General features: G+C 36.3%; 1 protein-coding gene across 1 annotated transcript; it reads right to left on the bottom strand.

The window, feature by feature from the left end:
* Window positions 1–45,128: 45,128 nt before the first annotated feature.
* Window positions 45,129–70,725, bottom strand: SLC6A15 (solute carrier family 6 member 15). The gene is made up of 11 exons (XM_010210390.2): window positions 70,379–70,725; window positions 62,098–62,255; window positions 61,492–61,618; window positions 59,602–59,783; window positions 58,197–58,307; window positions 54,162–54,403; window positions 53,868–54,060; window positions 52,689–52,881; window positions 49,810–49,969; window positions 47,020–47,182; window positions 45,129–45,662 (listed from the first exon to the last, which is right to left on the bottom strand). The coding sequence occupies exons 1-11, from the start codon at window positions 70,665–70,667 to the stop codon at window positions 45,291–45,293; spliced, it is 2,190 nt and encodes a 729-aa protein (XP_010208692.2). The 5' UTR covers window positions 70,668–70,725; the 3' UTR covers window positions 45,129–45,290.
* Between the last annotated feature and the right edge of the window lie 1,364 nt (window positions 70,726–72,089).

Below are 72,089 nucleotides of genomic sequence, written 5' to 3'. Positions count from 1 at the left end.
ATCTTAACTATTGTAATTCTGTTCCTTTATATTAGACATTTCTCACTGAAATCCCTTAGCTGTGTTTGGTAGGAATTGTACATTTTTTCCTCAAACTATCCATCTTTCTTGCACGTATTTGAGAATACAGATGAGTAAAGATTCAATGAAAAGTCTGATTTACTGAACACTGTAATAACACTCCTTCACAAATGTTTTTATGGAGTAATAACTAATCTTGGTTTATAATAGAGAATAGTTATTACCTCTTGTTGTAGTGGTGCAGGCAATACTCACTTGAAAACGTAGAGAGTCTAAGTAATGCACATGCAGACATACATGGACAACACAGTACAACCACCAGAGTTGACTCAAAGCCACCCTTCCTTTACTAGCTACCTCCTTATATGCTGCTTCTGCCCATGAGATCACCCAGGGCCCAATTGATTAACTTGCAACACCTGTTTCTGAAGTAGCTTGCCAGCTGCATTAACTTATCCCTACTATCTTTATTCAAGCTGGCTGGTCCAAGCTACGTTTGTGCCTACAACCTTTACACTGTAAAGGAGCACCGACATGATCTGTTACATTTTTTCCATGGTGTTTTGATTTCCATTTCTATATCAGAACTATCCTTTGTTTTATCCGTTTGCTTATGGTAAGCAACTGCTTCTGATTTAAACAAAGAATAAAGGCTTACTGTACAGAAACATTGTCTACATTTAAAGCTCTTTTCAGTGAAGTCCTAAGCATTCACAAGAACATCTCTGTTATGCAAAAGATGAAATCTGTGGTTTATGAGATAAAACCAATTATCACTCAATCTGGCTCTGCTCATCATTTTTCCATTTCCATTGAAAAAATATTAAAATTAAATATTGACCTTTGCAAAATGGAAATTAGTTATGTTCACTTTTGTATATATTTTGCAAATCTATTTCTCTGGGATTGTTGTGCTACGTCAGCTATTTCCCTCAAGACTACTCTGAAACAGAAATCTTGTTTCAAGAAATACTTTTTCAAAATTCTGGATGATCCTTCTCATTTATAACCATAACCACCAGCAATCCCAGTAGGATCTATGATACTAACGGAGTAATTCTACAATAGTTTATACTTTCCCATAACATTGCATACCATTCCATAGGTTTCTGTTCAAATATCGTAAAGAAATAAATGCAAGAATAAAATAACAACTAATTTCAACTTCAATCATGATGAAATGAGTTTGAAGTAAGTTTATCTGACATTTTTCAGTATATTTTCACCATGTTTATTCTACTAGCTCTTTATAATTTTTTCCTAGGTGTGGTGGCTTTAGCCCTGGCTGAGTGCCAGACACCCACCAAGTCGTTCTATCACCCCCTCTTCTAAACTGGACATAGAAGAGAGAAACACAATGAGAGGTTTGTGAATTGAGATAAGGACAAGGAGATATCTCAGCAGTTACCATCATGGGCAAAACAGACTCAACTGCGTGAGATATGGTTTGATTTATCAATGAACCATCAGAACACAGGGAAATGAGAAATAAAACCAAATATTAAAACACCTCCCCTCACCCCTCCCTCTTCCTAGGACTTTCTTTCCTTCCCCCCACAGCAGCACAGGGGATGGAGGTTACAATCAGTTCATTACAGATGGACTTTGCTGCTGCTTCTTCTCGGGAGGAGGCCTCTTCACACTTCCCACTGCTAGAGTGTGGGGTCCCTCCCAAGGGAGATAGCCCTCCATCAACTCCTCCAACCTGAGTCCTTCTTATGGGCTACAGTTCTTCATGAACTACTCCATTGTGGGTCCTTCCCACAGCAGCAGTTCTTCACACACTGCCTCAACGTGGCTCAGCCTTGGGAAGAACAGTCCTTCAGGTACAGACTGCCCCAACACGGGTCCCTTACAGGATCACAAGTCCTGACAGCAAACCTGCTCTGGCATGAACTCCTCTGTCTCCATGAGTTCTTACCAGGAACTTGCTCTAGTGTGTTCTTTCCATGGAGCCTCAGCCCTCTCAAGGCATCCACTCGCTCCAGTGTTGGGTTGTCCATGGGCTGCATGGAGGCTCCTCTGTGGCCTCCATGGACCGCAGGAGTACAGCCTGCCTCACCATGATCTTCACCACAGGTCACAGAGGAATCTCTTCCAGTCCCTGAGTACTCCCTTCCCCCACCTCCCCCCCCGCCCCGAGTGACCTTGGCATCTGTGGAAATGTTCTCACATTCTCACTCCCTTCTGCTGTTGCTGCAGTTTAGCAACTGCACAGCAACCTCTTCCCCTTCTCAAATGCCTTATTCACAGAGGCATTGCCTCAATCACTAATTGGCTCAGCCCTGGTCAGCAGTGGATCCATCTCAGAGTTGACTGACACTGGCCCTATCAGATACAGGGGAAGCTTCTCACAGCTCTTTGTTTAAAGAAGTCACACCTATAACTACCCACTACCAAAACCTCACCTAGACAAAACCACTACACTAGGTTTAGTAATTGGTTCTTCACTACTTTTCTATAGGAAAATCCTTGTTATTGTGCCAGTATCAGACTTACAGGTTCAGGGGTTATGGCATGCTGATCTTCTATTTTCACCTGTACAGGCGCGAGCATTTTTATTTAACTTAAAATAGTGAAGATATCGTAATATTCTTGTGATCCATGCTGTTTTTTGTGAAAGATTTGCTACAGTGAACCTGTTATGGTTTCCACCAGCTGTCAAACCATTCTACATTTTAAACTGAAACTATAAAAAAAGATGTTTTCCCATATTGAAACTTCAGTAAAAGGAGATAATTGACTTCTCTGTCTTCATCTAGGATTCTATTAATGCTAATCACAGTCAATGAGGGTTACACCAAGGACTGCTGGTGAGAGGGATGGCTTAGCTATCAAGGCTAAGGCACACTCAGGTGTGTGGATGCAACCTTCTGGGGCAATTCCTCACCACTGCATGGATTAGCAGGTTGCAGGGCGGCCCATGGGCACACGTAAGGTCAGAACACATGTACACAGCATCCCAGAGCACACATACCCGGTGTCTGTACACAGTGACGTTGCACTCTCAGGAAAGGGTGTGTGTGCTGGTAACCTGAAGGGGCCAGGAAGTGAATGTAACTGTGTAAATAAGGATGTGTGGTATGAGAAATATTTGGGATTAATTCCTGAATGACACATAGATTTTGAGGTCTGTAGTAACACTTGTAAGTGTCTTAATATTGAGATTTACCTTTTGGATGGTTGATATTTGGTTTGAATATGTAGTTCACTGATTGCATGTTAATTACCTGTGATTAATAAATCAGCAAACTGCCATTCTTGGCTAAGCATTTTCCTCCCAACTGGAGTATCCTATTCACCTTCCTTTCATATCCAGTCCTCTGCCATATCAGGCTATGCCTCCCTGTCCTTCCTTCAGCTTGTCAAGCCATGTAACAAGATTTTGTCATCTCCTGCTGTTTTCCTGCATATGCTTATGACTGTCCATATGCCTGTCAAAAAAGGAGTTGTTCTCATCAGCATGAGATCTTAATCACACCAAACAGCTCAATGGCATGACATCAGTCCCTCGTATTTTACCTGAATATGTCAATCCCTCTGTCATGATCAACAGGTAACATTATCTTGGTAGCATCACTGGGTCAAAGCTGTACTCAGAGCAGCGACAGGTTCCAGAAGCTTACCAGTGGTATAAGGGAGTGTATGTCCTGACCTGTCACTCCACCCATTCCTGGGTAGATAGCATTGATCAATCCACTCATTCCTGAATAAGCAGAAAATTCCTGGAAAGGTAAAAATACTTAACAGTGTAACTCATTTTCTCTGTATATCTCTGGCCTCCCATCCCCTCCAAATCCATTCACTCCTTCAAATAGCTCACCTCCACAGTGTTTCATCTTCATTACCTTCTTTTCACCTTTCTTGCATCCCTGCCATGAGGTACCTTGTTCCCAGATAACCTGCTAATCATTTAACTGGCTTCTTGTTGACTTTCTACTGTTTACACATTTTAATCACGCTTAACTTACAGCAAAAAGCCAACTATCAACAAGCCACCTATATGCTTTTGTTCTTCAGTCCTAGATTTCTAAGGACAGGTATTGAAGCCTCCAAGTTCATGACTACCTGTTGAAATTCCTGAAGATGCTTTGGAATTTAAAGATAATGTTTGGGTGCCTGATGGGTATACTTTCCTATTCATTCTTTTGGGAACATATCTGAGCTAATGCTTAATTGCCTCAAAACCCTTACATCTAATTACAGGATGTTTCCAGTACATTTAAGACCTTAAGTACTTGGCTGTGCTGGAAACAGAGCAGAATGTAAGCCTATGTCTGAAATAGCAGCACACACATAAAACTCAGTTTATGATATGGAGAAATTGACCTTACTTAACTCACAACAGTTCTGATGATGAAAGTATCCTATACATGAAATAATCTCTTCCTGAATAAAGATGAGAACATCAAAACATGTCTATGTACCATATTCCAGATGCAAAGCTGAGTTCTAGCTTTGTCAGCTCTGCTATTCACTATCATTTGCAACTGAGGCAAAATGGAAGTGCACATCAAACATAGGCATTTCCTAAATGCTTTAAGAAATAGCCTAACTATTCGTAGTATGGTTCTAATAATCAAGTCTGTGAGCAGAAAATGAAAGAAAAGAAAAACAAAGAGAAAAGAAAGAAAAGAAGAGATTACATGACAAAAGAAAGTACAGCTAGAATCCTTCTTAAGGTGAGCAGGCATATTCAAGGATTATACCTACTTTTTGTAAATATTGATAATGAGGAATTTCTGATTTTCCAGAATACATTTAAAAAGATGAGTTAAATTATCTACAAAAAGACCTTACATATATGATGTTCTGAACAAGGAAAACAGTCATTTGCATGAACAGATTCTAACATGTGCCAAATGTCCTACTGTCCTACAGTAAGCTGTTTTTCTCTTATTTGTATCTCCCCCATATTTCCTTAATCATATTATACCCTTGCCTTCAAGAGATTTTTCTTCTATAGTGCAAATATCCCATCTGACAGAGATTAATTGATGCCAAGCTATCATTTACATGATGGTTTGAATAACACAAAAACACAACATCTTTTCAATAACTAGCTAGTCATATACAAGAAGAATTTAATTCTTTTATATTTAATTAGCTTAGGCTAGCTTGAACATATTTTTCTGCAATTGTGCGTCATCATTCAAGCTTTTTTCCAAACAGGGTTCTTTTTCTGTCTTGTTAATGTGATATATTTAATTGTAAGTAGCTTGCTTGTGGTGAACTAAAATTTTATTGCTTAAGCTTATAAATAATGCTTTAACGTGCATTTAGTTGTGTAGGAACTTGGACAGAAACTAAGATTCTGTTTTTGCTAAAACATACCACAGCTCCATGGATTAGACTGAATCACTGAATCATATTTTATTCACATAAAACCAGAGAAGTGCTAAGCATATATACTCACAAGACACAATGTTTTTCACTGCAAATATTTCACACAAAATAAAAACTATGAGCTATTTTAGCTAACTTAACTATCATAATATAAATATTTCCAGTAATTCCAGCTCTAGAGGTGTATACTTTTAAAATAAGATATATAAGAAAGCAATAATGCATTTACTTTGGGCTAGTTGTTATCTCTTTTCATACTTGTGTTCATAAGAAGTAAGAATTCCTTTGGTCCTGCATATGAAATCCCAAAATACTCCTAATTTTTTGTAAAACATTCAATGCAGAATGAATTTCTTCTGAAAAGAATCTTGACATCCTCTTTCATGCAAGCCTTGGATGTAAGCCTGTTACAGCTCATTGTCTTCCCTTGTTGAATATGGAACTGTGCGGGACAGGAATTTCTTCACTAAATTCTGACCAGGAATTGACTATTTGTTCTTCCAGTATGTAAAGTGATATCTTCCACTTTGAGTATATTTGACTTCTCTACAATCAACCAGCCAGACTTTTATAGTTCTAAAATGCTGCCAGACTGACGTATTTTGTCCTTGCTTTCAGATAAAAAGTTAACTACAGAGAATTGTCCCCAAATTTGCTAAAATTCTTAGAGGAATTCTGTTCTCTTCAGTGAGATGATGAAATAATATCTTGCCATAGGCTTCTTAAAATTTACTATAACATTCTTTTCTGTATTGTACACATTCTAAAAATGCTAAATGACTTCCATGAACGACAGAACGCAGAGAGTGGTGATCAATGGCACGGAATTGAATTGGAGTCCAGTGGCCAACAGAGTTCCACAGGGATTTGTTCTGAGGCCAGCCCTGTTCAAGATCTTCATCAATGAACTGGATGAGGGGACACAGTGTATCCTCAGCAAGTTCACTGATAACACCAAACTGGGAGGACTGGCTGATTCCCCAGAAGGCTGTGCTGCCATTCTGTGGGATCACAGAATCATAGAAATATAGAATGGTAGGAGTTGGAAGGGACTTTTAGAGATCATCTAGTCCAACTCCCCTGCAGGTTCACCTAGATCAGGTCGCATAGGGACATGTCAAGGTGGGTCCTGAAGACCTCCAAGGAAGGAGACTCCACAACCCCTCTGGGCAGCCTGTTCCACTGCTCCCTCACCCTCACAGTGAAATAATTTTTTCTTATATTTAAGTGGAACTTTTTGTGTTCCAGCTTCACCCCATTACCCCTTGTCCTGTTACTATCTACTATAGAAAAAAGGGATGTCCCAACCTCCTGACATCCACCATTTAGATATTTATAAATGTTAATAAGATCTTCCCTCAGTCTCCTGTTCTCTAGACTAAACAGCCCCAATTCCTGTAGCTTTTCCTTGTATGCAAGATGTTCCAATCCCCTGATCATCTCGGTGGCCCTGTGCTCGATTGGCTTGAGAGTTGAGCAGAGAGGAACCTCATGAGGTTCAACAAGGACAAATGCAGAGTCCTGCACCTAGGGGGGAACAACCCTATGCACCAGTACAAACTGGGGATTAATCTGCTGGAGAGCAGCTCTGCAGAGAGAGACCTGGGAGTCCTGGTTGATAATAAACTAAACATGTGCCAGCAACATGCCCTCGTGGCCAAGGATGTCAATGGCATCCTGGGATGTGTCAAGAAGAGTGTGGCCAGCAGGTCAAGGGAGGTTCTGCTCTCCATGTACTCAGGCTTGGTGAAGCCTCATCTGGAGTCCTGTGTCCAGTTCTGGGCTCCCCAGCTCAAGAGAGACAATGAACTTCTGGAGAGAGTCCAGAGCAGAGCCACTGAGGTGATCAGGGGACTGGAATATCTTCCTTATGAGGAAAGGCTGTAGGAACTGAGGCTGTTTAATCTGGATAAGAGGAGACTGCGGGGGGATCTCAATATTTGCAGATATCTAAATGATGGATGTCTGGGGTTTGTCACATCTCTTTTTTCTATTGAATCTAGTGACAGGACAAGGGGTAACAGGATGAAGCTAGAACACAAAAAGTTCCATTTAAACATAAGAAAAAACTATTTTACCGTGAGAGTGAGGGAGCACTGGCACAGGCTGCCCAGTGGGGTTGTGGAGTCTCCTGGGTTCACACCCACCTCGGGCCCAGCTGGGCCAATCTGGCGCCTCTGCGATCACTATTTAGGTACAGGAATTTGAAGTGCTGGCAGAAAGTGTAAGAGTGATACAAGATGGAAGCGACCACGCGGACTCTACAGCCAGAGAAGGAGGAAGAAAGGAGAAGCACTAGACCAGAGATCCCTTTGCAAGACGTAGCGAGAATGCAGGCTCTACCCCCCCAACTCATGGAGGGCCATGGCAGGACTGACAGTTACCAGTAGCTCCGTGTGAGTGGTCTGGACAAGCGAGGGACTGTGTAGGGAGACGGCCATGGCCCAGGCCATGCTGGAGAGCCTTCATGCTGCAGAGCAGACCCACATGAGAGGCAGAGAGGAGCTGCAGCTTTTGGAATAAATGTGCATTGGGGCTGCCATGTATGCGTGTGTGTGTGTGTGTGTGTGTGTGTGTGACGGAGCCCACCTGTCCTGAGGAGGGACAAATGGCAGAAGCTATTGGGAATAGACTGATTGAAACCCCCACTCCCTGCATCCCTGGGCCATTCAGGGGAGGAAGAGGTAAAAACACCAGGATCAGGGCTCTGGGCCTGGGAAGAGGGGAAGTGTGGCAAGAAGGTGTTCTTAAAAGGGCTGGTCAGACTCTTCATTGTTGTACTACTCTGTGTTGTTTTGTGTTGCTTATGTTCTGGGGTTTTATGGTTATGTTTTAGTTTGTGGTAGATTAAATTATTTTCTGTTTTCTTCCCTAAACCCAGTAGCCTGGTCTGTTTTGTCCTTAACCTTAAGCAGCAAGTAAGCTCTCCCTGCCCTTTGGCAATTCTCAGCCTCTTCCCTACTTGAGGCTAATAGTGGTCTTTTGTTCCCTGATGGGCCTAAACCATGACAAAAAGGAAACTTGTTTCATATAATGGCACAGTCAATCTCTCTTGGAAGGTGACCTTGTACTATGCTATTCCCCAAATACTCATTTACAATGTTATGTTTTCTGCCAGCTTAAATAAATATATTCCAATTTACTTGTACTAGACAGAAGGTTTCACACTGATAGACAGATAGTTGATGAGTGTAAAAGTGTTGGGAAGAAAATTTGAGAGTTTTCCTTTTTTTTCCATTGGTCAGGGATTTAAAACTTAGACATAAGTATATAAATAATGAATTTGTCATTTAGTTCAGTAAGCTGACAGGGTTTATATCTCATTTGTTTGAGTTATAAGTTTCCAGATTACAACAGAGAGCCTCAAAAAATCTAAAAAGGATTTCTGCAATTACAGAAAGGCTGAAAGAAGATAAAAAGAATATAATTTTTTTTCCCCCTCTGGCAGATGGAGGAATGGAAAAACTTGAAATGGAACAACCAAGCCAGGCTTTCAGTGCTTTGACCATTTACGTCACATTCTGGGCTAAAAAAAAAAAAACCTCAAGCTCTCTTAAAGGAAACCTTAAATCTCTTCTTAATTTCTTCCCTATATAAAATGCTTTGTTTGAAATCTGTTAAAAGTCTTCCATAACTGTTCACATATTTTGTCCAACTTAATTGGATCCAATATGAAATATAGATACCCTGTACTAAAAGTAATTTTTTTTTAAAAAATTGGACATAGGGCTCTATTGCAAATCAGGTTATTTATTTGATACATAGAAATATCTTTCATGTGAGTATGATGAATGTCTGTATGTGTTCTGCTTGCATATTTGTCACTTCTTAATTATAAAACACTTATTTAGTTTAAACTTCAAACATAAAATGTATCACAAACATTCTTTCTGATCCAAATAACAGTATAATTTTCTCTTGCAGAAAAAATCTTTGACTTTAGAGACATGACTTTTGATTATACTAGCAAACTTATCTTGAATTCATCAATGTTGTATTGAGCAATCTGTAATTCTCTCTCTAATTCATTTAAAAAGTACTAAGATCTTTTTCCCTCTGCATAACAGAAAACAGAAAGGCAAGGTGAAATTTTTAATTTTGGGAAAAAAAGAACAGCTAGGAACTACGTAAAGCAACTTGAAATTGTTTTACATGTTTACTCTCCTACTGGAGTCATTTTAGAAGATACTTAGCAGGTATCAGTAGTGATTTATGTGCTGATCCTGACCTATTCTGAACTATTTATCTTTGAGCTAGATAAATAGTTTCATACTTTGACTGAAATAGATAAGAATTTAGAAATGGCTCTATTTCTTTTAACAAGAAGATCAGTTACAGTTATTTATAATCAGAAATTACACTTAGTGGTGTGATGTAGCTTACAACTTTCATGAATTATCTGAAATTTAAGGTAACATAGAAAACCATGTGGCACCTGATGAATGACTTCTTGTGATTATTACAGGAATAGAACTGCTATTTCTTAATACAGCATTCAGGATAATATAGAAATGATCCCAGGACAGATTGAGTACAGCTGAGGAAGGTCAGCAGCTGCAAAAAAAACCCCTGGGTTACACTTCCTTCTCCAAACGTAGAAGAAAACAATGGAGAATACTGTAAATTGAAGAAAAAAAAGTAAACATTTGGTATTGATAGACAGCAATGTCATATCTCACATATTCCTGCAGAGCAATCAAAACAAATGAGAGCTGAGTGTTAGAAATCTGTGCTATCCCCTATTGTGTGCAATAAGAATGTACGTTAAGATGAATCTAAAATACCAGTTGAACCACAGAGGCAGAAATCCAAACAAGAACTTCCATCCTCTTCTCAAAATGGGGTCAATGTGAGAGCAGGATACAGTGACACCTTGGTCCTCAGGCCTTTTCTCCATTTCTGCAGCACAGTCTTTGCCTATCTTGTTGCTCTTCAAGTTGGAATGCCATGACACTTTGGACAAAATTGAAAGCGGGGTCAGATCAGAACAAGGGTAAGCAGCTCTCTGACCTTCTCTGGCTTGTTTAGACAGTATTTGTCTTGATTTCACATCTGAAAATGCAAGAAAAGCAATAAATTTATGAATGAAGATGCTAACTACAATTTCAAGATGTTTTCTGATAATACTCTAGGCATTACTAAGCTAGATATCCATTACCTGTGAGAGTTTGAAGAATATTTCAAGAAATGTGTGGAGCACTATGGATATTCCAGGAAAATGTTAACTGAGATGCCATTACCTAATCTGGCCCCTTACTAAGACTCTGACTGCCAATAAGCTGAGCTATGATGTGAAGCTCCAAAGCCTCACACTGTATAGTTTTGGCAGTTAAATCCTGCTTTCAACAAAATTGGGCTGGTTTGTTAGACTAAAATTGTAAGAGGTTTCTGCTTTTTTTTCCTGTCCTCTTGAGAGTAGTTTAGTGATTTACACTGGAGCCCACCACAGGAGGGATCATTTACCTGTCCACTAAAAGCTCCATAAAGTGCAGAGTTGAAAACATTTCCATTTCCTTTCCTAACCCATTCAGAACATTAATGCTTACTGAAGAGTTTAAACCACCTTGATCTAAGAGTTCAAAACAGATAACTTGATATGTTTTGGAAAAAATAGACTATTTAGGGATTGTTTTTCCCAACCTGCAAGAAATGTGGGCTAGAAGTCTTGGTTGTTGTGGCTAACAAACCTCTTTGTACCATGAAAAAAATGTGGTCAATAATATAAGCTTCCATTGATAGTATGCCTAGGTTAAAATAGAAGGATAATTTTACCTACTTTCAGTCTAATACAGACTTCTTTGGGCTATTTTATGTGTCTCACTATGGTAAGAAGAAGTTTTCAAAACAATAATTCAGGTTCCTATGATACACACCACTTCTGAGTCTTCCACCCAGCTGCCTAAAGGACATCCAGAACTGGAACAAGGACTTCCAGAGTCAGTACAACAGGACATAGTCATGGCACACCAGCTGCCCTAATGTTTCTTAAGGGACTTCATGTTATGTTGGTCAATATTACACCAGGAAGAATTTAAAGGAACACTTTAAAAGAGGCGTGAACATTTGTGAAAATGGTTTTTGCTTCCTGTTTTACATAAGTAACTGTCACAGCAAATCTGAAAATGATCTTCTACTCTGCTTAGGAATTTTAAAAGTACAGCAGATGGTTGACAATTTCAGCCATCCCCTAGCACTTTAGCTCCTCTTTAGTTACACCATACAGTTAATTTACTTTAAAATAAATGGTGTCAGGCCCAAACTAAATAATCATGTACAAAAATCAAAGGTTGAAAAGTATGACTGGAACAGATGGCACCAAAGACAGCATGGTAAAGAGGTATTGGTTTAATATGAGTAAATACTGAAAAATACGCAGAAAATTCTACAAAAACATGAATGACCAGAGTTAAGAATATTATTGTAAGTCAGTTAAAAGTCAAAAAGTACCTGTGACATAACAGAACTAAAGTTAGAGACTACTTTTAAAAAGTAAAAAAAAGGCTTTATTTTGATGCTTTTGTGTTTTCCAGTTTGTAGGGTACCTTATAAAAATGTTAAATTAAACTCATACTGCAGTTTGCATGATGTTTCATTTTGCCAACAACTTTGTGATTCCATATGTGTTGGCAACTGTGTGCTTCTCTTTGCCTAGCTCAGGAACATTTCCACATTTTTTTTTCTTTCCCCTTTCCAACTGTCTCCCCACCTCTTTTCTCCATCACAAAAGCAACAAAGAATTCAGTACTGATTTTTTTTCCCCCTATATAGGGGAATGTAATATGCTAGTTGTGTTTCAGTAAAATATAACAACCACATTTTTTTCATCTCCTAGGAATCTGCCCATCACTTGCCATAATCTCAGTCCTGTAATCTCTTCCAACAAGCTTCCTGGGTACTTCTGCATGTAGAAACTTGTACCATCATACATGAAAGACTTTAGGCTCAACCAGCCTCCACGTTGGTGTCAACTTGTATGGTATCAACATTCAGAGTTTTCTTCCAAGCTTACTTGTATCACTGCAATTTACTGATAGCATTCAACAGAGAGTTTCCTGTGGGCTGAAATTTGAAGTGTGGTATCTCAATTCAGGAGCACGTGTTTAAAGGTGTGAATATCGACAGAATCATTTGAGTAGCCAAGAGTAAACTGGATTAACAAATAAATTTTATAGATCATACTTGTATAAAATTGTGTGAAAACTTGATATAAAAAAATGCATGTAGCAATGTAGATATTCCGTCTTTCTGAAATGAAAAAGTAAAAATAATGAAGGAAATAAAACTTTAATGAGCTTTTGCTTTTCAAAATCCTTTCAAGATCTGAAAAGTTAGGTTCCAGTTTGTTTCCCTTGCCAGGGAAAATAAATGAGAAGGTCATCTCTACTCTTTCTGGCTTACCTTTATTTGCTTTGTTATATGTAGCACCTAGTAGTTATTTACTAATGGATAAGTAGGTGTGCAAAAGGCATTACTGAAGTACCTAATCACTGTCCATCACAGCAAAATCGTTGAGGTAACAAAGGATACTTCAAAACTTGTGACAGATTTGGTCAGTCATGCTTGGCCATCCTGTGCTCTAGATTATTCAGAGCAAAGGACATGTTGAGGCAGGTCACATCTGATTTTAAGTATGCACTACTCAGATATGACAAGAAAGGGCAGGACTGTATACCTTAATCTTGATATGTGGTCAGATCACAGATAAGCCCCATGCCCACCTTGGGAATGGAGATGCACACCTGTGGTCTCACAGTGCATAGGACTACTAAAGACTGGATAAGTTGGTTGGCACATCAATCAGATCTATTACTTCACTGACATATTTATTTATTTATTTATTATTTTGTCAGAAACATGTATTTCAAGGATGCAGGGATTTAGATGTCACAGTTTGCAACACAGTTAAAAGCTATTTTAAAAAAAGAATGGCGGAAACTGAAATGGTACTGTTCTTCCTGCCATTTAATTTCTAAATTTATGTAGTTAAATCACAAACTGATTTTTTCTATTCATCTTGGGCATTTTTTCATTTGAAAAATGTGACATATGGTTTGACACATATAGCTATTTCTCTGTTAGTGAAATCAGATCGTTGCAAGAGAAATACAGCAGGGAAAAGAAATCTGTGTAATTATGTTTAAAGGAAATCTAGTGTTTGCTTTAGTATCTCTTACTCTGTTGTATCATTTAGTCAATTCTATTTGCATCTACTCAATGAGAAGTGCATCAATTAATTATTAAAGCCATGTATGGACATATTCCACTACTATATTAAAAATATTTTCATGTGCCATTCAATCCAAGTGGGAAAGCTACCATCATTTTATGCTAAATTACAAAATTTTAGCTAAAGGAATCTTCAGTTCTACTGAAGTAGATGTTTAAAATAGTAATAATAGCAATAGTGTTTAGTATTAGTACAATACTATAAACAGTACAATAGTAATACTGAAGTAGTTCTTTTTAATATATTGGAATAGAAATTATCAGAAATATCTGAAATTTTTCCTGCATAAGTAATGTAATTTTCATTATTTCATGCTTTATAAATGGGATGTGTTAAGTGGGATATAATTTTTTCTAAAAAAAATATCTATGGGTCTAAAATTGAGTTTAAAATAGTAAAACGGGAGTGAAAACATTCAATATGACCATTTAATTTGAAGTTTTTAAGAACTTCCTCATTAGACATAATATTTGAAATGAGGAAGCATTAAAGTCCAGTCTATCATTGAGTTAAATGTTTGCTTTATAACAACTGATTCAGATAATTCAGAGCTTTTAGCTTATCTATCATGGAATCACAGAATCTTAAAGGTTGGAAGGGACTTCAAAAGATCATCCAGTCCAACCACCCTGCCAGAGCAAGACCACTTAAAGTAGATCACACAGGAACTCATCCAGGTGGATTTGGAATGTCTCCAAAGAAGGAGACTCAACAACCCATCTGGACAGCCATCACTCTCACAGGGAAGAAATTTTTCCTTATGTTTCTTTGGAACCTCTTATATTCCAGCTTGTACCTATTGCCCCTTGTCCTGTTATTGGACATCATTGAGAATATCCTGGCTCCATCCTCCTGACACCCACCATATTTGTAAACATTAATGAGATCACTCCTCAGTCTCCTCTTCTCCAAGATGAAGAGCCCCAGTTTCCTCAGCCTTTCATCATAAGGGAGATGCTCCACCCCTTCATCATCTTGATGGTCCTGTGCTGAACTCTATCCAGCAACTCCCTGTCCTTCTTGAACTGAGAGGCTCAGAACACAATATTCTAGATGTGATCTCACGAGGGTAGAGTAGAGGGGAAGGACAACCTCTCTCCACCTACTGCCCACCCCATTTCTAATACACCCCAGGATGCCATTGGCCTTCTTGACTACAAGGATGTACTGCTGGCTCATGCTCATCCTGCTGTCCACCAGGACCCTCAGGTCCTTTTCCCCTACACTACTCTCTAAGACTTCATTCTCCAACCTGTACTAGTACATGGGATTATTCTTTCCCAGATGCAACAGTCTACACTTGCCCTTGTTGAATTTCATTGGACTCCTCCCCATCCAACTCTCCAGCCTGTCCAGGTCTTGTTGAATGGCAGCACAGCCTTCTGGTGTGTCATTCACTCTGCCCAGTTTAGTATCATCAGCAAAGTTACTGACAGTGCCCTCTGTTCCTTCGTCAAGGTCATTACTGGATATATTGAACAGTATCAGTCCCAGTTCCGACCCCTGAGGGACTCCACTAGATACAGTCATCCAACTAGACTCTGCCCCATTGATCACAACTCTCTGACTTCTTTTCTTCAACCATTTAACAATCCACCTTACTACCTGATCATCCAGCCCACACTTCCTCAGTTTTGCTGAGAGGATGCTGTGGGAGATGGTGTCAAATGCTTTACTGAAATCGAGATAAACCACATACACTGCACTACCACCATCTACTCATCTGGTTACATCTTCATAAAAGGCTATCGGGTTGGTCAAACGTAACTTCCCTTTGGTAAAGCCATATTGACTGCTCCTAATGACCCTCTTGTCCTTTCAATGTCTGAAGACAACACTCAGGATAAGTTGTTCCATCACCTTTCCAGGGTTGGAGGTCAGGCTGACTGGTCTGTACTTACTTGGTCCCTCCTTCTTGAAGATTGGAGTGACATTTGGTCTTCTCGAATCCTCAGGCATCTTTTCCATTCTCTAAGACTTACTAAAAATCATAGTGAGTGCTCTAACAATGACTTCCAGTAGCTTCATCAACATTCACAGCTGCATCCTATCGGGGCCCATGGATATATGTATATCCAGATTGCTCAAATGATCCTTAACCCAGTCCCTACCAACCAAACAAAACCCCTCCTTTAGCCTGACTTCCTATGAAGTCTGGGGCTCCTGAGAACAATCTCCAGCAGTATAGACAGAGGCAAAGAAGGCATTCAGTAATTCTGCCTTCTCTGTATCCTCTGTCACCAGGGCACCTGCCTCATTCAACAGTGGGCCTACATTGCCTCTAGTGTTATTTTTGTCTGCAATGTATTTGAAGAAGCCTTTCTTATTGTCCTTGACCTCCCTTGCAAGGCACAACTCCAGCGAGGCTTTAGCTTTCTTAATTGCCTCCCTACATCCTCTGATAACAGTCTTATATTAATCCCAAGTCGCCATCCCTTCCTCCCATGATCTATAGACTCTCTTCTTCCACTTCAGTTTGCCCAACAGTTCCCTAATTAACTATGTGGGTCTCCTGGCTCTCTTTCTTGATTTCCTACCTGCTAGGATGCTCTGATCCTGAGCTTGGAAAAAGTGATCCTTGAGTAGTTTCTGTATATTGTAATATATACTTAAAGAAACACATACTATTTATTGGAACATTAAACATAACAGTTCCAACCCATATAGACTGAAATTAAATTCCTTCCAACCTGCTTCATCATAGTTCTAACTTTCTTCCAATGGATTGTCTGAAAAAGTATTTGAAAAGAGGAAAAAAAAGGCTATGTGTTGGTCTTGGAAACTAAAGATTCTGTGTTGATCTGGCTCGTCAAGTATTGTATTTGACTTGAAAGACACAACTCAGAGATATCCAAATTGATATAAACAACATCTGTGTTTCATTCAACATCTTGCTATAGACAGAATGGAATAAATTTTTGAAACTGAGATTAGTTTATTTTACAATTAAGGTTCGAAAATTCTAATTGCCAAAGTTATGGTAAAAATTTAAAGAGATAATAATATAGTTTTAACTGTTGTACACCATATTTTCTGGACTGTGTTTGGTTTTGAGGGCAATCTATTGGAGCAGTCTGCTGATTTAGAACTGCAATATGGAACACTTCTCAGAATATACTACAAATTCTTCCTTTACAACTGCTCTGTCATTATTGTCTGAAAAGAGTAGATGGAAGACCTTCTAGCGTATTTCCTTTCCATCAACTAAAGATGGTTAGTTTATTTTTTTCTTCACTTATGTCTACATTATTTCTTGGTGCATTACATGAGAAAATGTTGCTAACAAAGATAGGTTACTTTCTGAATAAAAATGTTTAATTTTTAAGTTTATATGAAAGACACTTCTAGCAGAAAGGAAAAAAATAGTTGTAATTTTCCCGCCAACATCATCCAATTCTTGAGTCAAAATTGTTCTTTTCTCCAACTGAACATACTGTCACATTTTTGTAATGTCACTTTCTGCTTGATATATTCACTTATACTCCTCTCCTGGACCTCTGGTTATTTTTATCTCAGAATTTCTCTTAGCAAGATGTAGTATTTTGGGGTTTATAACCTTTGATTGGTTTACCTTTCATAAATTTTGTCTCAATTTGGAGCCAAATCAAGTCTTGAATTGTAGAATTGCATACAAATTAGTTGCCTTCAAGCTGGATGAACATTTTTAAGGATATCCAGTCTTTTGCATTCGTAACTATTGAACTATATATAGATCTGTATTTGTGTCTATCCAGGATGTTCTGAGGAAGATTATTGTGCACCTTTCAAACTCCCTCTGCAGATGAATGCATATGCATCAAACTGTGTTTAAAAGTGTAAATTAAAAAAAAAAACAAAACACATTCTACTCATTCTAACCAAAGAACTCAGGATGCCAACATATCTTCATTCATTGTCCCTTCTATTTCTGTTACAGAAGGAGGGAAATCTGGCTTAGGATCCAGAGGAGCATTGGACAGATGAGCAAAGCACCAGAAAAATGGGGTAGAAACTGTAAAAGCTGCTCTTTTCTTGATAGTTCTAACACTGCTATTACCGAATGATGTTTTGTTTTGTATTTTATTTTGTTAAATTACTAAAATGCTACTAGTGGTAACAAAATATTCTTATCTCCAAATATCTGGTGTATTCTTTGTTCCTCATAAGAAGATAGTTTAACCCTTACAGAAAATTGAAATAAAAATCTTTAAAACCTGTAAATTAAATAAAGAACTAAATCAAAACAAAATTCTTTAAGATAATTGAGATGCTGGTAGTTCAAGTGCCAAAAAGACAGTATGAGGGAGTAAGTTTCTACTTTTCTAGGTCAAAAAAAAAGTTTCCTCTTGAGTGTAGCAAGTAACTTGTTTTCAGGATCAAATTTAAATGGCATTTAGAGTCAGATTTTCAAAGACAAGTAGGCAGCTAAATGTCGGCCAAACCATATCTCTGAGAGGCTCCTGGTCTATGTGCACATCTGCTAGGGATAGCCTGGGTCTGAAAGCAGGTGGAGTGACATTAAATTTTCATACTTATTTCCTGAAAATCGTCATTACAGACCTTATTCTGTCTCTGAATTAAGCCTACTGCCTCAGTGGTGCTTTGTGATTGCAATGAATGTGGTCTTAACATCCATAAGCCACATGTCTGTACAGAGATATGCTTATCTGTACAGAGATATCTGTCAGATTGTATTATTGATAGTCAGCAGTGATTCTGTCTTTCTTATATCCCACAAATTAATTGAAAAAGCAACAACTCCTACAGACTTTGTACCTGCTTGCTCCTTATTTAGGAGAAAACTTTGCATGTCTTTGAAACAACTTTAGAGAGTCCTATGTGGCTACTAGTATCACAGAGTTATTTGGATTGGAAGGGACTTTTAAAGACTCACTAGTCCAACCCCTTTGCCACAGATAGGAACATATTTCACGAGACCAAGCTATTCAAAGCCCCATCCAACCTGACCTTGAACACTTTCAGGGCTAAGGCATTCACAACTTCTCTAGGCAACCTGTTCCAGTGCACCACTACCCTCCTGCTAAAGAATTTCTTCTTTATATTTAATCTAAACCTACTCTCTTTCAGTTTAAAACTATTGTCTCTCACCCTGTCACTATAGGCCTTGGTAAAAAGTTTTCCTCCATTTTTCTTATAACATCGTTTTATATATTAAAATATCACAATAAGATGTTCCCAGCGCTTTCTCTTTTACAGGCTAAACAATCTCAACCCTCTCAGCCTTTCCTCATAGGAGAGGTGTCCCAGCCTTCTGACCATTTTTGTGGGCCTCCTCTGGATCTACTCTACCAGATCCATTACCTTCTTATACTGTGGGCCTCAGAGCTGGATGCAGTACTTCAGATGGGGTCTCATAAGAGTGGAGTAGAAGAGGAGAATCACCTCACTCACTCTGTTGACTGCACTTCTATTTATGTAGCCCAGAATATTATTAGCTTTCACATTACCAGCTCATGTCCAATATTTTATCCATCAGTATCTTCAAGTCCTTCTCTGCAGGGATTCCCTCAAATTACTTCATTCCCCGGACTCTAATGATATTAGGGACTGCCTCAGTCCAAGTGCACTTGATCTTGTTGGATGTCATGAAGTAAAACAGAAAGAAAATCCTGGAAAGAAAATCCTACCAGTGAGGTAGTCTGAACAGAAGTATTTAGTTACCATGTCTGTTAACAGCATTAAAAGTCTCTATAGTAAAGCATTTACAGAAGAAAGTAAAAACCAGATTTCATAACTTTGATATATTTAAATGATCTACATAAAATATTTCATAATATATTAATTAATAGCAACTCTATCACGGCTTAGAGGTACAATTTAATTACTCAGAGTTGGCAGGAAGTAGTCAGACATTTTTCTTTTCAAACAAAAATAATAACACTCAGAAAAAAACCAAACCAAACCAAAACAAAAAACTCCTGCCATTATATAGATTCTATAGCTGGTTAAACTAGAACTATTTTTCACTAGAACTGAGTCATCAAAGGAATATGGATTTATATCCAGATATGATGGAGGTTTTTAGGCAGATAGGGTTTCCTGAAATGTCTCGAGACTAGCTCAAAAATACTGAAGAGGCATCTGGTTGTTACATTTAAGAACTGCATTTCATATTTGTTTTACTTGTACTCTTTTGCCTTTGATGTTGTACCTATAGACTTCTGAAGTAAATCTTTTCTTTGTTTTACTGTCAAGTTTGTCTGATGTGATGAATCACTATGAGTCAGCACTGGGTGATTCAGAAACTATGCCTTGCACAGTGGCTGGAAACTGTAAGTAAAGAAGCCAGTTTGATAGGTTCTTGTAGGGATGCTCTCAAGTATATCTTAAGGTATAAAAGGCAGATTCTTATTATTAATTAGGTAGTATAGCTCAATTAAATTTGCAGTTATTTTTGGTTTTATCTTTTTCTGTCAAAGATTTTAGCTTTGACTCATTGCTGAGGTGAGATGGTTTTTTAGTTAACTTGCAAGGGAGGATTTCCCAAGATGAATCAGAATAATGCAAACTTCAATGCTCTATATGAATGGGCTTGATAGATCTATATGAAGTGGCATATACACATATTTTTGATTATGACTAACTAGGTAAATAGGAAGAGCAGGTAGGTGAATCTGAGAGCAAGGGGTCCAGTGGTGTAGAATGTCATTTTGATTACGAATTTTCCTCATAAGCTTGGAGTTAGCTTCATTCTTGCAAGAAGCAGTAAACTACAAAGTATGATAATGTTCTGGGTCTATTTTTAACCTCTAACCCATGAGACATGGGGAATGGTGTAAATATGTAGTCAGCTTAGTAGAATAGAACATCTATACTTCTTTTCATGTAGTTTTTTCTCAGCTGAAAACATATATAGCTTAAATTTAAGGCTAGGCAAACGGTATTGATCCTAGCAGAAACAAGATGAGATACTATTGGTGCTAAAATGAACAAGGCAATTAAAATGAAGTTGCTTCGCATAAAGTCTAGTTGCCATTGTTTTCTTTTGTACACAAAGCTATTTGTATCTGGCTAAAGAAACTGTTAATGTTTACTTGAATTAGCTTGCCTCAAACACTGTGAACTGACTGAGAAGGGGCAGGACTAGGGGTCAAAGGCACACAGGGACTATTACAGACCTGTTTGCTGTGACTGGTACAGATGATACTTTTTGGCTCTGTGAGCTGAACCCTTACCAGGCTTGAAGACTAGCAGTGACACCCTTGCAATCCCTCTCCACTAAGCTTCCAATAGAGTATTACTCATAAAAAAGGCTAAAAAGGCTGATTTATGGAGGAATCTCAAGGTAGTCTCACAGATCATTCCCATAGGTGTTTTCCTGGATACACTGTATGCAGGCCTCAAAGGGAAATGGGTACAAGAATCCCTAGAATTGATTGACTCAACAGAACCAACATCTGGTTTTATTTATTTTTCTTGACACTGCAAAAAGTCATGGATGGATGCTGTGTAAGTTGTTTCATATACTTGGACTCAAGGAGTTCACTGTAAAATGTGAGTCCACAAAGTGATTATTACTGTACGCTCTTGCATCCTTAACAACAGCATACATGTCTCTCACTTCTGTAATCTGTGCATGGTATTATTACTATGTGTAAATGTTTCTTATCAAATCCAGATGCTACATAATTTTGTTTCATAAATTTGACAAGCTAGCTGATGCTAGAGCTGTGATGCCATCTGTCCCCTATCCACAAATATATTAATACCTTGGTCTCATATTCATATGGCTAGCCACCTTTTCAACTTGCATTTGTATTGAACCAGCTGCTATAAAGTAGTAATTTTGAGAGATCCCTTTTTCTTTACTATTGATCTTGTTGTAGCATATTGGACATAGTCAGTTTGATACTGGGGTATGGCAAGCCTAGCAAGAAATTAGGCTGGTTAGGGTGACCCGTTGTGTAGTTCTACCACAAGCACTGTAAACACTGGGCTATCCTGTGTACCCTGATAGTACATCCTCTGTACCCCGTGTGAGGCATTGTCAGGTATTTTTGAAGACAGCTTTTGACAGCTGTTCAAAGATAATTTTCTCATAGTACTGGTGCTTCATACCCTTGGAATTGGTAAGCTAGAACACTGATGAATTTATTCATGATGATTTACTTGCATCTTGAAGTGTTTAAGAATCTGACTCTTTGAATTAAGAAATTAATTTAATAAATAAACAAATCAGCTACGTTTTGCTTAGAACAGAGCAGATATTTATGTTCTCTCAATAAATGTTACACTACCAGTAAGCAGCAAAGTCCCTCTGCAAAACAAAATAGGTTTTTTTTCCTTTTTTATGTGAAATGGCAATACTGCATTTCTGGCATAATGGGATTCTGTTCAAAGGAGAAAATTAACGTGCTTCCTGTATCACTTTGTTCCTCGGGAATCTATCCTTGAGTAAAAACAGTTTTCCAGATTTTTAGTGCAGATGAAATCCAGAACATCCAGCAAAAGGAACAAGCAATACTGTCGCACGGGAATACATTATAGTCAGTTTCATTTTTCTACTGGAACTCCTTACTAAACCTTAAACTAAAGTTTTCATGTCATCCAGATTATTTTTTTCTTTACTATTTTTACTGTCTTTTTCCATTGAGCTCTGTCTTGCTGTGATGGTTGATTATGCCCTCATTGAACATCTCTGGCTTACGTTCCTGTTTAATTTTCTGTTCAATTTTCTGTTCATCTAGCTATACATACATGAGTATGTAACATAAAGAAAAGTAATCAAGGAGTTTTCATCTAGAGCTCTTATGTAATATATTGAATTTTAACATTTTGTTATGTGTATTTTATTACCTCAAGCTATCTTGAAGGAAATGAATGGTTAACGGTAAAATATTTAGTCCAATCAACTGTAGAATTTAATTTCCTAGCTATTCTTTTTTCCTCAATGTCTTTTGTGCTTCCTTTATCCTGAAGACATTTCTAAAATGCCCTTATATTCACAAGTTTTAGCAGTGGAGGATGATGTTTACATACCTGTTATGATTTTTTTTTCTGCTTATTACACAAATATTTCTGAAAAGTATATGAATGAGAAGTGAGCAAAGCCACAAAAGCCTGATCTTAGTAGCATTTGCAGCCGAACCTCACATAGACACCCTCGGGAGTAAAAATAAAGTTCCTCTGTTGTCAATGTAATAGCACACATTCTGTCAGAAGAAATAAAGGGGCAAACTGATTAAGCGGGTTTTTTTATTGTGTTGCATATTTTGCAATGAATGGCTATTAAATAACTTTCTGAACTTTGTTTCTTAGTATGAAAGCAAATACTAATTTATTTATTTAGCATCTATGTTGGCATGTGAGCACAGACCCACTTAAGTCCTCATTCTTGAAGTAGACTTAGCCTTCTAAAATGACTGTAAGTCTGATAATACTAAAGGAAAAAAAAGCCCATGTGATGACCTATTATCTTAATACAGAAGTTATGTATATCAATAGGATAATGTATATTTTTCATAATTCTAAATAGTGGTATAGAAATCAAATTTAGGCAGGGCAATTAAATCTAAACTTTATTAATGCTAATAATGTGATGTGGCAATAAAATATGTGTAAGTTACAGGATTTCAGTTAAAGCAAGTCAGAAATTGAACAAGTTCAAATGGTAGAGTCTCGGGGTATAATTTCATTGCATGTAGAACTTTATAAACTCAATCTTTTGCAAAGTACTAGAATTAATTGGAAAGTAAAGATGGAAAAGGCTCCTTATAAGCATATTTTCTCCCTTCACTTTTTTTACTGAGAAATCTACAGTTTTTCTCAAACTTAAAAAAACCCAAACACTGATGATTTTTCTACTTTAGGAAATTGAAACCTGGATATTTTTGTACAAAAACTTCAAAAACTTGTGTACATGTTGGCTAAAGAGTCAACATTCTTGCCAAACTCAGGTGTTGGTCACAAGGGTGTTTGAGGAAACTATGAGCTTTTTCCATTAAATTGAAAATTCATCTTGTTATTGAAAAAATGTTGATAGAAAATATTTTTAGCACCAATAATAAGGCAAATATTGTGTGCTTTAGATTGTCCACCCAAGAAGCCAAGAATTATTAATTTCTCTGCAATTAAACATTGATTTGAAACTCTTTAGTGAGGGTGATGTCCAGTTTTCATGTTCTGCAATTCTATTCTGAGTTACTAAAGAGCCTTCAAAACTTTCTTCTTATTTCCCTGAAACTGAAACAGTTCAGGTTGTCTTCAAAAAGACAGAAAAAATAAAAAGTGAGCCATTAGAATGATCTTTTAAATTTTAAATAAAGACTAATTTGACATTTATTTTTAAAGCAAATACTATCATTTTAGACATCAATGAGATTTCTGAGGCTTTAAGTCCATACAGGAATTTGACTTAAGCTTATATATTTCCTGCTATAAAAGACGTAAGAATTGAATGTAATGTCTTTAGAAAACATACATTTAAAAAATACTGTTTCTCATTTTATAGAAGTAAAAATTTTAGTTTTGACCTTAATAAGTATTTCACTGTGTGGTCTAGACAGGACTTTCTGATCAAATTGTAATAATGCAAGGCAGATTTCCCCTCTCTTTTGCAGTGTGAATAAGGCAGGCAACTAATGTGGAATTGACTTGGGAATCATCCTGTATAAAGCAATGTAGTATATTAAAGGAGTCTGTGAATGATATGAATTAACACAATGAGTTATTAACATGACATATCAATCCCTTCTGCCTAATGAAATGACAACCGGATAAACCATATTGCCACACTCAGCCAATACAACTTCAATTTATATGGTAGCTCCAGGAACACCTGTGAACCAACCTAGTCATGACAATGAAGATTAAAGATCAAAATGCTCAAGTAATCACTTGTTTTCACCGGAGAGATATTCTAGCACTACAAAGCAGCTTGAAATAAACAGAATATAGAAGACAATAAGAATTTCCCGTGAAAGTCATGGAATACTGCAAATGTCATTGTGTAATTATGATCTAACAAAAGTATGGATTTATTTAATGTCCTATAACATAAAAGACAATCTTTCCTTTGAACATTGTCCCCTGTTCCATGTTGCAATAGTCTATTCACTATTGCATTGCCAGATTCAGTTCTAAGAGTCATTCCTTTTCAAATAGTGTGAAATTGAAATCTGAAAGTCAATATAGTGTTGTAATACATATTAGAATAGAAGGCTATTTGCCTTCAGAAATTGGTAACAGAATTCAGTCTTGAAATTGAAAATAGATTTATAAAACAGAAATATGAGATAAGACTTTTGTCTCAGTCAAGAGGACTCTTCCAAAAAGTGTGCAATGTAACAAAGAACAAGGTTACTTCTTTGTCTTATTTTTAACAGTTTGGAAAAAAGAACGCTAGAGCCAAATTGTTGCCTTTAATGTTATTTTCAATGTTCCATCATGATTTTTATCAGTCTTCTCATTTCATAACAAGGCCTTTTTTGTCTTTCCATGTTGAGGCCAATCTTAGTACAGAGCAAAACAGATCCTTATTTCCTTTTTCACTTTTGAGAGTCAAATGGTGAGAAGAAACATGCCAGACTGAGACTGCTAAGTTTAAAACCTTTCTTTTTAAAACTGCGATGTCAAGAAAATCCTAATCTATTTCACTGTTAGTTACAGAAAAACTATCTATCTTAGGAGCTAAACAGACAGGAAAGTCACAAGCCCTGTTTTAAAGAGCATGACTTTTTGGGTCTTTTCAAAAGCACTAGGCAAAGAAGTTGAAAATAAAACAGAGTATGTTCAAAAAATAAGAAAAATATATTTGAACAAAGACTTCTTCCAATATGGGGGCAAAAAAGCTAATACAATAAAAAACAGGTTTTTTTAATAGATATGGGGAAGGTACTTCTAAGCAGCTGAAAAGAATTGGAAAATGAGAAATCATGGGAGAAAAAAAAAGTTTAAAAGGTGAAAATAATGAAATGTAAAAAAATGAAACATAAATAAGAACCAGATTGGCTAGAATAAATTGAGCAGAATTTACAAGGGAAGGAGGAAATAAAGAGTCAGATTTACTTCAGAACTAAATGCCTTTCAAAGGAATCTGAAATGTAAAAGAAAGTTGACCCAAGTGAAATGATGTGTAGTTAAAACTGGAAACATAATTAAAAGTAAAGTGGTTGGAAATATTATTATGAAAAAAAATCCAAAGACTTAAAAACTGAAAAGAACTAAAGAATAAAAATTAATACTGGTGACTGAAATATAAAAACCCTAGGTAAATAAAATTAGAATTTGATTCAGAGTAAAAAAAAAAACCAAAACAAACATGAAATGCTGCAAGAGACTTGAGTTCATTTCTAAAACCTACCTTGGTGGAAGACTTTTGATTTTCATTATAAATATGCAAATAAAAATAGAAAAATATTCTTTTTCATAGACAAAAAGCATATTATTATTCTATTAATCTCTTTTTAAAGCTTTAAATTTACCATTGACTTTTTTTATTCATAGTATTGTCTTATTGCATATATTAGTGCATTATATTGCATATATTGTGTATATGTACAATACCTTTACTTTTTGTTTCAGTGTAATTTTTGTTATAATACACAGATCAGAACTAAGGAAAAACAATATTTTTGAATTTAAAACACCACACCACCTTCATTTTCTTAAAGTATCTTTAAGAATACAGTACAAAGTCATTCTGATCCACATTTACGGTAAGTATGCATGTGAGAGAATTTTAAGATATAAAATCTTAATAACAAGCATTGTATTTCGTATTATTGGAACGATAATATGTCATTCTCTTTTTAGCGAGTATTTTATTTCAAAGAGTATTGACTTTAGTTATGATTATAGAAGGGACTCAAACACTTTAAAGATCCTTTTAAAATGTGTTCTGATGACAATAAGAGTGAACATGTGTTTTATTTGAAAACTGAAATGTACAGAACAAAGAGTTAGAGTAGGTATCCTCAAATAGGAATGATTAACTAATCTGTCATGGAACAAATGATAGCTACTATCCACACTACGAAACTACTCCGTCTGTGAGGAGAGGCCAGGGCTGTCTCATGCCAGACATAGCAGGATCCATCTGGCTCCAACTGACCCTTCAAGGCAGCGCCCAGCCCTGCAGACAAGGTGGTGGTGTCTCTGGGAAAAGAGATTTAAGAACTGATAAAAGATACTACTTGGCAACTGGGAGAGAGGAGTTAGAATGTGAGAGAAAAAGCCATATAGATGTCAGGGGCAGTAAAGAAGGAGCAGGAGTTGCTCCCAGTGCCCAGGTAGCTCTTGAAGGAGACCATGGTGGGGCAGGTTGTATCCCTGTCATCAATAAAAGACCACACTGGAACAAATATCCATTCTGCAGCCTGTGAAGGACTCAATACTGCAACAGACAGATGTGATCTGAAAGGAGCTGCACATTGTGGAGTGCCCACACAGGAGTGGGCTCCTGGCAAGAGCTGCATCTTGTAGGAGTCCTGCACTGGAGCAGTTCTAGAAGAACTGCACTGCCTGAGAAGTACCATATTGAACAAGCTCATGAAAGACTGTATCCCATGGGAGGGACCCCACAATGGAAGAGGAGAAGAGTGTAAGGAGGAATAGCAAACTGGAAGTATTATGAGATGACAATTCCATGTCCCATCCCCCAGCACCGCTCAAGGGAGAGGAGGTAGAGGAGTCAGGAGGGAAGTTGAACCTGGAAAGAAGTAGTGGTGGTGAGATGGTGTGTTTAGTTTTGGTTTTGTTTCTCACTATCCTACTCTATTCTTAATTGACAACAAATTAAATTAGCCTTCCTCAAGTTGAATTTTTTTTACCTGTGACATTAACTGGTGAGAGATCTCTCTCACTCAACCCATGAGCTTTTTCATCTTATATTGTCTCCTTGTCCTCCTGTGAATAGGGAAGGAGGAAATGGCTGGGTAGGCATCTGTCAGCTAACCAAATTCAACCCACTGCAGTAGTGAATAATGTAGTTCTTATCAATATCTGTGTTGATATACACCTATGCAAAGTCTATGCCGGTTGGAAAAAAAAAAAAAGACAATAAGCTACATAATCTGGAGGGCAATTTTTTTAAAGTAGTGACTAATAAAAGATACTGAGACAGATAGCTGAAGGATAATCAGTTGAAACCGCCTTCTGGTAAATGTAGTTTTTGTGAATGTCATAATGGATTTCTTAGGTGGAAGCAGAACATAAGGACTGGAAGATGTAAGTCTAGATACTGTGATTTCCTACTACCTTTCTCTGCATGGCATTTGTGAAGCCATGATTTGACAATGATGTTCACATCTTGTTTGTTCAAGAGAAAAATAAATATTGTTTTATTACAGTCTCTAGGTATCTGTGGAATATATTTCTTAAATCTTTTTAATTTAACAGGTAGACATTGGACACACAGTATGCAATGACTGGAGGCTAATGTAAAATAAATTCAGAAGTATATTGAGGAATAAATTTTTTAAAAGAGTAGCTAACCACTGAAATTGCTTTCCTAGTGGTGCAATGAATTCTATATCATCTGCAGTCTTTAAACAGAGGTTATACCATTTTCTAAGAAATTCCCTAGCTCAGAATTTTTAGACTGCATACATGTCATGGGTTTATGTGGAGTCATTTCTGGTAATGCGGAAGGGGCTGTAAAGATGGCTTCTGTAAGAAATTGCTTGAAACTTCCTCAGCTCTTTCAGACCCACTTCTGGGGCTGAGCCAATCAGATGTCTCCATGATCACTTTTTAAGAAGTTGGAAGAGGAGGGTTCTTCCTGTCCTTTTCTTTCTTTTCCAGCCGGTGGTGGTGTAAAAAGTTGGAGGAGAGAGAAGCCACCATGCAGACCCCAAGGTCAGCAAGGGAAGAGAGAAGGAGGTGTGCTAGAGCAGAAGATCTGTGTGCATCCTGTGGAGAGGAGTGGTAAAGTAGAGATTTTTTGGCATTTCATAGAGGACACCACTCTAGGGGTAGTAACTGTGCCCAGAGGAGGCCATGAATTTGTGGGAGGGCAGAGTTGCAGCAGAAGGTACCTGGAGTGCTACTGGCTGCTGGAGGAGTTTCTGAGCAGAAGACATAGCTGATGGGAAGAACCCACACCAGAGGTGGTTAAGGACTGTGTTCCGGGGGAGGGACCCTGTATTGGAGCAGGCAGAGATCATCTGTGAGAGACTGACCACATTCCCCATTCCCTGCCCCCCACCCCGAACCATTGCGTACGGAGGAGGTAGAGATATCGGGAGCAGTGAGCTGGGCCCAGGAAGAAAGGAAAGATGGGGAAGGTAGATCTTGAAGTGCTGGTTGTAATTTTCTCATCATCCTACTCCCTTTTTGCTTTTTATTCTCTTCTGTTTCTTGTAGGTTGTAGAATAAACTACTTTCCTCTCTAAGTCAAGCAGTGGAGTCTGTTTTGCCCATAACTGTAATTGGCAGCAAGCCCTCCCTGCTCTTGTCTCAGTACACAAAAGCCTTGGTTATCATTTTTAGCTCCCATCTTGCTGGGGCCTCCACTGTCCTAAGGAGGGTGGGGGTGGATGAGGGGCAGTGAACAAGAGACTGTCGTGGTGTTTCATTGCTGGTTAGGTGTAAACCATGACAGTGTAAAGTCTACAGCTTCTACATGCAGGACAAACTACGATGATTTCTTGTAGTCTTGAAATCTATGCTAATTCTTAAGAAGGATTTTAAATGTGAGTGATAGATTGGATAAGAACCATGGAAAGTAAGGTTTGTAGAGGTGAAAAAGGTAACACAAATTTGTTTTATAAACCTAGAGGTCTCCTTCCAAAAAAAAAAAAAAAGTGTGGACTGTGCATGACTAGTAATTTACTTTCAATGCATCTTCTCCTGGGCTCTGTCTTGTTAGACAAACTGGGAAAACTGTGGAGAATATCAACAATTTCATAGGGTAGAGATTTTTTTCTTATTGATTCTTTTTTATTCATTTTTTTAAATTTAAATATGTACATTGCATGTCTGATCAATAATTAGGAAGTAAAGGAACATTTTCATGAATAGATACAAATGGAAAGTAGAGATGGTTCAGGGTACTCATCAACTCATTTTTTCTGAATAGTTATTCATACACAAATGTGCTTTAAAAATAGTATTGCTAGCATTTCAGTGCATCCAGATTTGTGATATCTTTACTTTATATAATTCAAGTGAGATTTACAGCTCTAGATAATATTGAAGCCACCTGCTTATCACCAACTATATTGCACATACAGTCCCAGATCATTTGTTATGGCTATACATAGCTACATAATTCCATTCAGCCTGAAACTTTCACTGGATTTTGGAGATGTTTATAGAATGCTTCAAGTAGCTACAGAAGAAATTGCTCATAAATATTTCCATCTCTGAATAACTAGCACAATATTTTTCCCCGACCTTTCAGACAACAAAAAGATGACTTTTATGCAGTTGCTGACAGCTGAAACTAGGGAAAAAAAAAAGATGTCTATGATTAAACCTGAGCCAAATTCACAATTAAGCAAATAACCCTAATATGCTGTTATGGCTAGCACCGTGCAAATGGTTTCTTGCTTTCCAGTCTACTTCTTCAATGATAGTAACCATATGCTGTTATTGTAGTAAGAAAAATGCTTTGCTTCAGAAAATAAGAGTGATTAATGATTGATTAACCATTGTTCAATACAGTACCATGCAGTTCAATACAGTACCATGTGGTTCTTACTGCGCTTCACTTTAAATGCAGGCTTCCTTGGCAACAGCTTTGTTCCATTTCTCTCAGAGCTTGCTTTTGCACAGTATGAATAGTATGGAAAGCTGCCAGAGGAAGGCCAAAGTTTTCACATAGCACCTATGCACACGTGAGTTACCCACTACTAGTCTGTCACAGGGCCAACCAAGTTGATCAATACAGTTCTCTTTTCTTTCAAGAACACTGTGCCCTGTGGAAAAGCAGCATCTGAAATTTTACTAAATCTTTCTTTTGATCTCCTGCTATGCAGTTCCTAGTCTAACAAAGAGAAATGAGATTTTTTTTTCCAGGGCTGTTTAAATTTGGGACTCACGTATAGTGAAAGTTAGTTGGTATCAAGTCCATTTTCAAACAATTCCGGTTCGATACTTCACCTCTCTGTCTTCCACTAAGCATTAGCAGCCTACTTGGTTCAGCCAAATGTGATCTGCCTTTCTGGATGGCATTTACAGGCAGCTCATTTTTCACCTCCACTCTGGAACAGAGGTTTCCTGGAACTTCTTTCTCAGAATTGAGGATGACACCTTAAATTTTCCTAGAGCCTTTGGTAAATGGCTTTTAGATGTCTTTTTTAAGAATAAGCAGACTCAGATACTCTTCAGGATGTCTTGCTCTACTAAACTAAGATGCATGGCTATAGCAACCTTAACCCTTTTTTCGTTTTCTACTTGGCTTCAGGGAAATGGCACTGTGTTAAACCACAGGAGTGTAGACTCAATTTTCTAAGTACCACTGGATTCACCCTTTTCTTGTGAGGTCCATCAGTTCTGCCTCAAAACTAACTTAGCACCAAACTCTTTTTCCCATATCTCTTAGAATATAGGGATTACTTTGTACAAGTGGAGCTAATGTTTTCCTAGTGCAATATATAGTGTGGCAGCCACTGACAGATTTCAGTATTATATCTCACTTCTAGATGATGTTTACTCTGTAAATCACATCAACCAAGCAGAATCCTACATCATCATGAATTTTTTTAGCATTCATTTTATACATCAGCTTATTTACAACACCTTTTCCCCATCCAAAGAAATAATATAATAAATCTCTTATGTATACATTTACCCTGATTACTGAGTGTTGACTATGTGAGAGTTGTTGAGGGAAAATACACCACTACTTGTGAAATTTAAAAGGATACACTAGGGTTCTCATTGGATGATTTTATGAAAATATGGTTTGCTTCAAGTAATTTATTGTTTGGCTTCTGTGTATATGAGGACAAATAGTACTTTCCAAGTACAAAAGCAGAACAGACCACTTTTATGTCAAATCATTCATCTTCCTCCACAAAAATAAAAGCCGTTTCCCTAGAAAAGTTGCAAAACAGTCCACATAGTCAATTTAGGAAAACTGAGATTTTCTCACAGCAAAATCTGCCCATCCGGTAACTATACATTTCTTTGCAGCAGCAGAGAGAATGAAATCTCGCTCTATTTTATACTTGTGGGTTGAAATAAATAACTGCAAAGTTCTCAAGGTGAGGGTGTTGTTCACCAGTAGAAACGTGTCTTCTTTCATATCTTAAAATTAAAATAATTTTCTGTATGTGGAAAAAATAAATTGAAGATCTATTGATAACTGAGATTTTCTGCATTTTGAGGAGTTTCCCTAGTTCCTTGTTGTCAGACTGAACGACACATCACTAGACTGCATGTCATTTTTTTTTTACTTAACTTACTTGGCTACCAATACTGTTCATTTTCAGCAGCTACATGACTATGCTGTATTGTGTCTTTTTGTGTCCATGAGTCAGATCTTTCCAAAGCTCAGAAGTCTGATTAAGACAAACTCTTGAAATGCATAGGCAGCAGAAGTGCCAGTCTTGTGGTTCACAATGAACTTGAGCCATGGCTTCTTTTACTTCATGTGGGTGGTCATTTGACAAAGTGTCTGCAGGGATATTACTAATACACTGATACTTTTATTTGAAGTCCAAGCCTATCAGCTAGAATGAAATCATTCCAAAGAACAAATACATTTTACAAGGACAAGGAAAACTTATTTTCAAATGAAATCCAGCCTCATGAAATCCACATCTCTGGCAAGTGCCTCCCATTGGCTGACCTACCCATCACCAGAAGTTTCTCTAGTGGGTTGAGGAAAACTATCAAAAAAACACCTCGTTTTTATGACTGTATAAGCTGCCAGAATCTAAATATGACTATTAGCCACAATACTGTGGAGTAAATAATAGCTTTGATTCTGAGAGGAGCTGAGTATTCACAGTACCCCATGATATAATAGGTCTAATAAGGAAATCAGGCCTGATACGGCCTGTGGTTGTTCAAGAAGAACTACTCTAACTGGGGTCTCAAGCTCTATGTGGACATTAATCATAGGGGTACCATTTCACTGAGCATAAAAGCAATCAAAACTGCTTGTATCAGTCTACATATTGTGGAGTTTTTCTAAAAAAGAGAAGTATATCCTCCTATTATGAACAAAACCAGGCCTCACTACAAGATTGCAAAACATGATATTGTCACCCTGTTTCTTCGAATGATTTTTTTTACCAGAAATAGCTGGGGAAAAAGAAAGGAATATTTTCAAGGAAATTTCAGTGCCAAATGAGCATCTTTTTTCCACAAATTTAAAAGGAAATACCAACTTCAGCTTCTCTCCTTTGCAAAATGATTAAAAAATCCCAACTCTCCTTGAAACTTGAACATAAACCTTACTTTTTGTTCTGTAGTCCTCTGAATGAAAGCAGCCTTGCCTACATTCCCTTCACTCTGTGTGATGTTGACTGAATTGAACCTGGAGTAAGAGTGCAAAGTTACGGTGCTAAACCACTTGAAAATAGCTCCAGATAATATCCCTGATGGATGCTCTTTCAAGTTCCCATTCTGGACGGGGCAGCATTATGCATCATTCTGTCTAACCTACTTTAGTCTTCATTACCTCAAACCTGTTTCCACAAAACTGAAATATTACGCATTGCACTGTGTTGAATGGGCTGGATGCACACTTAAGACTGCACTTGAGAGAATGAAATGGGTAGACAGTCTGCCCAGAATATAGTGCTCTATACTACCATAATGGAGAAAACAGATCAGTGTCATAGACAACTCGGGCATGTCTGTCGTCAAGAGAAACGGTTTTCCTGGGGAATGACTGATCTATCTGTCTCTGTACCTATCCGTATTTCTGTCTACATTAATCTGTTCCCCAAGAGCTGTGCAGTGGCACGCCAGATGTGTTGCACAGATTGGAATTGGTGTTCTTATCAGAAAATCTTTGGACCAAAAGCACTTTACTAGTATATAATATAAGAAATAAAAATACATTTCTGCTAACAAATTTGTTCATCTCAGCTGGTATTTCATTATTTTGTTTTTAATTTATGAGCAAACCTTTGACTGATATCTTAAAATTTACCTGAATTTCCTTCTGTCTATGAAGGGGCATAATTTTATTATTCTGCTGATCAGTTCATTATTATTGTTATTACAGTAATTGGATGAACGGTTGCACTATTCCACTCCCTCTGTAGCAATATTAGTTGAAAACTGTTCTGACTAGCCACAACTTCAGTAAAAAGGAAAGAGAAACAAATTATATACTTCATTACAAAAGTACAAAGCCAGTGTCCTTCAGAGAAGGAAAGAGTACAAATTTATCTTACCAAGTGGCTACCAGCATATTAGGCTTAAAATATCAGCAATCTGAGAAGTACTTGAGATCCCAGGCTATGAAAAGTCTAGGTTTTGGCTAAGTTAGATGATGGTAAATGTTTTCTATGGAGAGGAAAAGCCAAAGGAATCCCGGCTATCTGCAGTTGCACAAGTCTAATACTGACTGTGAGAGACCCAACACTGTATCATTGCTGATCCAATATAACTTTCCTTCACTCAAGTGCAGGTAGAGTCCCTTATGCCTTCTTGAGAAAAAAAAAACCAAAACCTGAAAATAGAAAACTGTTATTAACTAGAAAAAGAATACTCACTGTCCTATTTTGACTGTCTTCGGTGTACCAGTGAAAAATTTCTTGTCATGGGAAGGTTAAGCTATACGTAACTACATATTATCAGGAGATGTCAATATGCATTGAAATTTTCTACTTTTAAAGCAAAAAAAAATCCTTTTTTTTTTTCTACCTTGAAACCTAAAGCAATGGGAAAAAGGATAGCTAAAATCCTCAATTAAACCAAGTGACTGCCTGCTTTTGCTGTTAGTTAAAAAAAGCTATAAAACAAGCGTAGAGGAAAACCTAATGTAAACACTTTGGCCAAGGGCTACAGTGCTAGCCAGCTCTGCATTTGCGATGTGAGCACCAATATCCAGCATCTCCTAATCCCAGCAAAGTATGTTCTAAAGTAAGGACACATTGCTTTCATTGGCTTCGTAAGGAAAACATCAGCTCTTTCCTTTCCGGTGAGTGTAATCTGATCTTTGTATCTACATCTGTCACAAACTTCATTTGTGATCTGTCTAGTCTTTACCTTCCCTGCAAAATAGAGATTGTACATCTTTTTTCATGGGAACTTTGTGCTAGTACAACTTTCAGGTAAAAAAAGATTAAAAAACCCAAACAAAACAGTAAAACCAAAATGCACATTGTGGGCCTCTGTTCTAGGAAGGGGGTAAAATGATCTGAACTATTCTTGCATCCTTCCAGGCTGAAATTATTGGAGAATCAGTGTCATAAGTCCATCAAACAGGAAAGTTGTGTGCAGGTTGTGAAACCTCCTTTGCACAGCAGCGTTATTTCCAGCAGCTCTCACAATCCCTATTCCTTCATTTCCAATTGCCAACAAAGCCCTGCCTCCCATAGGCTGGTACCTGACCCATTCCAAGGTCAGTGTATTTACTGTGAAGATGGATCTCATGGAAACAGATCAGCTCTATCTGCACCAAAAGAATCCTTATCCGTGCTGGTTTTGAAGTTTTTACAACATTAGCAAGCATGGCCTTAACAAAAATTACAATCTCATAGCTTTGGTAACAAATATGGCCTCATTGGAATCAATTCCCAAACCTCTTTTTATTTTTTTTTTTTTAAAAGAAAAAGGTGAAGAGATGCCACATAGACAGCCACTTGCAAGTTATACTTTTCTTCCCTCCTCTATAACATACAGTCCTGGCAAACATTTAGATTTTTTACAAATAGAACAATTTAGTCTATCAATGCATGGAACTAACTCCTCCATGTGGAAAGGAAGCGTTTGCCAGCACAGATGAAGTTTTTCTAATGCTGTTGATGGTGCAACTATATTAGTTCAAGACTAGACTGTCAACCTAAATTAGGAGCCAGAGCTCTGAAAATGAAAAAGATACTGGCACATACTGCTCAGTTTGGCTCCAACGTGTGACATAAGCCAGGATATGTAGTACATGGAAGATTCAAAAATGAAAATCTTCATCCTTAATGGTTGCACAGGGACATTTTTTCAGAGGGTTAAGCTGAATGACACTTATTAAAGTAAACAGAAGTTTAAAGCTTAAATATTCTGATCCACTTTCAAGATTTTTCTCATCGTAACGTATATGGAGCGTTAAATATCACTTTTTCCCTTTGAGATCTGCAGTTAACAAAATGAGGGGTTAATTAATTTGGTTTATTATGCACCACCCAACTCACCTTTTGAACATCATACAAGCAATAAAAAACTGACTAGAGGGTTTCATATCTCCATTTTAGAGGGTTTTACTCCCTTTGTCAGTTAAAAAAGGAAAGTAGAGAGGAATACAATTAAGCATCCCAATTAGTATTTCCTTTTGTTGCTGTTGCATTTTTTTCTCTTTTTCAACAGTTATCCTAAATCTTCTGCTGTTAAAGAGATGCAGGCTGGGGAGACAGAGGGATGTTACATCTCAAATTCCTTCTGTCATAAAACACAGTTCTAAGAATATTCAAAATCTCTGAGACTGGGTGGGGTTGCCTTGGGTTTTCTTTTCTACTCTCATTAAAGAATTGCATCCAAGTGTCACTGAAGCCGTATACTTTTTTTCTCCTTAATCAGTAAAATGCTATCTTAAGGGAACAGTAGGCATCTCCCACTTTATAATACTCTCTGCTAGGCCAGATTGTAAATCCTAAACCACAATCCATTTGTAGTAGACTAGGCTGTTTGAGAGAAGGGGCTGATCTCCTTGTGTGGGACGGTGGTGGTGGGTATCTCTGGCTTTATACTGCTTTCTACAGAGGAGGTTATGCCTTAGCCAGGCTCCTGGGGCATGCCAGCAGAAGTAATAAATAGCCGTTTGATCTGTTTATCCCCTCTGAGTCTGCATTTTGATGAAGGAGGGTCCAGAAGCAGGCACTGTGCATCATGCCTGTGGTATATGTGAGGAAATACAAATGCAGAGTGCAAAGACAGTTGTTACCCTCTCTGTTGCTGTTTTCTCATTCTAAGTAAGCAATACTTATAAAGTAACCTTCATTCCTAATACAAGACTTGGAAATGTTGGACATTTCTCCTTATTAATCAAATTAAAATTATTTTCAAATCTGTATAATTGAGATATTAATATTTTAACATCATTCTTTCATCTGCAAGGGTTTTTTCCCCACATTGTTACTCCATAGCTCCCCTTTTATTAGTTGACAATGTTCAGTCAACTGAATGTTTACCTAAATACTTTCTAACTTTACTAGTATAGGCTATCTTGTTGTCTCAGTGAGCTTCTGGTTGGATATTTTCCAGGGATAACTGAGGAGTTGATTCACCCCAAAAATGATAGAAAGGATAACCTTTTGCCAAATATCTGCTGCCGAAACTGTTGAGACAGATTATGATTATTCCTATGAGAGCAATGTGATACTTGTTGCTATTTTTCTTCAAATCTTCCATCTGAAAAAACTCAGCTGTCTAACATAGCTGTAAACCCTTCTGGTTTTACTCCTGATGTTATGCCTTCAAGTGAGAGCTTCTACATGTTGTATGGTATATAAATAATTATGCAAAAGCCATCAAGGACACTGAAGTGTTACATTTCCATCATACATTTTTCTTCATTTCTAGACACAGTCGTAAAACTTGATACATCACATGCTGAGTTTCTGAAGTATTTTGCCTGGGCACCATTCAAAATTTCATATATGTCTGTAAATGTGCTAGCAATTAGTTCTCAGATCTAACTTGGATGGATATGCATTGTCTTTGAAGAAATGGGTTCCTATAGCCAGATAATGATATTCTGTAAAATAAAATTAGCCATTCAATGAAATGATTGTGATGACAGAGGTCAGTAGCACACTCCAGCACTCATCTAGACAGGGAAAACTACTGAGTCAATTCTGCAGCAGCAAGCAAGCAGAGTTAAAAACTAAAGGAGTGGCAAATTATATTAATGTTAAACACATGGTCAGGCACTAACATTTCTGTCACAATTTGTTCTAGAAGATTATTAACCTGCTTTAATAGGAATACATTTGTGAATTCAAATAGTAATACATACCATGAAAGTTCATGTACATATAATATAGGCTTTTTAATGATACAAGGGATCTGAGAGTTGTTCCTGCTAGGCCAAATTAACATTATCCACTCATAATGTCTCCATCTTGGGCTAATGTTGCGTGATTGAGCAGATACAATAATTCATTACTACCAAAAGAGAGAGGTCCATCCCCCATCATACTCTGTCTATTCATTTCCTGACTGTACAGTCACCACCTTCCTCCTGCACCCGTGCTTGCATTCATTTCCTGTGATGAATCAGTTTAATCTACAACCTCACAAAAAAAATAAACTGGAATAAAAATTGAAGAATTTTTGCTGGGCTAATGAACTGGACTTTTCTGTGAAGGCCTGATGAATGCACAAGTGGGTAGGAATGAGAGTAGGAAGATGAAAACATCCACCTCTTCCTTCTTCACCAAATCGCTAGATTTGTTCAGTTGCTTTTTAATAGCACAACACCCCATAACAGGTGCTTCAGCTAAGAATGGTTCAAAGTGTTTCAGAAAATGAGAATTAGATCTCTGAGTCCTTTACAGAGCCAATACAGAGAAATGCAGTATGAGTACACAATTGGAGTGGAATCTGGACCAGACTCCTTTTGCCCTGTGCAATATTGTCATGGGTGTTTTCTGTCAGCACAGCAACACAGACTTCTCTGCATTCAAACTGCAAAGGCAATTAAGAAAACCAATGCAGATAGTTAGAATGTAATTTGTATGTGTGTGATAAATGCTGTTCGGCTGCAAATTTCAGGTACTTCACCAAACTGTGCTCTGAAGGTTGGTGATTGCATAATAGGGAAAAGACAGATAAGGAAGGCTAGAAAAAGTTATCCCAAAAACCAGAGGAAAATGCTATGAAAAGAAGTTTAAGAATTGCAATTCAGACCATGCTGCTGGTTTTTAATGATTGTGATAAGCTCATGATTTAGTGTCACTTGTGTTTTTTATATGGCTACATGGCCATATAACTGTACGCCATGTGTTGGCTAATTTTCAGCTACCTGCTGACAAAAAAATATGTAAAATCCTTAAACCGTGAATATTTTCGCTATTCTTTAGTTGTTCACAATACATTTTTCATAGAGAGGACTGACTATTTCTAAGACTGAAAGCGAAATTCCATGTTTCTTTCTTCAGTGGCAGTGCACGTTTAAGCAATTTCAGCTCTCAGTCTCCTTTCCTGTCTACACACCACCACTTCCTTTGTGCCAGCACAGCTGTTTGTGCAGTCTGTGGTGAAAATGGGAACCATCTGAGAAATCCTGGGGCGGCAGAGAGGAATCAAAATCAAAAGGAAGCTTATAACAACGTGTGAATTAAGATGTATGAGAGACTGACCTTGCACTGGAACATCTACAAGGTACATGGAGGCCTTGTTAAACTGACCTTAGAAGATCTGTGGTCTGGGAAAGATATTACAACTTCTTATGAAATTTCAAAACGTGTCTCAAGAACCCTCTTATTTTTCTAATTCATTGACCTTTTAGCTATTTGCTGCTTGTAAGACTCTTTATGAAATACTTTTTTTTGAAAATAAACCTTCCTGGGGAATAAAGATAGACCTTTATAAGACAAGTGTTCAATCCCTTTTTTGCTCTTCTCTCAGGAAGCCAATTGAATTGTAGCTAGATATAAGTTTATGTATAGGTACAGGTAATATGTACACATATTGTTTATAACATTTTTGCAAGCCACTTTATTTTTTATGTCAGGTAAGGAGATTGGTTTTTATGATTTTGCTGCTTAGGGCAGAGCAGAATACTCACGACTACTTTATTAAATACAGCATCCATGATATTAAACACTTTTTAATTCAAAATATTTTCTACCTGAACAGAGCTGAACACTCAATTTCCATAAAGACCCACAGATATTAATGTCTCACCTGACTGATTTGCCAGTTTCTCAGAGTGCCTCAATTTCTCCTTTTTTAAGAACAAAGGGTTCCTGTCACACTTGAGTCCAACACCAAATGTTGCCCATTTATAGATCTATAATTTTGGAACACTTCACTGTCCAGATGCACTGCATATGGGAGGCTGGATATCTGGTTTACATTCCAGAGTCAAGGCAGTAAAATGCATATCATTTAGGTGCTTTGAGTTTTTTACTATTTTCAAGTCTGTGAGTAATGGCCAGGACTATTCTTACCCTTGATACTAGGCAAATGCTCAGGAGATTTACCACAATGCGAAATCACAGTAACACAGTGGTCTCCAACCCAGAGCTTTTAGTAACGCACTCTCATTTTTTCTTCACTTCATATCTTCATACAATGAATTTTCTGTGCTACTTTTTAAATCTTAAATTCACGGCACAATTAACCTATTCTACTCTGATAGTTTTGTCTTCAAATAAGACAGGTAAAATAAACTCATTTTGGAAGGCTACATTTAACACCTTTCCCCAGAACATCTCAAAATGCTTTATGAAAAACGATCAGGCTTCTCAGTATGTCAAAGGTGCTTGAATACTTAAAGGGAAATTGATTTTGACACAGCCCAAGTCGATCTTCCCAGTCTAACATCTTCTTTTCCTAATTCATTCCTTCTCTCTCTGTCCTTCTATTCTAACAAAATTTCAACCACTTTTTATTCATAAATCTCCTTAACAGCTATAACTGCAGTCTAATTCTTCTAAAGGCTTGATTCCATCATCCTTCACATAACCATCAAACCTGTTCACTTTCTGATGTCCTTTTATTTCTCCATACTTCTTTATCTTTCCAGTCACTTACTAACCATGCAATTTACACTTTGTCATTCATTGGGTTTTATTTCTGCAGTATCTTTTTCTTTTTTCCTTCTTTTAATGAGCTGTATTTCCATTCCACCCCCTTTCACCACTCTTTTAACATTTTTATTAATTCCTTATTCTTTGGATTGTGAACTTGACTCTTCCTTTGCATGTATTACATTTTTGCTTGAATAAAAAATCTGAAAATCAACTTGGCTTACTTTGAAGCAAATTTCTTTCTTCTTTCCATACCATTTTTCTTTCACCAATCAGTTCTACTTAAAAGAGTATCCCTTATCCTTGAACTTCTAGTGATGGAAAACACATCTTCTTTTTCTACCTGTTGAATTCGGATTGGATGTGAGATATCCAGAGGGCATCTCAAAAGCAGAAAAAGATACAGGACTGAATTAAAAAGGGACAACAGGTTTTTAGCTAATAAATTCTTTAACACCATAGTTTAATGACTGTGGCATGGGAGTTTTCATTGCCATTTTGTGTAATTTGTTGTGAAAAAATCAACAACAAAGACATGAATTGATGCTGATTTGAGACAAGAGTGTCTTTTAGTGTGAAATAATGGTGAATACAGTACATGGTGGTTTTGTCAGAGCTAGTGAGAAATGCTTTACATACTCTACCAAAAGGGTTAAATATCTGCCCAAGGGATTAATAGCCATACTGCCTTGAAAACACACTAGTTGCTTTCCTCAGAAGCAAGTTGCAGGCTTGAGTCACTTTGTCGTCTGTTATCCCTTCTTGATGTTCCTTGCTGCTCCCTTAAATCCCACCTACTTTGTCGTGACTTTCAGCATTTGCTGATGATGGCAGTGACAAGCATTAAAGTTTTCAATATTTTTATTAGCGTTAGTAGTAGTATTATAGTCTGAGATTCTCTTATTCCACTAATTAATTTATTTATTAATTTGATAATTTAAGAAAAAACAAATAATTGACTATTTGAGGGGGGGGGAAGTATGTTATAAAATTGTTTATTTCAAAATATTGAATCAAGAAGTTGCTGCTTGCCCTCAAGACCCAAGACTTAGCACTGGGATACTGGGAAGTTTTGTTGCTTCTACTAACATTAAAGATTTGCTGCGTCTTTCTTTCTTGGACATAAAAAAATTCCAAAGATTAGTAAAGTCCTGAGTTTTAGTTGTGCATCTTGGCAGAGAATAAAAATATAGCATTCTCCACCCCTTTAGAACTCCTGAACATGCTATTTTACCTGCAGATATGAAATATGAGCACCACCCAGTGGCAAAGCCGCTAAATCACATCATTCTGGTTTCCTCCTGTTTTTCCTCAAACCACAGAACTTAACTAGCCATTTAAATGCTTAGATTAAATTTCCCACATTTTTTAAAACTGGCATAACTAGATTTATGCTAATTTCTCAGAGATGATGTAGTGGTAAAAAGCCTTTTTTGAGTACACTGTATCTCAGCTGAACAATGCATGATAAGTCTTTCATGGTGGTCAATACAGTCAAATATTTTCAAAGTATCTAAAATCCTTTTGCAAACATAGCCTTCTTTTCTCTGCTCCTGTTATCACAAACGTTAACTGATACCTCCCTAGTGTGACAGAATCACTGTTCCTCTTACACTGGCATGAGGATTCATCAGCTAACATGTACCGGCTGCTCCCCGAGTGTTATGATTTTTCAACTTTTGTTGACTTTCGTTATCCTTTTCTCTGCCTTTTTTTTTTTTTAATCTCTGCATGATAGTCTATAGGTTATCAATACAATTTTGATACACCAGGAAAGACTGAAAACAAGCAATGAGACTGTATCATCTCTGTCCTGCACTTCAATGAATTTGAGAACCTCTACTGAAGAAAATTGAGTTAATGACACAGCCTTTGTGCTATACTGATGCTGACTGATTCTGTTATCTTTCTTTGGGAAAGTCAGATCTCACTAAGTGTTATAGTTTCAAAAACTTCAGACCTTCTGCAATAAATTATACTAGAAATCTATATTCACTTTCCTCATGGACGATTTTGTTCTTAAGCTATTTCTGAGGGCATGAGATACAAATAAGATTTTCTTTCATTTTAAGCATGACTGCCTTTTGTAATAATCTTTTCCTTAAAAAAAAAAAAAGGCAAATTAATTGGGGTTATGACTGACATGACATATATTCTAGCTTTTAAGTAGATACAGATCTTAAATCGCTTTCCCTTACCCTCTAGTTTTAACTTCTTTTTATCCATAAGGACAGTAAGTAGCAACTTGCTCCTAAAATATGAAAGCAGTATGAATTCCCTTGGCTTATCTGCAGCTTCACATGTAATTTCCTACTTTTCTTCAGCAATTTTTCCTCAATATCCAAAGATTTGTACGTTACACTTCATAGTAATTACTTTTAATGTTTTCAAACATTCACATCTAGCTTGCTTTTTTTTTTACCAGTTCAGCTTCTTTAAGCAGGATAGACACTGCCTTCACTTCAGCACTTTGGGATGCCTAATCATGGTTAAAATAAAATTGTGAATTAAACATCTGGTAGTAGACAGGTCATACATTCTAGGCTTTCTCAAGTCTGAAAAATGTCATGAAGCTGAGGTGAGACATGCTAATTGGGGCTACCAGGAAGCAACCAATCGAGAAGCAGTAGTTCAAAGAAGTAAAAAAATCTATATATTCATTAAAAGCATTCAAGGAGAAAGGCAAAATGTCAGAAACGAGACATAAATTCCCTAGCAGAATAACCTTCAGCAGTCTGCTAAGTGGCATTAGTCCGCTTTGTGATGCTTTAAAAAGAAGTAGCTATTGTGCTTTGACAGCAAGATGTTGCTCACATTCTTTTTAACAGGTCTTGTGTAGTGGCAGACATTTGACCACCACTTAACATTTGAAACTAGAGCCTATGTAACTAAAAGTACATATCACTACAGGCAAGTAGTGTGCAACAATAGACTTCTGCATTTGTGGACTCAGCATAGAAGGGATTCATAGAATCACAGAATGGTAAGGGTTCAAAGGCACCTCTAGAGATCATCCAGTCCAGCTGCCCTGCTAAAAAAGTTCACTCAGATCAGAACACACAGGAACGTGTCCAGGCAGGTTCTGAAGACCTCCAGAGAAGGAGACTCCACACCCTCCCTGGGCAGCCTGAACTTTTTCCTTGTGTTTAAGTGGAACTTTTTGTGTTCCTGCTTTAAATTATACCAGATGTCTTCCTTATTTTTCAACATATGTGTTTTAAATTAGAAATTTAAACTTTATATGTACAGCTCCTAACAATTGTTACGGTAAACCTGATAATTAAATACAGCTTTTTTTCAACTAATGCTACTAGTTAAACTTTCAGATGGATTGGAAACTAATTCAAAAAGCTCCCAAGTTAGAAACGGAAAATTATCTGAGATTACTCTCCAAAGACAAGAGAGTTATCCCTAAAGAATGTTAAGTTGCTAAAGTGTTTTGATTTAAGATTTTGCTTCTCTTCATTTGCTTGGCATAGCTTTCCCCCACTGTACCTCTTGAAGCATGCACCTACTGAGAGTTGCTATTTACCTCAAAATCTGGTCCTTTATTTGATACTGGGACACTGTAACTAGCTTGTACCCTTCAATTATGAGGAGCAGCAAAGTCAGAATTTATACCTGTGAAGCTCCTCAAGACAAGGCATAAATCACGTATTACCTCCTAGAGTATCACACCAGTTTATAATGCTACAGTAATTATTGTAGTCACAGGAAAAGTCCAATAGTTTATTAAGATGACCGATTTAGCTTTTTCGTATGTTTTCAGGTTCTTCTGGCATCTCTAATCAGCTGATAAATGTTAGTCTTTGGGGTAGTCCATCTGAGGAAAAAAGCAGGCTGTGTTACAATAAATGTGTTAAGAAATCACAGAGAAACACCTTGTCAATCTCTTTATTCATAGGTTAAAATGTAATGCCATACAGTTCTTAACTATTACTGACTGAAAAAAAATATTTGCATAAAACAGAAGCCAAACTGAAGGAGAAGGAGACTAATTAAAAAAAGCCATCTTGTTTCACCTTTTGAAACGATTACATACAGAATAATATACATATTTACAATTACAAGTATATTATATAAATATAATATATATGTAATCTGTAACCACAATAAATATCAAGAAGGTCTTTTTTAGGCACACAGCATAGAAAAAAATGCAGAATCTGCACAATCCTTAAGATTCTTGGAGTGACTCACTCTAACATTGTTTTCACACTGAAAAAGCAAATATTTTACACAAAATATACAGCCACAGTTTATGCAGTCCCCAGTGATCAGGGAATCTTTCCTCATCTTCCTGTAAGTCTACTCCTTGATTTTCTAATACTATTGCTCTATACAGCTATTACATAAGAAAATAGTCTGCAGGTTTGGTTTTTTACTCAGCTAATAGCCTAAGTAATTATCATTGCTAACAAAATAAGTACAGCATATCTACATAAGGTATAGCCAAGTGTTTACACAAACACGAGTTTGGTGAACTACTTCTGAGCTCACTTTCAATACTGGGGAGTTAACCTGAAAGCAGAAAAAGGGATTTTCAGTGACATTACCTCTGAAACACTTTATCATTTGAGTGAGACCTGGGCTTCAAAGATAGAAAGCGTTAAATTTAGAAATTAATTAAAAAAACAAATTCTTGGGTATGCTGGCAGATGCAGGCTGCCATTGACTTTGAATATGTTCTCTTCAGTGCAAATGAAAACCCAGAGAATTAATCAAAAGGGAGTTTTCTCAACCTGCACGTACAGTCATGACATTTTAAAGACTGTCACCATGGAGCACCTGAGATTGCACCCTAGTAAGTGAAGCTGACCACTTCTCGTAGGAGAGTCATGATCAGTAAGTAAGAGATGAGAAACCAACAGCATTTTCTGCAGTTACAAATCAGACTCCGGCATATCAGGCATATCTGCCATCAGGTATCCAATACCATAACGCCCATTTGGGGCAGTATCCAGAGTTGGTGATCCAGTCTGTTTCCGATATATGTTTTTGCCAAAATTTGGAGACGGCACTTCACTTGGACTCTTCCCATTAATCAGACTTGTATTATCTCCCTCCAGATTAACAGGTTCCTTTATTATCCGGCCTCTTTTGTATGATACAGATGCCAAACTTCCAGAGCTGTCATCGATGAGGTTGCAGCGGCGCACCAAGAAGACTATTGGGACTGGCAGTATGGCCAACACCATCAGAGATACACAGACAATCGTACCCCATGTTGGATAGCTGTGGAACTCTTCTGTAGCCTGAGCAACCCAAGAGAAAAACCATTAATATATCTTTACTTAAAAAAGAGCAAACCTGCAGTCTTCACCAAGGCCTGCAGGTTTCAAACACATACTCATCTTCTTATCATCTGGCACCAGTTCAGATCTCAAATTAATACAGTTGTGGAGATGCAGGATTGCTATCTCTCTGCCAGTGAATAGGACCAAAACACTGTTCCACAGTTTCTGAGATGCTCAGAGCACTCTATCAGAACACAAATCAAGATACTCATGTTAGGCTTTCTGCTACATTTGTATGTAGTTGTTCCCTGATCCTTTAAAGGATGTTTGAAACAGAGAAGTGTGCAGTGTTATCTGTCACTGCATGGAAAATAGGTCCTTGCTCTGTATGCTAAGAGCTAGTCTAGAAAGTGACTATCTCAGATTATCCTGTGGAATTGTTCCACTTGGCATAAACATAATCTAAACTATAAGACATTTACTAGGCCAGTGACTGCAGCCCATACCTCTACTGCATTCATGAATCACTGGCCAACAGGCTCAGGAATGGCATGCTTGGTATTTTAAGGTATTTCTAATTTTTGAGGGCAAGAATCAAACATAGCAAGAGCATTTTTAAGGATCTCAGAATCCTGAGAAAGTAGTAGTGGTTATCTGGTTAGAGGCAGGCATCTACCCATAGTAAAGCTAATCTCTCCTATTTACACTTTACCTGTCTTTGCTGCCATATTGTCCCCCAGCTAATTTGATCAACTGTCTATTCAGAAGGGTCCTTGAAACTCATTTCTCTGACATTTTACTCTCTCTATATTTTGTATGACAAGCCTGTAGGAACAGATAAGGGCTGCTGAACCTAGAAACTAGCAGAACTCTTAGTAATTACCCTGTCTGAATCTCTTTTCAAACCCAACGTGCAGCATTGATTCTGCTGTCCACATAAGACAAGTTTTTTGCAAATCACTCTTATCAGAGACAGGTTTTAATGCAGCTGTTACCTACAATGTTGTATGTGATGAAATGGCTAAATCTCAATATTAAAAGTTTGTGTGATATCTGAAATGATTTGTCTTATCACACAACTAAATCTCCTAAGATTTAATAAAAGTGAACAACCTCTCTCTACCTTAAGAACTTTATCAACATACATCAAGAAACTTAAGTCAGAAAAGGCATTGAATGTTCTTTTTAAAGCAGAACTACTCTAAAATTTAAAAATGGTTGGGTTTACATTTAAGGTTACTTGAGGTAAACACAACCACATCATTATTTATACCAATTTTGATTTTCTAATTGTAATTTTTTTGTATTTTTATGTATTTCTGAAATACTTCAGGTATGGTTATTATGATGGTGATGGCATCTGTTATATACATACCGTCTCTTCAATCCAAGCATTGTAGCCAGGTGGACTCAATCCCATTTGGACAACACTTGCTACCAGCAAACACAACAGTACTAAAGGTGAAACATACTTCCACATGTAGTAATAATACTGGCTTGGAGAAAAGCCAAGCATATCCTTCAGATCCTCCATAAATCTGTGAAGGGAATAAGAGGTTATTCCTAGTATGTCCACTGAGATTTCAAGTATTACAATTGATGTATAACACCTAATTTGAGGGAACAGACATACTGAAAAAAAGTATGTATAGAAATGTATAGTTTAGATTACTTGATGGGCTGAAAAAATAGTTTGTATTATTAGTTTCAAACAGATGAACAGAAGGAACTGCTACACAGTGCAGTGACTTGGTAAACTACTTGCTGGACAGTGCAGGAAAGATACTTAAATTCACCCTTCTTTTATAAGATTCTTTTTTACATCTTCTTAAATTGTCTACTGGGTTGTTTACTAAGGCATGTGTCATTACTATTGAGGACATATGCAACTGGCACATCTTACAGTTTCTGCAAAATTAATTTCTAACCCACATGTGTGCTGCAGCGTAAAAAATAACCTCATGCATAAGCCATGGTTTCCATCATAGAAGTTGCTTAAATAAATCTTTTCTAAGTTTTAAATTTGCCTCCTTGTGCCTCAAATCACAAATTATGATATGAACAAAACTCCTATTTTTGCCTTTTTGACAGAGGAGCACATGGTTCCAGAGCCAGGAGAAAAAGAATATTTTTAGAACAAACTCTTTTGGACTGTGTGCAAGCACTGATTTGTTTTACTCCCTTGTGTTCTCACTCCCTTTTGGAATGTGCACCTCGGAAAAGCTCTTATAGTAATAAATATATTTTCAAAGCAGTTGTATAGGTGAAGATATTGTTGTATAAACTCTCCAAAAATTTTTTTAACTGCATGGTTTGAGGAATTCTATCTTCTGTTTATACTGCAATGAAACACAGAGTTCAAAAGAAGCCGAATTTACAATCCATTGTGCCCTCTACAGACAGCCTTTTCTTTCTGCAATCTCCACTTCTCCATCTCATGGAATATAAATCTACTATATTCACTTCAAAGATTTTCGTCATTTCCATCCTATTTGTTCTGTTTTAAAAGGTACCAAGTTCCTTTAGCACTGATTCTAGCGTAATTGGTTTTCCTTTTGGCTACAGGGACTCACATGTTGTCTTTTTCCTATGCTTTGGCTATAATTCCTGTTGATGCAATGTTGGGGTTTTTCTGTCTCATCAAAGACAATGTGTCTAATAAGACACACATATATGTATCTTTGTCTACAAGGATGACCCTTTGGTGCTATCACAAGTCACTGACAATCTGAAGTTCTGAATTCTGACAGGATTTGCAAACAAGAATGCTTAATGTTCCTAATGAAGGCTATTCTGGAAAAATAGATCAGAAAAAAATACCAGAACACTCCAGAGGCAAGTTCAGGTGGACATTAAGAATGAGAAATGGCTGTTAAAGTTTTACTATATCCTGTCAAAATCCCTTCTGAAAACATTAATCTGCTGCACCCTGATTCAGAAGCAAAGTAGTACTATGTTTTAGCTACATCTGAAAACTAACTTCCTCACAGGTAAGTTGCTGACTTTCAGCATGTCTAGCTTCACAGTGGAGGTCTACCTAAACAGACATTACCAACCTGAAAACTAGGTTATCTGTTTTATCTTTTGTTTGCATGTGTGAAAACATTTACATACTGTTTTCATGTTTATGTGATCAACTATAGGATATACGTGTGACCTAAGTGGGAATTCTGTCTTAATGAGTAAATAGACCAGCATCACTTGCATAGACCAGAAACAATGTCTGAAAACCACAAAATCAAATATTATAGTTTCATTTCATTGTGGTGAGGAACTGGCTGATTAGTCAGATCAAACAAGTAAAAAGTCAAATGAAAATACACTTATTCTATGTCACCTTTTGTACATGCAAGGGAATCACAGACATTTAAATTAATTCAAGGTGCTAGTTCTGCTTACGCTGTTTTATCTGTGGATGGCATGAGTTATTTTTGATACCAACTCTTCTATTCCATAAGCGTGGTACATATTGGTCTTGCTTAGCACATACATTCTGGTGATTTCAGTCATAAAATGTAGGGAGACTTGATGGTCTTTTCTCTTCAGCCATCACTGATAGAAGGTCATTTAACTTCACTGTTAACTGTGCTGTTTCCAAGTAAATTTTGACCTTGGTCTTTGTTAACATTTCACCTATTTCCTCTCTCACAACTAATACAAAGCACAATTAATTGCTACAACATCACAAACTAGATCTAATTCATAAACTGAAACCTTCTTATTTTTACTGTCATTAGAGTTTGCTTTGTTCCTTTCTAAGGCTAAATGGAACACTGTATATCTGTTCAGAATACTCATCCTCATTTACTGCTTAGTTATTACTTCTTCAAATCTTTCTCTTGCTGTCTTATTTCTATATAAATTCCTCATACTTGCTTATCAAGCATCCTTTCAAACTCTCTAATATTGTCTTTTTTACTGCATTCCCCTCTCTTTGGATCTGTTGCAATTGCTCTTTGGGTTTCACTACACTGTCCGGACACAGTGCATCTTGCTCCAAACCTGTCTTAAAAACAGACTAGATTCACATCCAGATAGACCTAATTTTTACTTACTTGTACCTACCTGTACATCTCGTATACTTCTCACAATATACTTAAAATGGTAGGAATTGTTGGAATGAATACTGTTGATACAGACAAGGAGATACATTTCCTTCACTTACTTGTCTATTCCATAAATTCGTGTGACTGCAATATTCTCCAAAATGACCACAATAAGCAGGGGCAGAGTAGCTGAGTAGTCATCAAACATCGTCACAAAATAATTTCCAGACCGCTGCACAAAGATCAGGCCAATGAAATATGCTACCAAGCAGCAGATGACTGAAATAAAGGACAGAAATGTGAACTGTAACTATAACAAAGTTCCATACACAAAGACAAATAAGAAGAATCTGTAACAGCAGAAATACACTTTGATGTATTATTTCACGTAATCAAAGTTGACAACATTTTACTTTTTAGGGAGTCTTAATTTTCAGAATATTAGGAATCCTATTTATTCTCCACATAACAGAAAAGTTGTGAAGTTAGAATTACCAGAATTGCTGTATTACACCAATCCAAATTAAGTAGTAGAGATTATCAAGGAACTTTCTTGTTATACATTTAACATAATGTGGCTGCAAGGCTAAAATAAACAGAACTAGTCATTAAGTCACTTCTTGGAGTTTAAAAGTGCAAAGAATTTAAGTTTCAGAATATTATTCTAAAACATAAAAACATTGAACAGACTTCCTCTAAAAGATAATTCACAGCATGAAGTTCCACTAGGATCTGTATAAACATGCACTAAGCAACAATGTTTCTGCCCTTTCTTTTGTTCAAGGACAACCCAAACCATGTTGCTTGAGTGTTTGATCCTGTATAACGAATCTCAATATCTTTTTTTTTTCCTACTACATTGATCAAGAATAGGACTGAATGCTTGAGTAGCCATAAAATAACGACATTTCTATTAATTGTGAAATCAGATGCAGGTTGAGCACCAGCAAGGCAGATTCTCCCACCAGAAGTGCCTTTTTTCTTTTCCCCAATGGGAACTTAAGTTAGGAATACACCTTAGCAGTCTAAGATTAGATTAAAATAATGTAAGTCAAAACATAAAATATCTTGACGGAATATACCCATCACAGAAATCCCAAATAATTAATATTGAATACATCAGTAAAAGGAAGATAGTGATAAATGCTGTGGTAGAAGACCAATCACTTTTTTCAGTCTTGTAGAAACTAGTGTTTAATAGTTTAATAGACTTTCAGAGAATAGAAATTTCTAGAATTAAAAAGATCACTACAAATAGATGTGAACAAAGTAAAAAACACAAAACAACATAGATAAAAGCTCCTTGACCTGAATCTTGTGTTTCACAGTGGATTTTGTTACTTACCCCAAGAAAAGAATCAGACCACCAGAACCGCAAATCTCCCATTGTGTCTTAAAATCACATCCCAAAAATACGTATCTTTAGTTGTAAACTAAGGCTCTGGTAGGTATATTCATAGTAACTTGACATACATGCATGCAGATTCCAATTTCAAAATACTTGAATGCAAAGTAAGTTTAAGCATATGATTTGTTTTCCCTGAACTCAAGAGAATCTCAAGTGGAACTGCAGTGTAAAAAGATGCAAATGTGCTCACAATTCTGTAAATTTCTATAAAAACTGAAGATTTGCAGTTTTTAAGCACAAACTCTAGTACAGGCAGAATCCTTGTTAAATCCCACTCATACTATATTAAGTATAATCCAGGCATTTCAATTTTATAGTTTAATTATAGAAACATTGCATCAAGTCATAATCCTTCCAGTACAACTGAGTTTAGCAAAAAATCATGCATACATACCACTCAAAAAAAAATACAAGAAAACGGCAGTTTTTTAATATTCCTTTATCTTAATAGTGTTTTTTTGTCAAATGCAGTAAAGTAAGGAATTACTGTACTATGCTCCATTAGTCCAGAGTAATGACTATACACCATAGTATTTGCATATAAATTTAGGAAGAACAGCTGATTTCTAAATGTCACACTAGTTATTCAGTAAAAATTTAAGAGCCAATTAAAAAAAAACTAAACAGAAAACCCACACAAGTGCTCAGTAGGGTAAAAATTCTGAAAAATCACTTGATTTACCTTTATGAAGAATTTTATTCTTAGATCTAGCAAAGCAAAAAAACCACATCTTTTCTGTTACATTTTTACTTATCACTTAGGTAAGGTAAGCCAAACAGTCAGGAAAGAGTAGTGCTCTGCTCTATCAGGGGTTAACTCTTGTATTATTATTTCCTGCATGGAGTTAGATAATGCTAAAGCTGCTTGCTAGATTTTTTATTTTCTGTTCATCTTGTCACAATCATCAATAAAAAAATTTCAATTTGCGTATAACAAAGTCCCTTGAAGCTGTCTTGACTATTTTCAGAAACCTAACTTTCACATTTTGTGTAGATGTTCTATCTCAAAAAGAGAAACTACTACAAGATCATCAGATTTACACAAACAGACTACACCTCACATAACTTTGGGTTTTTAAAAAAATTAGAAAACAACTAAACATCTTGCTTATGACCTTTTCCACATTCAACAGGGAAAAATACTTTCCTCTACAACTATACTGATTTTTAACATAATAAACATTTCATCATAAATTAAGGTATCATTCAGCTACTTAGGAATAATTGGGAGTAATTTGCAAAGTATTTTCATTCTTTCCTTTTACTTTGTTCTCCTGATGTGTAACACAAGCTGGAATGAAAAGTATTCTCTAAGAGCTCTGAAGGACTGGCCATACTGAAAATTATAACAGAAATCCTCCATTAAAATGTAAGCTCCAGGATGTTTCTGCTATTATAATGTTCAGGGAAAGATTTTACTCGCAGAGATATTAATGTGTCTGTACATGGAAGCAGTCTGGAATACAGTGACTTACTGCTCTGTAAAATGTCAGCACTGAAAACCTTCCTGTTGAAAAAACAAGACTTCAGCCTCTTAAAAAAACATTTAGTTTAATACTCTAGTGAGAAAAGAAAGTTCATGCAACTCACCAGTAAGAATTTCTTTCCTGACTTTGAAGGTATCGACAATGGGTGTGATGATGCCTTCAATGGTTCCAAACATACTTCCAAGTCCCAAATTTACCAACATGAGGAAGAACATAACTGACCAGAATGGAGAAGCAGGGAAGTGAGTCATTGCTTCTGTAAAGGCAATAAAAGCTAAACCAGTTCCTTGAACAGCCTGTCAGAGAGAAAAAAAATCCAGGTTATTCAAGGACAGTATTTTTTTTTTGGTACTGTGACAGTCTAACTTCATACAATCTCATTGACTAAAACTTGAAGGCAGAGTGGGAAGCTGCTACCTAATATGTGATTCTTCCAAATTTGTGAAATTAATACCATTTAACGAAACATTGAATTTGGTTGAGAATCTCCAGGTTGACTGATATTAACACATTTCTTTGACAGAATCATAGAAGACCAGGCCGGAAAGAAACCTCAAGGATTATCTGGTTCATCCTTTCTTGGCAAAAGCACAGTCTAGACAAATGGCCCCGTTAAGCCAAATCTCAAGAGCAACCAATGTTGAAGAATTAACCAGTTCCCTGTGGAGATTATTCTAATGGCTGACTGCTCTTATTGTGAAAAAGTTTCATGTCCAATTGGAACTTCTTTCTCTCTTTGATAACTTTGCATGAGAGCTATTGTATAGGACTGCTACTAAATACACCATTTTCTCCAGTAAGTATATAAATTACTTCATTTCTATCCCTATTTGTTTCAAATTTAAAAGGCAGGAACAGTGTAGAAACTTCTTATGTCTGCATCACCGATTCAACACTTCAGCTTCAGATACTGGGCAACTTTATTTAAAGACATCATAGTTAGAGGTGTTGAACAGGTACATGTCTCTTTAGTGTCTGGAAAAATCCTCATGCTCAACCATTATAAAAAACAGAACTGAAAAAACTTGACACCTCCTGAGGAGAGAAGGATAATGACTAAAATATAAGTCATTGTAGACTATATTAAGACATCAGATACAAAAGCCATCAGATGAGCTGGAATGCAGCTTTACACAGAACCATGTTTTCTTATGAGTCTCTACAGGTGTATTGCTCATAGGTACACTGCACTGATACTCTGTATATTTCACAGTTTATTTCAGGCCTATAAATATTCATCTTTTCTTAGTCTCTGTGTTAAAGACTTACTTATTACTCTTACCTTGTTAAGTTCATCTTCAATTTGACAAGATTTCAGACCCAGAGAATCAAAATCTTCCTCTTTAACTTTCTGAATAATGTCATAAACTAAATTGTAATCTTCTGCTGTAATGCTTGAGAAATTGATATGATGTGGGATAATATCCTGGCTCAGATTGCCTACTTTCAAAAGTTTTAAAATCTTCTCTGAATTTCTGTAAAATACAATAAAACAGGGAAATCACACTCAATGATCTATGCTAATCAATGAAATACATCATACAAATAATTTTTAAAAAGAAATTGATATTCATACTGGATAACACATTTTTCATTTATGATATTGGCTTTGAAGCCCAGAACTGCAAACACCACCAAAGTTGCCAGCACAGAAGTGAAAAAATTGATGAAGGCCACCAGTACAGCATCAAAATGGCAGTTGTTGTCTCTCTTGTTGTAGCTTGAAAAGGCAATGACTCCACCAAATCCAAGCCCTAAGGCAAAGAACACCTGAGTAGCAGCTTCTCTCCAGACCTTGGGCTCCAGCATTATTTCAAGCTGTTTGAAATTAGATATAATATATGTCAGCTGTTAAATGCATTTCTATTATATGAAAAGACAACAGAAAAAAAACAAACAGGAAGACAATCTACATCATAAAATGTGAAAGGTCCATGACAAATGTATTTGCATGATGATAAAATGAAAGTTGAATGTGACATCTAAAGATGAGGGAATGTATGGGTCAGAATTGCTATTTATTTTATATCCTATAATTGTTGAAGAAAAACATGCTATACAATATGTTCCCAACAATGAGACACTGTTGGAGCTACATGATATTTTAAATAGCAGCTAGTTATACTGAGTAATAAGAGAGAACACATATTCCCCCCCACCAGTATTTACTGTATTTTTTTACAGTGTATATATATTGACAATTGTTAGAGTTAAGACATATTTTGGGATGACAAGCTGTCTTAAAAATGCAATAAGTATGTTCAAGGTGACTTTTGAAAGAAAGAAGTCAACATGAGATACACATGCTTATATGGATTTCTATTACATGTAAATATGTAAAGCAAAATGTAACATATGAAATGAACACTGGCCACCACAATCTGTACAGTCCACAAGTCTAATTTCTCTTAATTCAGATGCCCTGAATTTACCCTTAAAAAGGTAAAATATATGACTTAAAAGGGTTATGTATTTGAGTAACAACCGTTTTGTTCATTCAGATGACCACTTTTCAATCAATTTCTTTGTAATGAGACATTATCTATCTCATATTCTTCTAGATATTAAATCATAAAAAAGAAGTACATGTCAAATTTAAATATTAGATTTTCTCAAGCTGCTTCAGGGCCTGCATTCATGTAACAGTGAAAGACCTTATGTCTATGCATGTGATTTACTTTTTTTTTTAAATCCTAGGTTTATTGAAAACAGTGAAACTAAAAAGCATCAGCAGAGATGCCAGCATCATTAGCCTGACTGTCTTACTCTGAGCAAAAAAACAAAAGTTGATGTGAAAACACTTTACAAAATTTTCCAATTTCCCATCAAGGTGTAATTTTTACTACAGATAGGTAGCAGGCACATTTTTATTGAGCTAAAATAAGATATATTTTTTTATAAAAAGGTTTTTAGGACAATAAACTTGTTCCTGACTTACATTTTTTGTTATAATTAAAATGCAGAAGTAGCTACCACACATAGTTCAACCTGCTGGACCACAGTCACACTAGAGCTTTTCCACTAGAGGGAGCTCGAAGAATAGTCTTTACCAAAGCTGTGACGTGAAGTACAGAAATACTTCTCACTTTCTGCAATCTACCACTTTGTATCATCACAGGTAGTAGGTTCGCAGATACACATAGCCTGGCGTTTCGAAATAAACTTGTAATTGATTTGCTATTATAAGGTACTTTCTGTGAAATTCTGGGGTCTTTGTATTTAAGCTTCATACAGTTCTGCAGCTTCATTGCCATAGTTGACTTCAGTGGGCTTTATTAAGCTTATTATTTAGAATTTCTACAAACAGAGAAATTTCCTCCTTCTTCATTAGTCCTAAACCTGAACCAATGTGTGCCAGTCCTCTGTTGTGCTGACATAGCTCCTCTGTGGGAATGTGTTCATTTGGTGAATAGAGGCTGAAAAGATGTCTTATCTACCTGTATAATTTATCAACCTAGATCAGTTCAACAATACTTTTTACAGTCTGTCTGATCAAATAAACTGTTACCACAATGGAGAGAATGGAATAAAATCACATGTGGAATCATATTAATTCCTTCAGGCAGTTTCTTATGAAACTATCGTTCATATTATTGATCAAGTACAGCAAAAAACAGATTACAATGAAAATACTTGTGAAGGTTTAGATTCACATGTATTATATGTGATTTACAGGCCTCCTAAAATTTAAACCACAGCTTAAATTTTGAGATGCAGAACTGAAAATCAATAGAAGACATTAAAACATTTTTTCTTTCAGGATTTTTTATTTGAACAGTTGTATAAAATTATAACTATAAAGTAAACATCAGCTATGACTATGATGGATAGGGAGAGAGCTTGAGAGTTCAGCACAGGACTACAAAGATGATGGAATGGAGCATCTCCCTTATGATGAAAGGATGAGGGAGCTGGGGCTCCTTAGCTTGGAGGAGACTGAGGGGTGATCTCATTAATGTTTACAAATATGTAAAGGGTAGGTGTCAGGAGAATGGAGCCAGGCTCTTCTCGGTGATGTCCAGTGATAGGACAAGGGGCAATAGGTACAAGCTGGGACACAGCAGGTTCCAAAGAAATACAAGGAAGAACTTCATTATGAGGATGACAGCACTGGAACAGGCTGTCCAGATGGGTTATTGAGTCTCTTTCCTTGGAGACATTCAAAATCCACCTGGATGAGTTCCTGTATGACCTACTGTAGGAGGTCCTGCTCTGGCAGGGGGGTTGGAACAGATGATCTTTAGAGGTCCCTTCCAGCCCTTAGGATTTTCGGTTTAATTTATGGAAGATGAAACAGCTGCTAATATTTAAGGGGGGGGTTCAATGTTTACTTTTCCTCAGTATTTAATGGTACTTGTCTAGCTAAAGAAAGGATTAACATTGTGGTCGAGAAATCAAATTATAATTTCAAGAGGTCTGTACTCTGTATCTGCTATAGACTTCATCAGTAAGCATTGCACTTCCCTCTCCCTAGATGTCCCAAATTTGCCTTAGTAATCTGCAAGTTCCTGCTGAATCATAACTCTCTAATACAGTGATAGTGAGTGAAGCAGAGAACAAATATGTATAACAATGCAAGAAATAATGCTATCAGAGGTAATTTTTATAGCATGACAGTTCTCCACAGGACTAAAACCTGGAATCAAAACAACTAACATTTTGTGTCCTGGCATTAGCCACTATGTGCATTGATTTTCATCATCTTGTTGTTTGGCTTTCATTTTTGAAATACCTGTCCTGTTCTGCTCTGTTCTATTATGAAATGGACTTGCTGGAAAGTCCATTTCACAATACAATATAAAACCCAGCATTACATATTCTCAAGTATGGTTCTGAATACTCAAATGTGCTGTTCCTGTAGTATAGATGCAGTTACAAGCATTTGAAAGGGGCACAGATAGGATTTAGATCTTGAGACTAAACAATGATTTGTAACACTCCTTCTCACCTCTGTAGTTAAAAAATCTAAAGTTCTGTAAGACACATTCACCACAAAAAAGCTGGCAGTAAAAAATGTATGCATAGACCTGCTGCTATCTCGTCATGACAACCATAAAAAACACGGTAAGGAAAGCTGAGTGGTGAGTACATAAAATACTTTAGTATTAAAAATAAGTCTCTTGTAGTTTGGCCTATTTTGCAGATAGCACTAACTTATTTCTAAAAAGGAACAATTTGTCCTCTTTCAAAAGGGAAAAGTTAATTATGTAAAGTCATGACAGTGTTCAAGATAAGGCATTTCACTGTGACATCCCAGAACTAGGCATTTCAATCCTATAGAATGGCAAGATTAAAGATTCACTTTTCTTTTCAGTATTTTGAGCTTTCTAAACATTCTGAAACCTGTAATTGCACTTTCAGTTGCTTAGTTTTGTAAAGGCATCTAACTGTTGGAACCCTTCACCTAAGATCCTTGGAACACTTAGAGCCTTTGAGCCCTTACGGTTTGATTTTGTGCTACTGATGTCAACAACAATTGCAAAATTGATCTAACCAAACAGAAACATGGCCAAATGTTCTTTGAAGACAATAAGCTTAACTGAGAGGATTCATAAATGGTCAAATTTCCACTAAAATTTCAATACATTGCATATATAAATTGAGCACATACCTTAGGGGTGAACATGTGAAAAATTCCATCCACTGACCCTTTGAGGAGCAGTCCTCTGATCAAAAAGCATAGAAGTACCACATAAGGAAAAAGGGAACTAAAATACATGATCTGAAAAACATTGAGAAGAAATTTAACAGGACATTCATGGAATTTACTTTCAGTAGCTTCACTCACTGCTCAGTATCTTTTGGATTGAATTGATAATTATTTGCTCTAAGAAATATGATGAACACTTCCCATTCCCCTTGTCTCTACAGAAGAGATCAAAACCACATGATTGTAAAATAAATTCCATACTGTACTGAAATAATACAGTTGCCATTGTTTTGACTGATAACAGAATAGCTGGTCTTCCAGAGAAATTCACACTGAATTTAGTGAGATGACAATGAAAAAGACAGAAGAACACTGTTTCAGAAATGCTTCACTTCACAAATGCACTTTTGTTCAAGTGCATAGCATGGTAAAGATATCCAACAGCATGAACGGAAACTCATTCTGTCTTCAGGAAAGAAGAGTCAATAGAAGTAATTAATCAATGGGATTCAAATCACTGAGCAATGCTTACTGCCAAATAAAACAAAAATTAGTAATCAAATGCAATCTTTCATTCTCCATCACTGAAAAGCAAATCTATTATGAACATTAAAGTTTAGTAAAAGGTTTTTCTCACTAAACATCTTTCTTTAACAAAGTTGTTTGTTTAACTAAAATATACTAAAGAAGTCACAAAAATTTTCACCTCAGTGCCAAATTTCTTCAAAGCAAAGAATCTTGCTATGAGAACAGACTGTTTTTTATCTGAAAATACCCCTGAGACTGACCAAGAAAGCAAATCACTCTCTAGCCAATCCAGCTGTCTGCATGGAAAGAAGACAAGGTGAGGTAGTCAGATGCAAAGGGATGGTTAGTCATTAGTCAGAGGAAACAACCCAGAACCCTGAAAATCTGCTATATTAATGACAGAGGCATGGATACCAACAATAGTAACAATAAAAAAAAAAAAAGGCAAGGCATTCTGAGGACCTGGGTGCACTACAATCGGTACTGTAAATATACATGGAAGTCTAAGACATTAAAAAATACATAGACTTTATGCTGTACACTGAAGCTGCGGTATAGTTATTTGCAACATTTACACTGATGAGAACAGAAATTACTCTTCTTCAGATCTCAATTTTCACTAAATTACTACAATTGCCACTAAAACTACTATAATTTTAATGCTTAACAACTAACATTCCTTTGCTTGAGATTATAAAAATATTGGGGTGAGTCACAGTTTCTAACCTGCTCCTACAGATTTCATGAGAATAAGGAGAGGGTGTGGTGAACAAAAATGGAATGTCTCGTGGAATGTTTCAAAGTAAAACACTGTCATTTAGGTAAACAGTACACTCACTTTGCCTGAAGACTGAATGCCTTTGATCATAGCTAGGCATACCATGACCCAGGCAGCCAGCAAGCAGATAGTCATCTTCCAGTTTAAACCCCCGCTCTCTGACAGAGAGCTGGAAATATTCAGTGCTTCTCTGTACCAGTAGTAAGTGGTTGCAGAACTTTTTTCACACTCTGGCTCCACAACTGTGAAGAGATGTTAAGAGGTAAAGAACGGGTTTAGGACACAAGTATTTTCCTAACATTTCATAACAATGTGATACCAGTTCTCAATATTTGTAATTGTGCCATCATTTACTAAGAAACTGAACTCACAGAGTCTTAAGACACTCTCTAAAGTAAGAATGACTGCTATCGCTGAAAGCTTTTGGGTATATCTTCTTAAAACACCCTTTTGGGATAATGTAGTTCTCTGCATACAATTGATGGGTAATGGGTTGAAGCTGGAACACAAAAAGGTCCATTTAAACATAAGAAAAAACTGTGAGGGTGAGGGAGCCCTGGCATAGGCTGCCCAGGGAGGGTGTGAAGTCTTCAAGACCCACCTGGACATGTTCCTATGCGGCCTGATGTAGGTGGACCTTCTTCTGCTAGGGGATTGGAATAGATGATCTGTAAAGGTCCCTTCCAACTCCTACTATTCTATGATTCAAGTCTTATGCAGAATTTATTTTTCATTAAAGTACTAAACAGTAAGCAGGCCTAGACAAAGATATATGTTCCCATCTATCATGCAGAAGATTAGACTGCCTACATATGATAAACTATGAAATGTCCTGAGTCAAGGTAATGAATGAAAGAAAGGAAGAATATACTCATTTTAAGAAACAAAACACAGGCATCAGATCTTCACTGAAATAAACTATCAAAAATGATAGGGTATTAACAACTATAATACTTCTCTTTGTTTAAACATCTGAACTAACCTAGTTCAGATGACCTCTACTGAAGCTGGGCTGACATGTTACATCTTAGTGCAGGATAAGAGTACATAAGCAATCATTATGGCTCAATTGATGGACAATAGTTTGTATAATACAGTGAATCTGACTATATGCCAACATTCACAAATACTAGTTATTTCAAACAACTGAAGCGAGCAACTTTAGCAAGGGCTAGAAAAACATCATACAACTTTTCAAGTGTCCGTAGTTATGCTCTTTATTAAAGGGGTAAAAAAAACACCAAAACCCAAAAGACAAAAACCTCACAAAATTCAATATCTGAAATAAAAGGAAATTAGAAGGAGTCTTTTATAGTTCAATGGCAAGGATAATGCAAAGTATGTAACAATTACCAGGTAACCAAAACCAAAGGATAAGGAATTTGCAACACTGTTGTACAGTATGTCCATGTAAGACCATCTCATTATAGCAACAAATCAATGATGGATTATTTCATTTCTATTTGTTTACAAAGCAAACAACACTTGTACCATCCGCATTGTATTGATGTTAACAGTTTTCCATTTTCTGCTATATTAGTATGCAACACTTTTTGCTAGGAGATATCCTACTAATTGAAATGTAGAAATATCTTTCTTTCACCTTCGTTTTCACCAAGGAAGCACAAAAATCCAGTATCAACATCAGAAAAAAAAGCAATCACAAGATTTTTTTCTGTAACATACTAAATAGCAATCTCCCACCTTCACTACTCTTTAAAATGCTGTTAACACTAAAATGCTAATAAATATGCGGTATTTTTCAAATACCGCATATTTATCTTAGATCAGGTTTCTTGTATTTTTTCCAAATATTGATGGAAAAGCAGCTCTGCATACAATGCTTTTTCCCATAAATATCTCTTTTGAGTTGTACCTTTTTACTTTTTGTTTGAAATATAAATTTGTATATATTTCATATGATTTTTAAGAATATTAATATAAACTTACAGGTATGAGATGTATTTTTAACCAAAGGACACTGGTCCCATGGTAATGGCTGCTGAAAAGACTGAGAAAAGTAAAACAGACTCCATCCAATAATGACATTGTAGTACAGGGCCACAAAGAAACATACCTATAAATAAATAAAAAACAGATCAAAAAGTTATATTTACTAACTAAATTTGTAAATTAAAAAAAAAAAAAACCCTACTGAACTTCCTCATAGCTCTGTGTATCAGTCACTGAACCTAATTTTAAATAAAATAAGTCAGAAAAAAACCTGAATGACTTGCCCCATTAAAGTATCTGACATATTCTAAGTCTTTTTTTGTTCTGTATTTATCATGTAACAGTTAGACTTTCATAGGCATTTTATCTCCAGAAGACTACTTTGTCCCCTAGTTCCTAATTTCAAAAGAATTGCAAAATACAAGTTGACAAGTTTTGCAGACCCATCTACTTTTTTTAATGTACCAATTTAAATTTTAAGATCTTCCAAAACACTGTGAACTGACCCTGATGCTGAGCTACATGGCTTTTCCTAGCAGTAAAAAAGAAAGTCTAAATCATACACACTGAAAGCAAACCACACAATTAATGTTGAAGACTTACTACACAGCTTGCAAATCCAATTCCTCCAAGTTTGGGGCTGATATAATTCCACACACCAATACTCCCTCGGCGAATCCTCTGCCCCACAGCAAGCTCCAAGAAAAAGAGTGGAATTCCTACTATCAGTAGCAAGATCAAGTATGGCACAAGATAGGCACCTATGAAAGAACAAAGCACAAACTAGAGTACATAGAAGAATCAGAATTTGACACAACAAATATGTGAAACCTAACAACCTCAAGATTGAATTAGTGTCATCCACTGCAAAACATTTTTGATCACATGCAAAAAATAATTTTACCTGAATCCTGGCCATGCATATGATATTAAAAACTCAGAGGCATTGAATTTGTAAAGTGAGTTATTATCTAAAATAGTTGTTTGCTTGTGTGAAATTTTGGGCAATGTATCAAACTTTTAAGAAATATGGTGAGGCAGTAAGACTGAAGTTATAAAGGAAATGTAGAAAATATTGTGCATACAACATTCTGAATTTCATCTAATCTTAAGCAGTTCCAAAAGATAGTCTCTTCATTTCCCCATGTGCACTTCACATGCTCAGAAAGGGGGTTTCACGACTTATAGAAGAACATTTCTACGCAGCTAAGCAGGAAAACTCTTATCAGCCCATTTCTATGAGACATAGACTAGAGACATGAGGTGGAAATGAAATGGTATGCTTTAGATTCAGATCTTGCAGTACGCAGAAACTCTCTATTACTTCATCTTTATACATATGTATATATTTAAAAAAAAAAAAAAAACAAAAACACAACTCCTTTTTTCAAGGTCTTATTCCCAGGAAGTGGTCATACACATTTCTAACTTAAGGATATACCTCCATTTATTTCAGTAAAACTAATTGCAAGCAAATATATCCATTCACTAAGTGCACCAAGTTCAGAGCCAAACTTTCTACTTGGTACTGCAGAGTATTCAGTACTAGACCCAACAAAACATGTAGGCATCACCAATTAGCAACATAGCATCTAACTTTCAAATGTGTGTCTCTTAGCTGCAATAGAGAGTACTGTGCTGGGCAACTAACTCAAAGGGCTTAGGGCTTTTGATTGCAACTATTATAAGGCTAAAGAAAATCAATTGAAAGATTCAGACTGCAGCATGTTAGAGCAAGCTACAAAGTAAAGATCTAAAGATCTCAGAAGCTTAGAGTCAGTCATTAAGTTCTATAATCAGTCTATTAATCTCTGTGGCAAAAGAGAAGCTGAGCAAAGCTTGGAAACCAAACTGGGATTCATCCACAGCTCCAGCTATATTAAGTTTCCTCATCCAGCCTCAACTTCCAAGAGCTCTTTTAGTTCCCATATCCTTGGTAGGCAGCTTACCTCATGATATACAGTTTATTTTAGAAAAGCTAAACTTTCTTATGCTGTACAGGAGGCCTCAGTTTTTCTGCTACTATTCTGCTACCTATCCACTCCTATTTAGGTCTACTTGCCATTTTGTTCTTCATGAAATACACACAAATTGGATACCACCCTCTGCTATAAAGAACTTACAAAGATCCTAAGCATGAAGTCAACTACAGTCTTCAATCTAAGAAACAAAATCTGAGAAAATCTATTGTGCCCAGACAAAGAATATTGATCTCACCACAGAGTCTATAGGCTATTATTATCAATGAAATAGCTCACTGTGTTTCATGTTCAAATGTGAGGAAAACTGAGGAACACATTCTAAAATGAGGGGGATTATCTCTCTTAGGAATATATAAGACAAATGATACCATTAAATACCCTTGCTTGATCAGAAACATTCTCTTAAAACTTCTGTGAGACATAAGTATATTGTTAATTCACATTGCAAATAAGAAGCTTTGGCATCACAATCTATAAAAATTTGGTCATATAATTAATTGAAAGGCAATAGAACATAGTTTTAGATTGTATAACACTACTGTAAATGATACCTGACGTCTTAATTGTGTTGCATAGCTGAACAGAGACAAGCCTTAACAACTCAAAAAAAGTGGGGCCTAAGTGACTTACCCTGTATCCCTCTGGATGATTCTACTAGAGCAGGAACTGAACCCACCTCTTCAGTGTCCCAGTCCACAACCTTAATCACAAGGCTGCAAAGTTAAGCACATATTTAAAGACTGGGCTGACGTGGGTGTTTTATGGTGCAATATCAATGTAAGTTGCAAGATTTATTTGTTAGATTCAAGTAAATGAGTTAAATAAATGTGGTCTTAAATCCACATTACATTTTAAATGCTACAACCCTGTAATTCAGTGTGGGTAGTCAGTAGATTTCATCTTTATACTGCAGGCCCTGTGCAGAGCACCTGAAGCATTGGTCTTCTGATCATTCAGACCTGTTGAGTCCCCTTCTGATCTTGTGCCCCTCCCCAAAACAAAGACATAATGTAAAATAGTGCATGTATGAGCTTCAATACAACATAGTTTGGATGCAGCTGCATTAAACAACTGTATAGCACAGCTGCAAAGGGCTTCTGTGCCCTACAGTCAACATGAAATCACAATATCTCTGGACAAGTTTTTTTTTCAGGCTTCCCTTGAAGTTAGACATACTCTAAAGAACTGTAAGACATCTTTGCTTCATCATAAAGCAGAAACACTATAGAAAGAGCTGAGCATTTGCCAGTGCATGAAACCAGTCTTTTTTTAATTTCCATTACAACAATAAACTATACATGCTAGCCTTGAATGGCATCCTACAACCAGTAACATTGTGTGCTACATCTACCCATTAAGCAGCCTTCTGAACATTAGAATTCTGTGTTGTGCAGGATCCTCAGGTCCCCTTTCTACATTTTCAAAATTAATCTGTTCTAAAGTCACTTTTTTGCATGTTTTGGCCTTAAAGATTCATATTAAATAAATTCTATTTTTTAGAAAAAAAAAAATAACCCAAACTCATCCTTCTTCACTAGAATGAATGACAAAGATACAAAAGATTTCAGGACCTGGTGACTGTTAATACTTTGCACAGCACTGCCTTGGTTTCTTATTTTTTTTATTTAACCAAGCACCATAATGGGATAACTGGTAAATTGTCTCTCAGTACTACACTATGTACTATATTTGGCAATATTACAGATAGAAGAGGGATATTAACAACAGTGTTGAATTAAGTTCTTATCAATCCTTAGGAGAGGAAAAACAACACACACCATTAAAAAAACCCACTGATCCATAGTGATTAAAGAGTTGGAAAATAAATTCAGAAGCAAGACAACATAACCATTGCCACCTTGATACTAAAGAAGACCTTTTCTTCTAGTCATTCTTGATTTAAACTAAAAACATAGTATCTCTCCATATTTGTTTCAACTGCTGCTGTGCTAGTTTTTAATGAAGTATTTAGTGTCTTGATTTAATTCTTACTCAATGAAGGTGAGCTTTACCACTATCTTGAAGGGACATCCCAGTTCTTACAGCTTATTGGACACTTACTAATAGCAAGCTAGCAAGCAGCTGATGTTCAGATGAAGATCACATTATTTACAATGTCAAATGTTAAAATTTCCAAAGTTATGAAAAGTGGGCAACAAAACACTACAGGTTTCCAGTCTGAGCACCTGTAAGTTAAATTACTTACCATTACAAAATATAAACTGGTTTCAATCAGTAAAACTCATGACAAAAGGTTCTATGTTTTACCTGTAGCTTTGTTGACTTTCCTATTAGTAGCCACTAGCCTCTCACAGCTCAAATATTTTCAGGTGTGCTTATTTATAAAACTGTGTTTAAAGGATGAAAACCCACTTAGATGATATGGTTTCACAAATAATTATATTTGCATAATAAGAACAAGATATTTTAAGCACTCTGAAGTACAACTAAATTTCAAGTCTGATAATAGTTTGAATTAGAACTCACAAAATACTACCAACATCACCAGCGAATTCAAGACATTGATTATGAATTACTGATCAAAAGCTAAATATGGAAGCCACTGAATCCATAACTCAGTGTTGGACTACAAGGGATAATTTGTTTTGTTCCTATTCTGCTTGTATTAAACAATCAGACTGTAGCTTCTAATGACTACTCAGTTTCTAACTGTTTACATATAATCTCCTCAGCAGTTCTCAGCAATAGTTGCTGTGCTTTTTATTAGACACAAAAATTAACTGTTCAATCTGCTGGTATTTCAGAATAAAATCCAGACTACTTAACTGTAAAACTCATTATGTGACTCTACCCCTGTCAATCTTTTCAAAACAAAATGGCAAGATGATCTGCTACAGATTTCCCTATGCTGTTCACAGCCTTTTTCTGTTTATCACTGTTTACTAGTGATTTGACTTTTTACATCATAGAGATACTACAAAGACTGACCTTAAAAAAAAATTTAAAAAAAATCAAGAAAATTAAGTTAATGTTCATGAAAATGCAATACAAAACCTTTAGATGTGCACTACTTTGCAGATTCACTGTAATACATGCAACACTACAAGCACCTCTTAGGTGTTCACTTGTCTTCACACTAACACTCAAATATCACCTATTCTAGCAGAACATCTACTTTGATGTTGGTACTTTTAATACATGAAAGTACCATTTCACTTCTGCTAATCTTAAAGGAAAATGATGACTCAAAAGAATAAACTTTAAATATTTACTTTGTTTCAAAAAAAAAAAAGTGAAAGGTGTGAAAAGCTATTCACCAAATGATACCAACGAGCTGCAGGAAAATAGACGTCTAGCACATCACTATTTATTAGCTTCACAGTGAGACTGGGCAGACTCAAGTGGCTTATTTTTAAAGGCTTGCCACTGATTATAGGATGCTGTGGCATCTCTGAACCTACTGCATGCTAACATAAGTTATGAAATTGTTATATAGGAACTATGCCTATCTGAACACATCTACTTGGGTCTTAATACATTAAATGAGTAATAATTAAACTGAATAGTGTAAAATGCATTAAAAAACCCTTTACAGCTAAGTTAGAGCATAATCAGCTCCAATGCAACTCATTTTTGTGAAGCATCAAGGAATAAACAGCTTTTTTATCTGCTGGACTGCAAAGAGCGGCAGGGGTGCCTTAACTGAGAGATGGAGACTGGACATTGCCTACCAAGAAGACCTGTGGTGAGGAGAAAGGTGAAGAAGGCGGAGAAATCTGTAATCATCAAAACTTTACCGAACACCTTCAGCTCATTCACAGAGCTAAAAACTGCTTTGGGCCCTCTCTCTTAGCCAAAAAATGAGCAGCTCTGAGTCTCCTCCCTCGTTTTTTTTTTTTTTTTTGGATACTTCCTGCATTACAGCTACATCAAAGTTTGTCCCAGATGCATCCTAACCTCTTCTCTCACCTCTCACAAGAGACTTTTTTCCTGGCAAGTGACAAACTGCAAAAGCCAGAAAAGAACTATTCAGTCTAACTGTAACTTAGTTGAGTCTTACTCTAAATATTTACAATTCTGCACGAATTACAGCAACAGGAAAAACTGTTAAAGAAATAAAGCCAAGGAAGTTGTTTTGGTGGTATAGAGCAGACACAGAAATAGAGGAAAGATATCTCTGGTTATCAGTGCAGTATAGCAGCACACAAGTTACCTTTACAGACAATATTGCAGATATCTCACCAAAGCAGCACAGAGCTCTGAAATGAGGAGTTCTGGCATACCATGAGCAATAGCCATAAACAAACCCAATCCCTTTACAAAACAGGGAGGTAAAGACCCATTTTTTTCTCCACAAAATCCTCTAGTAATACACATCTATTTGGGCTGACTTGTCTGTGTCTTTTCTATGTTTATTTTGTTGGTTTTGTTGTTATTGTCACAGAAGTTTAAAAAAAAAAAAAAAGAAGCCAAATCAAAGACTACTACATGGTTAGGATTTGTTTTCTCTTTTACTGGTGGCTTTAGAACACAATATTAGAAGAAACCTATGAAGGAAACCAGTGAGTTAACTATAGCTTTTACTTCTCTTTGGTTTAAATTTTAAGTCTATTTATGAGTTTATCACTGTTAATATATTCTCCTCACCTGATGGTATTTGCCAGATGTAAGTTCACACAAAACTGAAGGTGGAGACCTAGCCACATACTTCACTGAAACAATTCTAATGGAAATCCACAGAAGAGCTGTTTACTTTATAATCAGAGATTTCAACAAGTATTTACAGTAAAGTTTTCTCAGCAAAAGACTATAGAGCAGGTCTGACACCAATGTTTAGAACTAAATATATATGAAATAACATGCATACCAGAAAACTGGAACATCATATAAAATGTGTGTAGGTTTTTTCCACACATTTGAATTCTTCCCTAACTCTTCTCCTCCATTCTTTTATGCACTTGTGAGAATTACCTGTTCACCTGCACACATATACACAAGCACCAATGTACTTTAAATGTTTCAATGTTTTGTGTTGTCTGCTCCATCTCACACGGCTAACTTGAAAACCAAGAAAGGTTTAGCTCTAATGATCCTTTGCTTTCCTCTGTTGTTCTAAATATTGCAATTTGCTAAAATGTTGCAAATTATTAAGTCAAATATATCCTTTTCTCAGACACTTGCATAAAACATTATGTCTCCACAGAGACATCTAAGTTCTTGCAATCACCTGAAATTTCAACCTGAAATTGATCCAAGTAATGAGCAAATTTCAAGTTTGATCAATGAAGTACCATAATCCCTGAAGACTGGTTTGGATTTTTTTCCTAAAATCTGAAATTATTAATTAATTGAATACATTTAGATTTTATCTGAATTAAATTTACACTCACTGGTACTTTAACACCAGAAAGAGAATCCAAAGGGCTTACAAAATTAGTAACTTACTACAGTAAACACAGACTATCAAAAGGGTCATAACTACACAAAACAAACTGCTGTAATGCATTATCATTAAGACTACTTTTGACACCATACTTGGGATGAAATGATACTGAATATAAACATTTTTAATAGGTACACCTTTAATTACAAATCAGTTTGTTTTAAAAATTGTGAATTAACAAATACATTATTTTTTTTCAACTAGTATTGATACGTATCAATTCCATACTGTGTCCAGTAGACTAGGCAAGATTGCTGTTCACTGAAAAGCTTTGTTTTTTGAAAAGCTACATTCAACATGTTTTCTAATTAATATGACAGTTATAGATGAAGAAAATTTTAGATTCCACAGAAATCACTGAATCAACCATTGAAAAACTTTCTCTCCAGAATAAAGGAGGATAAAAAACGAATTTAAATGTGAGGAGGAAAAAAAAAATCTTAAAATCATTAGATACATAAGAGTTGAGACTTTATCCAGGAATGTTTGAAAGTATAAAGTCCATTTTTATTGCTTGGACTGATTGTAAAGGATTATACTCTGGTAATATTCTAGGCTCATTTCTAAATTCCTCAAATTTACCAGTTTTGTCATTCAACATTTAAAATCTATCATAAATAAAATGTTCTTTATTTTCTATTCTGCAGTATAGATTCACTTTTTGTATTATAAAAAGTTACAGGTTTCCTTTGAATTCAGCTAAGTAATTAGCTACAATATGATGTGTACTAATGTCGTGTAGTAGGATACACTATAGCAGAGGATAAAACACTAATCTGCATTCCTAGAGGAAGGAAGATATCCAGATTCCTACTCCATACTCTATTTAAGGACTCAGATGGATAGATAACAAATAAACAGCCTGATGTTATTGTTTCAAGTGAAAGGTAATTTATTATTTAGAAAAATAGTTAAACCGTATAACAGCAAAAAACAGATGCAATCCCTTAGTGTAATGATTTAAATTATTCATTATCAGTTACAAAATCCTTTTGCCTCCAATAGTATTTTGTTGTTCTTGCAGAAAGTAAATTGTGATCAAGTGGCCCAGGAGTTAAAAGTAATTAAAAAGTAAAGGTGTGAAGCTTGGTATTGCTAAATACTAAAGATAGAATACTTCTTGAGTCATTAAAGTGGATGTAGATTTAATGCCTTGATTTATTGTCCAAGTACACTAAAGAATACTTTAGCATAACAATAGCCAGGACCTAAATAATGCAACCTCTCCATAAATAAGTGTTTTGTGTAGCCAGTATCTTGAACACTAGTTAAGGTCAGATCAAGAACTCTCTACCCTAAAATGAAAACTTAGAGAAGAATCTGCTACTTACTTTAACAGATGTACCTAAACAATCATGTGTTTTTACTCACAGGCTCTGGTAGATATTAAAAGACAAACCTGACACCTGGAACGAGTTTTACTATGGATATGTCTGCTAACCTTGAAATCTTAAAAGGTTAGCTTCATTCAATTACTACCAGCTATTACAAGACTTACCTCCACCATTTTTCTGACACAGATAAGGGAATCGCCACACATTCCCCAACCCCACAGAAAATCCAACTTGTGCCAGAATATATTGGAGTTTGCTGTTCCAAGCAGGTCTTTCATCTTCTACATCTGAGCCTTCTTCAACATCTACATCTTTTTCTTCCTGATCATCAACCATAAGTTCACTCTTCTTAAAGGCATCATCTGAAGAATCCTCATTAGAGAGAAGGTCTTTAACTGACTCAATGACATCATCATCTAGTTCTCTTTTCACTACCTTGCTGTTCTTAGGCATTTGTAACACAAGAAAATCAGTAAGGAAGTTCAGCTGAGATAGATGGACAAGTGATGAAGAAAGCTGTCCCTCTGCTTGGCCAAAAATACTGAAGAAATAGACTGAATATGGTGCCTGATGAGTCCTTGATACCAGGGAATCAAGAGTAAGGACTTCTGTTTCTGAATGTTTGTCCTAGTTAAAGTATCTGTGAAAAAAAAAAAAACAGGATGTTATACCATTATGAAGAAGAAACTTAATTTAGAAATCATATGCTTTGGTTTACCCATTTCTGTGTATCTCAACGATTTGACAAGAGGAGAAAGAGAGACGAAAGGGATGTTAAACCACTTCTGAATTATAGGAGTTTAAGTTCGGACTTAAATATGTATGCAAAATGCACTTAATTCACTTGGCTGAGGGTTCTGGTTTGGGGTTTTCTTTCCTAAAGAGTGATAGGCTAATTGCCCATTTTTGACAGTATAACAAGATTCTTCTTATCAGGCATCTCATATAAAATTTAGAAGCCAAATTGCAGTACTTCCTTATTTAACAGCTGTACTTTATTAAAAATGTATTTTAAAAAAAGTAGAACACTTCAGAAAGTCATGCAGTAATTAAAATTTTTATATATAGGATGCACTTATATAAAGCAAGGGTGACTTATTTTCCCATATTCCTCATCAAGGAATACATAATCACAATCACATTTTGAAAGGTGAAATACTCATCTCTCATGAGCTACGATGCTTCAGCTAATTCATCAGAAACAGAAAATAATTAAACATCTCTGAAACATCTAAAAAACTGTAATCGAATCCATTTTAAAAGCCTGCTGTTTCAAATGTGTATGTATAGACACAAAAAATGCCTGCATTTGAATATGTGTTTAACACAATGAATCATTTTAAAAGACATATAGACTTGCTTACTGATGCCATAATGAAGGTAACCATAAGATTTTGGGAAGGAATGCTTTTTGGCAAATTCTTCACTAATCACATGGGATAAAACTAGTATGTACAAAGTCATCTGCACAATTAAGAGTCTTAAAAGAGATTTAGATTATGTATTAAGCTTCATGAAAACCCTAAAGAGGGAATACACAAAGAGTTTAATCAAGAACTGCATACTGATGAGAACTAGAAATTACACTGAGATACATAAGACCTTTCAGCTTTTGCTTATGGACTTGTCACAACATCTGGTCAACAGGATGAAGGTTATAACATGTTCTGGTGAACTAGCACATGTTTGAGACGTGCAAAGCATTACTAGGCCCGTAGGACAATAATTGAGAGATCAAGCACCTCAACACTGCTTTAGTGACAGATTAGAAGGAAAGATATCAAACTACTCAAACCCACCCCACAGCTTATCAAGATAAGACTTCACAACAACAGAACTGAAACTTCTGTCACCACAAGTACTATCACCAGCCTC

Source organism: Colius striatus, chromosome 1 (genome assembly GCF_028858725.1).
Source record: "Colius striatus isolate bColStr4 chromosome 1, bColStr4.1.hap1, whole genome shotgun sequence".
NCBI lineage: Eukaryota > Metazoa > Chordata > Aves > Coliiformes > Coliidae > Colius > Colius striatus.
Note: the sequence above shows the minus strand (reverse complement) of the source record. Positions and strands in the feature narration are given on the sequence as shown.

Excerpts from the sequence above, each read along its gene's own strand:
- SLC6A15 (XM_010210390.2), bottom strand. The coding sequence starts at position 70,667 with ATGCCTAAGAACAGCAAGGTAGTGAAAAGAGAACTAGATGATGATGTC. Across the intron at positions 52,882-53,867 it reads TTGAAGATGAACTTAACAAG|GCTGTTCAAGGAACTGGTTT; the intron begins GTAAGAGTAATA and ends TCTCTCTGACAG. Across the intron at positions 47,183-49,809 it reads CGAATTTATGGAATAGACAA|ATTTATGGAGGATCTGAAGG; the intron begins GTAAGTGAAGGA and ends TTCCCTTCACAG.